The sequence below is a fragment of the Trachurus trachurus genome (assembly GCF_905171665.1).
Source record: "Trachurus trachurus genome assembly, chromosome: 3".
Taxonomy (NCBI): domain Eukaryota; kingdom Metazoa; phylum Chordata; class Actinopteri; order Carangiformes; family Carangidae; genus Trachurus; species Trachurus trachurus.
In genome coordinates this window covers 39,108,716-39,180,804 of record NC_139893.1, presented here as the reverse complement: position 1 = coordinate 39,180,804, position 72,089 = coordinate 39,108,716, and the positions used below count along the sequence as shown (strand labels likewise).

General features: G+C 43.1%; 1 protein-coding gene across 5 annotated transcripts; it reads right to left on the bottom strand.

The window, feature by feature from the left end:
- Positions 1–12,892: 12,892 nt before the first annotated feature.
- Positions 12,893–47,578, bottom strand: tle3b (TLE family member 3, transcriptional corepressor b). 5 transcript variants are annotated; one of them, XM_084001739.1, is made up of 22 exons: positions 47,128–47,578; positions 46,375–46,598; positions 45,594–45,694; positions 45,272–45,335; positions 43,202–43,246; positions 36,452–36,514; positions 35,619–35,723; positions 31,384–31,425; positions 28,843–29,047; positions 27,142–27,158; positions 24,133–24,240; positions 22,996–23,046; positions 22,424–22,579; positions 21,175–21,310; positions 20,516–20,688; positions 19,864–19,940; positions 18,466–18,715; positions 16,959–17,206; positions 16,602–16,749; positions 16,297–16,447; positions 14,910–14,986; positions 12,893–14,383 (listed from the first exon to the last, which is right to left on the bottom strand). In XM_084001739.1, the coding sequence occupies exons 2-22, from the start codon at positions 46,396–46,398 to the stop codon at positions 14,276–14,278; spliced, it is 2,349 nt and encodes a 782-aa protein (XP_083857865.1). In that variant the 5' UTR covers positions 46,399–46,598; positions 47,128–47,578; the 3' UTR covers positions 12,893–14,275. The 5 variants fall into 5 exon arrangements, with proteins under 5 accessions (XP_083857865.1, XP_083857863.1, XP_083857867.1 ...); XM_084001737.1 differs by having other exon boundaries at positions 27,142–27,201; positions 28,844–29,047; XM_084001741.1 differs by lacking the exon at positions 31,384–31,425.
- Positions 47,579–72,089: the final 24,511 nt, after the last annotated feature.

The following is a 72,089-nucleotide window of genomic DNA, read 5'->3' as shown; positions in this document are numbered from 1 at the left end:
TGTTGGTGATTTGTTTTTAATGATAAGTGTTTTGCTTCATAAGAGAAAATCTGATGTTTATAAATTCCACTCTCACATTGACTGCAGTTGTTCCCATGAGAGCAGAATTCAAAATGTTCTCAAAAATTCAGTTTTTGAGTTAAAATTCTGATATTTGCCAAACTTCATCAACCATGACTCCAGAATATTGTCATTTTTTTTCAGGAAGATTGAAAATGTATTTATCAAGAATTTGATGGTATATGTTTACAGTACTGTTTGCAGTCAAACGTTTTCATGCACTGTAGGCTCAATTTTTGCTTAATCAAAAATCCGAGAAACAAGTTTTGTGGAGGACAGTCTGGAGATGCTCTGTAGCAAGTTTGGTGTCAATTGAGCAAAAATTGTGGGAGGAGATACATTTTAAAAGTTTTACAGTTATTGAAAAAAACAGAGTGATGGACTTCATAATTTGTAATAAGTTTAAGTGGACAAAAGTTTCAGCAGTATTGAGGCTACATTGTGGTGAAGTTTCAACACTGTAGCATCTACCGTTGGTTTGGTAGGAATTTTTAAAGTTTTTAAATTTAAACGCTTATTGTGCCCCCCCTAGGAGGGGGGGGCACATGTGCTTGGAGTTGAGTGAATCTGGCATGGGACTGAACCTTTGTGCAAAGTTTGGTGAGTTTTCGCCCATGGGAAGTATGACTTCCTTGGAAGAAGAAAGAAAGAAAGAAGAAGAAGAAGAAGAAGAAGAAGAAGAAGAAGAAGAAGAATTCCTAGGAATACAATAGTGTCCTGTCAGCTGCGCTGCCCGGACCCTAATAACACGAACAGAGCAACAAATAAACTAAGTCGGTAAATAATACCCAAACAAATAATAATAAGCAGCTTGTGGTTGTCAGACACCCTCATTTCTGTACATACTGAAAATCATTTCTTTGTACTTCTTTTTGAACTGGATTATGTTTGGACATTCCTTTAACCCCACATTCAAACTGTTCCATAGTTTAGTTCCACAGATAGGAACACAAAAGCTCCTTCTTGTTGTGCGTTAGTAGTAAAAGCATCTACATTATAACATTCAGGTGCAATGTGAATTAAAGCCGCAAGCGGCGATGGCGGGCCCTCGCTCGCCCATGCCACCGCGGGGCCTGAGGCACGCCGGGGCCGTGGCGCGGAGCAGAAATGGAGAAAAAACCCGGAAGGAGGCCAAAAATGCAATGTTTCGTTCATCCACCAGGGGGCAGTCACCGTATGTGGTCTGGTGCGTTCAGGGGCCGCCCCTCATCACTCGTGTGAAGTTCGGAGTGAATCGGACAAAGCACGAGGGAGTTATGAGCAGTTAAAGGTTCGTCCACTAGGGGGCAGTAATGGGATGCGTGCAGGTGTGTTCAGGGTCAGCCCCTCATCACACATGTGAAGTTTCGTGGAAATCGGACAAAGCATGAGGGAGTTATGAGCAGTTAAAGGTTCGTCCACTAGGGGGCAGTATGGGATGCGTGCAGGTGTGTTCAGGGTCAGTCCCTCATCACACATGTGAAGTTTGGAGTGAATCGGACAAAGCATGGGGGAGTTATGAGCAGTTAATGGTTCATCCACTAGGGGGCAGTAATGGGATGCGTGCAGGTGTGTTCAGGGTCAGTCCCTCATCACACATGTGAAGTTTCGTGGAAATCGGACAATGTTGATGCAAAAAATGGCACTTCCTGTTTCCACTAGGGGGCGAATGAGTGAGATCGTCTATGAGCACATAGAAACGTTGAGGTCGTGACCCTGGACCTGTGTACCAATTTTCATGTTGATACGAGTTCAATAAAGCCATCCAAAGGGCAAACGTATTTTCATGGCGAGGAATGATAGCCACGCCCCCACAGGGACGCCATTACTCGTAGCTTCACAGTCTTCATAATGTAGCTTCACCAACTGGTTCTGCATGTTGTAGAAGTGGAATGAAGTTGATGGGGCAAAGTATGTACATTTTCAAAATTTTAGTACACTTCCTGTTACCACCGGGGGGCGCTATGAGTTACGTGGGAAGTTAATATATCGGGACGTTCAGGGCGGAGCCATCATCATGTCCAGCAAGTTTGAAGTTGATTGGATGAAGTATGTGGGCGTGAGAGCCACACGTATGGACATGGCGAGAACGCCAAAGTCTGATGAGCGCTGGCAGCCACGCCCTTTGACCTACGGACTCACGGAGCACAAGATAAGCTCAGCGAGGTCTGGAGATGTGGTGTACCTAATTTCAACTTGATCGGGCGAACGCTCTGGGAGGAGTTAAATTTAGGCGGGAAAAATCAAAACCAAAATGGCCGACTTCCTGTTGGGTTGAGGTCATGAGGTCAAGAGGCTTTTTTGCATATCTGGGTATAATACATATGTGTACCGAATTTTGTGTGTGTATGACAAAGTAGGACGATGGCGATGCCATTGACACGTGTTTGTAGGGGGCGCTATTCAGCCATTTGGCCACGCCCATTTCCAACGACTTTAAAATATCAAATTTTTCGCGAGGCCTGATGTGCATGCCAAAATTCACGCGTTTTGGGGCATGTTGAGGCCCCCAAAAATGCGATTTTAGGGAGAATATAATAATAAACATAGCAATTACAATAGGGCTTTCGCTGGGCGACTTGCAGTCGCCGCTCGGGCCCTAATTAAAGCCGCAAGCGGCGATGACGGGCCCTCGCTCACCCATGCGACCGCGGGGCCTGAGGCACGGCGGGGCTGCAATGTTTTGTTCATCCACCAGGTGGCGCTAAGCAGTTGTGGGTGGGTGCGTTCAGGGGCGGCCCCTCATCACTCATGTGAAGTTTGGAGTGAATCGGACAAAGCATGAGGGAGTTATGAGCAGTTAATGGTTCGTCCACTAGGGGGCAGTAATGGGATGCATGCAGGTGTGTTCAGGGTCAGTCCCTCATCACACATGTGAAGTTTCGTGGAAATCGGACAATGTTGATGTAAAATATGCCACTTCCTGTTTCCACTAGGGGGCAACATGAGTGAGATCGTCTACGAGCATATGGAGACGTTGAGGTCGTGACCCTGGACCTGTGTACCAATTTTCATGTTGATACGAGTTCATTAAAGCCATCAAAAAGGCAAACGTATTTTCATGGCGAGGAATGGTCGCCACGTCGCCACACGGACGTGTGTGACGTAGGAAATTAATATATCGGGACGTTCAGGGCTGAGCCGTCATCATGTCCAGCAAGTTTGAAGTTGATCGGATAAAGTATGTGGGCGTTAGAGCTGTTCGAAGGTGAAATGGCGAGCAAACGAAAAGTCGCCAAAATCCTCAAGGCCCCAGAAGCCACGCCCTTTGACCTAGAGACCTGCGGAGCACAACTTTTGATCAGAGTGGCATCTCGGTGGTCTCTAGCCAATTTGAAGTCAATCGGACAAAATCCCTAGGAGAAGATAGATCAAACAGGTCAAAAATTCAAATCAAAATGGCCGACTTCCTGTTGTGATTTCACCATGACATAAGAGGCTTTTTTGTGTGTCGTGCCATGTTCTATAAGCCCACCAAATTTCATGCGTCTAGGTGACACACAAAGGCGGGGCTGATGTTTTGAAATTTTCTAGGGGGCGCTATTTAGCCATTTGGCCACGCCCATTTCCAACGACTTTAAAATATCAAATTTTTCGCGAGTCCTGATGTGCATGCCAAAATTTACGCGTTTTGGGGCATGTTGAAGCCTCCAAAAATGCGATCCTTTTGAGAGAAAAAGAATGAAAGAAGAATAATAATAAACAGAGCAATTACAATAGGGCTTTCGCTGGGCGACTTGCAGTCGCCGCTCGGGCCCTAATAATGGATGTGTGTGGTAGAAATCCAGGATACATGGAGGATGCTATCAGAACAGACATGTTTACCCACATCCAGGTGATGGAAGTAAACTGGTTTAGTGTGTGAAGAGCGGCAACGTCTCACAAATGTTCACTCAAGATGCACACTGAAACTTGTGTACACTTATGTCACACGCACACACACACACCAGCGTGTGTGTTCACTCAGTGTTTGCTTTAGTTACTTTGAATGCAAGGTGTGTGTGATGTTGGAATTTACTTGGACTCTGTGACGCCCAGTATATAAGCCCTAAACACACACACACACACAAAACAAAACAGTGACTATAGTCATTTGCTTGTATGCTCCGAGTCAGTCATCTATGCTGTCCTTGTTTGCATCCAAAACTTAAAAAATGTATGCAGTGAATATTTTATAGTACATTTTGTTATAATTCCTGAGTTCTGGCCAAAAAAAAAGTGTGTTTTGTTTGTTTGAAAATCCTGATGAGTTCATCCCTGAGTCCATGTGTACATCACTGGGTTTGACGAAGTTCCCTCGACGAGTTGATGAGTATGATGTCTAGGGTGGATAAAGATGGATGCTGGATGTTATGGAAGCCATGCATCACGTGATGCTGTGACATTAGCGGCTGCTCCTCTGTGTTGTGGTAAACTCCTCCTGCTGTGTTTGACTGTACTCCCTCTGAGTTTCTCTTAAGCGTCACTTTTGCTGTGTGATCCTAATTATCTCTGAGGACCTCCTCATTACGGCTCCATTTGATGGAGGAGGAAGGAAGGAAGTTTATAATCATGTTCAATTAGTGCTCCTTCACATTTTATCTGAGCCCTTCCACTGTGCTAATGACATATTTGTACCAATTACTTGCCTTGCTGAGCTTGTTAACCCTCGTGTTCACCTTGGCAGTTAAAGCGATTGCTGTGAGGAGTTCAAACAAAACAAAGAATGAGACGGTTTCCTCCTCCTTGTTTTTACCACCTCCTCGGTGAGGAGGCGGTGGAGGAGGAGTCCATTAATCCTCCACTCTCAAGCCAGGGGTTCTTATGTGTGCCTTTAGTGTTAAACTGTAACATCCTGTCTGCCTTAGTATTAAAGAAATAGTGCAACATTGCTTGGAAAAATGACAATAAGAAACATTTTAATTAGTGAATTTTATTTGTGGTGGTAGGAGGATTATGTTATGTTTATACAGAGCCATGCCGGCTGTTTCCACCTTTATTCTAACCCATGCTGGCTGGAGCTGGAGCATGAGTTCAATCATCTCATGTAACTCTCAGGAAGAAAGAAACAAGCAGACTTCCCAAAAATGTCAAACTGCTACAGCGTTCTGTTTCATCTGGACACATTAAAGGGATAGTTCACCCAAAATTGAAATTTCACTCATTATCTACTCACCCTCATGTGGACTAAAGGCTGGGAGAAGTTTCAGAGTCCTCTGTGGCTTCTCTGAGTTACAGGGGGTCTCGGCGTAGCAGTGCATGTCCATATAACGGTTGCAAATGGATACCTACTGTCTTCGTAACAAAAAGACACACCAAAAAACATCCAAATACCTCCATGCTGCTCGTATGTAATGTCCGTCTTGTATTGAAGCCCCGAAATGCGAAATTGTATATTTGTATATATTGTATATTTCAAGCTTGTTTTGTAGCGGAAGCTTCTTGAAGCTCCTCTTCCTGGTTCGTCAAATTTGGACGAACTGGGAAGAGGACAGACCCTGGTTCGTCCAAATTGGATGAACCGGGAAGAGGAGCGTCGAGAAGCTTCCGCTACAAAACAAGCTTGAAATATAGATGTTATGAACTCCCCTGGGAGATGTGAAGCAGGTGAAGTGTAAGGGCCAGGTGAGGTCAAGGTAGACTGATCCACAAATGCACAGCACAAACATATCACGAGATGGGAAGTATCTCACTTAACCCAATGAGTGGGCGGAGTTTGGGTGACCCATATCACCTGGGCTGGAGGCGGAAGTGAGGGACTTCCGGGGTTTCGAGACGAAGAGCGGCAGGTCGTCACGAGGAGAGACGACGCTGGCGAAAGACCCACATCCACACACCGCTCTGGAGTCACACACCAAATGAACTAAGAACCAAGTGCCGAGTCGAGCGAGCTGGCCGGCTGTGGAGCTGCTGTGGCCGTGTAGTGACGGGGACGCCCTGAGCTACGGCCTCGCCGAGTCCGGTCGCGCCGGGTCGTACCGGGCCTAGAAGCGGTGACTACGGAGCGGGTAAGTGAAGCAACTCCCATGCTCAGGTAGATACACACACATATAGACAAGTACACAAACTCACGTCTATGCATACACTTGAGAGAGAGATAACCACAGGAGCAAGCGGGAGGTTTCAGGACAGGCATAGTTTAATAAACAAGCTAACGTAATATCATGTTTCATGTATTAATGCAGTCCCGTTTGTCCGCGTGCGTTACAATAGACTTATTTAATTTTTTTCTGGACAATTTCGCATTTCGGGGCTTCAATACAAGACGGACATTACATACGAGCAGCATGGAAGTATTTGGATGTTTTTTGGTGTGTCTTTTTGTTACAAAGACAGTTGGTATCCATTTGCAACTGTTATATGGACATGCACTGCTACGCCGAGACCCCCTGTAACTCAGAGAAGCCACGGAGGACTCTGAAACTTCTCCCAGCCCTTAGTCCACATGAGGGTGAGTAGATAATGAGTGAAATTTGAATTTTGGGTGAACTATCCCTTTAACATATATATATATATATATATATATATATATATATATATATATATATATATATATATATATATATATATATAATAACTCACAATAAGTTGATAGATTTCGTACATGATACCTCTGGACCTTCTGAAACATGGCATCAAGTGAAAACTAGGTCTGTGAAATGTCTAAAATGACTTGAATTTCTAATGAAAGTGCTGAAATACCAGGTTACATCCATACATTAGGGATTAGACTCAATCGATTGATTACAATAGTGTGTTGTTGAAAGCAGAGTTACAACTCTGACCAGCCGTGGTTGAACACCTTCTACCACAACTGCTTTGCAGTCCCATTAAATATATATGTACTGTAGGCTATTACAGCTGTGCTGTGTGTGTCATGGAGCAGTTTACTCACCTGACTGTAATGATGGTCTCACTTTATGACACTGTTATCTTCTTATTATCATCCACTTTAATGGAATTAACATAAGTCAGCATCAACATGTTGGGCCCAGTTATATTGGCCAGTCGTTGAAGTTTGTGTATACATGTAGGGGTGTTTTTTTGTTAATAAATAATAATAATAAAAAAAAACCATAGAGTTGACTAGTCCAGCCTTGATTCATTTTTAGTCTAGTTAATTTCTAGTTTGATTAATTTTTGGTCTGTTTTATGTCTGAATATGGTTTTAAGAATGTCTGAATGGGTATTATTGGATGTATGTGAAATGTAAAGATGAGAATATTTTATAATTAATATTTTCATAATAAAAGAGAAATAAAACAAGACAAGCGCTTATACAGAGCTCTTACAGTATAAGCTCTTATAATTGGACATTGTACGGAGAGCATTATAATGCTATGCGGTCCATACTGACACACTTGATGTTCAGTGTACATCGAGTGTATAGCTACACTGAACACTTGATGTATACTGTGTCAAGTCTGAAACAGGAGAGCCTCCATCACTGTTTTGATTTCTTTTCACCTGAAATCAAAAACACACAAAAATGGAGAAAATCCAGTTTAAGTATTGTTTTCATCTGTCTGTGTGATCAAAGATCAAGGGAACAACAGCAGTGAATTATACATACGAACCTAAAAAGACACACACACACACACACACACACACACACACACACACACACACACACACACACACACACACACACACACACACACACACACACACACACACACACACACACACACACACACAAACACACACACACACACACACACACACACACACACACACAAACCCTCCTCTAATTTGAGCCCCTGATCCTGAGTGGGCTCTTGTGTCCAGTGCAGACTGATGAAAGCGTCTCATCTTCAGGACAGGTCAGAGATGGAGCGTGGCCTGAATGCTATCAAAGCAACCCACTGACCTCTGGGAGGTGAAGCACCAGCTCTATGTGCCTCTACACACGCTCCTTTAATCTCTCTCTGCTCTCAGCAAGCACTTGGTTATCCAATGAGTGAGAGAGAAAGGAGAGAGCTTCTTCTTTTTTATTTGTTCCTCCTATAAAACAAAAAACCCACTCATCTGTGTTTTTCTTGGGGCGACTGGGATCAGCCCAATCGATGCACTGCCACTGCAGAGGATGTGAAGAGGGGGAAACCCAGAAAAGAAAGATGTGGAGGGGTGTAACTGCTGAAAATGGGATGGAGAAAAGGAGACGGTGGAAGTGGCAGATGAAAACATAAAAGGCTGTCTCGGTGAGAAACGAGAGCTGGAGAGTGAGAGAAAGGGCTCATCATTTTGCTCTCCATTTCGTCTCATGGTGCCATAAAAGAGAGATGAAATCAGAAGGCTGTCAGGTAAAGGAGAGTAAAACCTTTGCCTCCCGCTGAAATGGGCCGAGGAGAGAAGTGCCCTGCATCACTTCTCCTTCACAGAGAGAACGCTCTAGACTGTCAAGAGAACAAAAACAACTTGCATCATGGTTTTACAGGCCTTTGTAAGTGGTTAGAAGCCTTTACTGGTGCACAGTCGGCTTTTAGCCCAGACTCAGGAAAATGTGCTGATGAACTGGCTGAAATGGCTCCTAAAGGGAGATGATTTGATTTGTTAACATATCCAAATTTACAACAACAACACAACACCAGTGTTATTTTTGGCAGGCATTTTAGATTTTGTCTTAGTCTTAGTCTTTTTGACGAAAATACTTTTTAGTTTTAGTCAATTTTAGTCATTTTTATATGTGATAGTTTTAGTCTAGTTTTAGTCGACGAAAACTCAAAAAGGTTTTAGTCTAGTTTTAGTCAGTTTTAGTTGAAAAAAAGTCTTTTAACAAATTAATTCAATAAAGGAATGGTTTTACGCATAACGTTTCCACCCAATGGCAAATACTTTATGGTCTAAGGATTATGCATTAGCCTCCACACAGATGAAGTGGTAGGCCTAACAGTAGTGCATTCAGTTTTAAAAAAACAAAAAACGTCCATATATCTTCTGGTGGAGTGACGGCAGGTGTGTTGAGCAGAATGTGGCTGCATGCCAGGTGGTGGGTGTGACCACACAAGGATGGGATGCAGCAGCCTTGCAGATACTTGTTGATTTTAATTGACAGATTACACGCACAATAAGCAGAAATGTCATGTGTTTTGAACGTCTGACCATCCACCCGTCAGCGCTGCGGAGCCGCTGCACTGCGGTCACCAGAGCTGATCACTATACCTGCACTCTGCCGCTCTAATCACAAGCACCGTTGCTAAATCGTGTAATGACAATCCACAATCTGAAATTTAGAGGCGATCACAGCCCTACCACTAACATTTACGTCCGTTCTCGTCTCGTCAATGAAAACTCACTCACGTCTCGTCATGTTTTCGTCATCAGAGAGCCATGTTTATCTCGTCACAAAGGGGGCGTCAACGAAATATTTCGTCATTGTCATCGTTAACGAAAACAACACTGCACAACACACAGAAAACAGAAAACACACCTAGTGAATCCTCCTCCTACAGCTCATACTGCTGTATAAGTATGGGACCAATCAGATGCCTTCCTGTTGGTGCTGCATGATGGACCAGAATCTACCTCAAGATAAAATAACTTATCAAAGGACATGTAATTGACACCTGGTTTAAATACTGCAGGACCTTTTAACCCTCTTCTGCAGAAATCTGTCATGGTGTACCTCAAGGCTGCATTTTAGGCCTCATTTCATTTCAATTTTATTTGCATTTCACGTTTGTGCTCTGTTGTGATACTATTTATAGAAACGACTCTATTCCTTATATTTATGGTGGCGATTTTCAGGGTTTTTATGTAGCTACTCTGTAAATACAGCTTTGAAATCATTGGGTAGATTTTCTTCCAGCTGAACTGTCCAAACTTCCATCTGGCTGAGACCTGACCACAGTATGAGACAGGCTGTTTTCATTGACAGGTTATTTCATGCGATATCTAACTTGTGGCAACCAAATGACAACAATCTTACAGAAACACTCAAATATCATATTGGATAAATATTGCATCAACTCCAACGCGGAGAGAGTTCATGTATTCCTCTATATTTAACCAAACCGCAATCTTTCCTCATCTTTCCAAAGAGTTTTAGATGCTGAAACTCAGCCACAAAGGGACACAGAACACCAGTCCCATTTTCTGTCAAAGTGCTCTGTCTGATTTTGTAAGGCTGTAATCTATCCAGACTATCTGCTGTGACTTACATAGTGTATGCAGCATATAACTGCAATTATGCTTCCTCTGAAACACAACAAGCAAAATCATCAAGTCATTTATAAACGTTGTTTCTGGTTGACAGGGTTAAATAGGGACAACTGCTCAAGCTGGTACAATTGATGCTAAAGCGTCTGGTATGAATTATGTACATGTATGCATGCATAACTCAGCCATATGCACAGCGCCTCCAGCCCACGCAGTTAGGTGAAATGCGTGGCAAAGAAAGTGCCCCATATTGCATCCCTAACCACGCTGTCTCCCTCTCTCTCACATACACAGTCAGAAATCACAGCCTTGCAGCCAGCACCCCCACAAAAGTGAAAATGAATGCACTCGCCACCTGTGGTGGGAGCAGAACAAGAGAGTGGGAAAAGGACGTGGGAGAGGAAGAAAGAGAGCAGAGAAGGAAACGACATGGCAACTGTTCAGAGCGGTGAGTCAGGAAAACAGGATTCAAGGACGTTGACATTAATAGCATATATGGTGAGTTGTATGGAAGCCCGTCCTTGACACAATACGTACCAAAGTAAAAAAAAAAGTTTCATTTTCTCACAAATGAATACCACGCCAATCAAGGCATTGCCGAGCGCTAAGCCACAAATTCCCAAAGTAGTTTGTCTTTTTCTAAGTCGTGTGTGGGTGTGTGTGAAATATGAGTGTGGCTGAATGTGTCTCTGCTGTTTCTGTGATTCTGAAGCAACAGAGCAGCCACTTGGTGTGTGTCTCTATGTGTGTGAGTGCGTGCGTGCGTACGTGTGTGTGTGTGTTTGCATGTGTGTGGTTTGGCAAGCCACTCTGATCCTGAGCTGTGTCTCATCCCTCCCACCATTACTGCTGTCAGCAGGCCTGAAACCACAAACCATCCCATCTGGAAACAAAGCCATTAACTCACTACAACCGTCTCCGTCTCTCTCTCTCTCTCTCACACCTTTTTACTTCATGTTAGAGCTCCTCTCTCTCTCTCTCTCTCTCTCTCTCTGTCACACTTCACTTGCTTCAGATCAGTGTGTGCAGTCACAAATGAATTAGAAGTCTGTGTGTCACCACCATGACATTTAACTGTTCCCATTTCCGAGGAATGACACCTGCAGTAACATTTGGGTGAGTATTGACACTGGTGGGTAAATGGGGAGTCTCTTACGGTGCTGCTATGACACAAGACCAACAGGATACTTAAACCCATGCCAAAGTAAACTTATTAAGTTACTGGGAAAAGTCTACTGATATTTGAAATTAGAATAAAATAAATACGCCACCTGCAGCAAATAGACAAGCAGAAATGACTGTACACAATTCACAACCTTCTTCTCCTGCTATTGGAGTCAGTTACAGCCCAATAGAAGCATATGATAGAAAAGTGCTGAAACTTGGCACTGAATGTGAAGTTTTAAGGGTACACTGCAAAAACTCAAAATCTTACCAAGAATATTTGTCTTATTTCTAGTCAAAACAAATCTCATTATACCTAAAATAAGTATATTTATACATATACATAGTTATACATAAAAAGTAGCTTGTTTTTAGACACTTTTTACTTCTTTCAAGTCTATTTATCTGATAGTGGATCAAGTTTTTCTTCCTTTTTATAAGCACAAAAAACTTGCTTTCACTGGCAGATTTTTCTACTTATTTCAAGTGAAAATTTGTTTGAAACAAGTGAAAATTATGTAAAAACACATTCATTTTTAGGTGATGAGTCTTATTTTAAGTGTAAAGAGATTAGTTTTGACATTAGTCATGACATTTTGACAAGAAATAAGACAAATATTCTCGGAAAGATATTGAGTTTTTGCAGTGTAATACATGTACCGGTAACTTTTGCCCTATTTACAAAAATGGGGTACTATTGGATTCATTGGTTCAGCTCAATAAATCATTACACTAACAGATGATCTTCACATCAGACCATGAGGATGTATCTGTATAACACATACAGAAACTTCCTATCTATTGTCACAGATCTTGGAGCTTAAAATCAACATGTTTAAACCCATCAGTCATGTGATGCTCACTCTGCCAGTGGGGAAACTCTCTCTGTGTAGAACTGAAAGAAAAGCTCAGGTTTCAATCCATCTCGGCGTCTGAGCTCCATTAATATCTCTCATATTGTGTTTTCCTCTTTAAACAGATCAGCATTAAACTCGGGAAAGACGCCCAACAAGATTTCACAAAGGCAAACACAGCACGGTGAACTAAAACCATCAGACAAATGCAAGCCGAGCTCTTTTTTAATCCTCAAATATTGGTTTACTTTGTAACTCCTGAACTCAGCGCAGATACGCTGATATTAGGATGTGTGTGGCAAATTTTAATCAAAATGAAGTTTGAAAAGATTAATTAACATTTAGCTTTTTTTTTTAAACAAAATTAGAACTGGTGGTAAAGATTTTTTTGTAAATGCTGATATTTTCCCAATTATGTATTCACATTCCTGTCTGATGATTTCCTTCTATGGAGATTAAAATGTCAAAACCCCTGAAATCAGATTATTAAAACCCCCACCATGTGCATGTGAGCAAGGAGTGTCTTCTGGTTGTAGCTTTGTCTTCACAGTAGAGATGTGTGATCAACCTTCTCATCTCATTCCTTCAAGTAGAACATTAAGTTTCTGTGACTCAAAGAACATCTGTAATTTCTAAGCGACACCAGATGTTAGTGGGTCAATCACAAGGAAATGGGCCATTCTACAAAAACAGTTTTATTGATTTATTAACAACTGTACATTTCTTTTCAGTGCTGACAGCATTTGCTACATACTTTGGTGTGACTCAGAGGGACTTTGCACATGTTGCCCCTTTTGTTTTCTTGAGGGAAATGCTGACAGGATCAGGAGCACAGTGTAGAAACCACAATTATTCACTGTCGTCAGCATCGGAGACACTTGATTTTTACCAATTTGTGTGTTTTTTTGTCTTCACATTTCCGTGCCGTTCCCTCCGTCATCGTGAGCATTTACAGGCACTGAACATTTTTATAAAGACAGACCAGTCTTTGCACTTAATCAGGTCAAATGTCTCTCCACCTACTCGCCACGGTCAACCAAACATATTCCAGGAATATTGATAAGACCAAGGGCACAAGGATTCCAATAGTGCAGATTGGACTGTTTGAGTTTAGTCTGTAGCCAAGAAATCAATGGTGCAATTCAACATCCATATTACGTCAAGTTAGCAAAAAGCACATTGTCGTTCAGTTTGTGCCTGCTGCAGTGCTTCTGCTGCCAACTGAGGTCCAAGGGTTAGGCTAAACATTAAACGTTCCCTATCTCCCGTAATCTAACAAGGTAAAACAAACAGAGAAAGATAGCACAGACAGAGCAGTACACTTTAAAAAGGGTTTTTTTTTTATATATGAATTAAATTTACATCCATGTCTTTTCCTGAATCATAGTGTCCCACTCGGTCCCACAGTGGTCCAAACCAGCAGAGGCTCTGCCTGAGTCGGAGTGCTCCATGTCAGAGATTAGACCACGTTTCCATCGTCCAGTAAGAGCACTGTGACAAAAGGCCATTTTTAAATCTCCACAGAAAGTCCTGGTTTACAAGTTCCATGCTCCTCTGTTTGAAAAGGTCAGCCCGGAGAATGTGCTTTAAGAAAATCAAAGAGTAACATTGTTAAAAAGTTCTAATCTATGTTCTGCTCTCCCACTCATGTATATCATGGCATAAGAGAGAGTGGGCCAAAAAAATCATCACAAGTACACCCAGGACATGAAAATATATATATTTTTTATAATATATATAAAATGTCTTTTATTTAATCCGGTATTTACACTTTTCACAAGATGTCTGGGGAACAAGGTTCTTAGAAATGAAGCGCTGCTCCACAGGGTTACACCCAAATGTCCTCAGTAGAAGAAAAAAAAAATCTGAAGATACAAAATAAAAAATGTGCAACCCAAAAATAAACCCTCCAAAAGCAAAGGACAAAAAAAAAACGTCTTTCCAGCATGTGTATCCTTAGTCCAACAGATCCCTTGGTTAAGTTCCTTAGTTCATCTCAGCCTGTCGTTGGATGGTCAGGGTGAAAACGTAAAAGTCATCTCAGTAGAAGTGCTGAAGCAGAGCGGCACGCTGCTTTCTCCTCAGTAGATGACCTCGTAGACAGTGGCCTTCTTGTCACCGGATCCTGTCACGATGTATTTGTCATCTGCTGAGATGTCACAGCTCAGGACGGAGGACGACTCCTTCGACTGCCGAGGCAAAAAAAAGTCATTCAGCGTTTCAAGTTATTCATATTTCATACAATTCTATTATTACACAGGGAGGGAGCACAGCTTTTATCTGTTTGTGGTTATTACATACTTGTTTTCCTTCAGCAGGAGCCTTACTAACCAACAAGTGCTGCTACTTAGTCAATCAACTGTTAGTCAATTGTTTGTTCATTCCATTGTTCATCAACTATCTGAGACAAGCAACCTCTCATCTGAGGGGCTGGAACTAGACTGTTTTTTTTTTCTTAATGGAAAAAAAGATATCAAAGATGGTCAATGACTAGTTTCTTCCCTGAGATGATGATTCCAGTGCTCAGATGCATCTGAAAAGCTTGTAGATAGACCTAAAGCTGAGCTCTGTTTGTCCCACATAATCATGACAGTGTTGAATTACAGTTAAAGAACAATAGAATCTGAGCACGACAAAAACGTCGTCATCTGACAGTAATGTAACGTTCTTTTATACCCTTGAGTTTAATTGTGCGTCTGTGATTCTCTCAGTTACCTGGAATATGCTGGCGCCATAAGGAGTTCTCCATGCGTTCAGCAGGTTGTCCTTCCCTGTGCTCACAAACCATTTACCTGCAAACACAGAAACAGACGTCTTGAGAACATAATCTAAAGGGATGTGTGCTCAACACACACGCTCTTGTTTGTCCTCACAAACCTGCTCACCACCGTCTCGTTTCCTCTAGGCTTTGAGGAGAGATTTACTATTTACTGTGACTGTAACATGTGACTCTGTAGGCGGCTTATCAATGACCATAAAAACCTAATAGGGGAAAATGCTATTATATAAACAATCATAAAAAGCACATAATGAAGGAGACTCACATTTCCACTCTGATAATTATTTAAATCACCCTCTGATTAATTACCCAACTGACTAGTTGGCTAATGATTCAATTAGTGACAGCGAGAGCTCTGAAATTGCAAGCATCATTTGAATGAAGCCGTTCTGTGGTGGCAGAGATAGGGGACTGTGCTGTGGGGGGTTTGTGATGGGAAATGAAACAGGACATTTCTGGAAATATGTCAGTGAGGCGACTGTAAAACTTCATTTGTCAGAGCCATAAACCTGAAACCAGCTGGTCTGCCCGACAGGCAGAGGGATCTGAGCTCAACAGGCAATGACTAATTTCTCTAATGAGCATGTTTGTGGAGTAGCAGCCTCCTTGTTCCTTTATTGTGGACTATTTAGACAGATGAAATAAAATATTGTATATACGTATATTAGAGCTGGGTATCACTACTGCTTTACCGAGTCAATTCCATTCCGATTCACACGGTCCCGATTCAATTCGATTTCCAATCCGATTCGATATCGATTCATTTAGACAGATTTCAGTTTTATCACCAATTTTGCTCAGTTATGAAAGACATTTTCACAGAACTGAGAAAGATGAAACTCAACCTGTTGCATTATCAAAAATATCTCTGTTAAGAATTGACCCAAAAGCAGTTACATTCATGCACATTTATTTAATTTGACCCACTATAGAAGCAAACAGTGCAACTCTTGAGTGAGGAACACGTTTGCGCAGATCTAACAGAGGAAACATTAAGAGATCGATCCAAGAAATGAAGATCGAATTGAATCGGAAAACTTATTTTTTAATGTTTTTTTTATATACTATATATTTGAAAATTAGAAATGCAAGATTTATTTTTCACACAACATCCTGCAGGTGAGTAAATGTTCATGACCTCAAGGTCTAAAACTAACTCTGGGAACAACGCACGTTCTGAAAATCAGAATTGGTCCAGGTAAAACCTTTGCCTGATGTATCAAAAACAAAATCACAGCATCATCAGACGTCATCCAAGAAGAAACCTTTTATCTCCTTTATGCTAAACAGCTTATCTGTGTATCTGTGTGCGAGGCCACTTACCACAGTAGGCGAACTTCAGTGAGAGGACACAGCTTTCGTGCAGGTGCAGCTGGTACTTGTCGGGCTTGGTGTGGTGAAGCACCTCCACGTTGCTGCTCTCCATGCCCACAGCCAGCCATTCCCCGGTGGGGCAGTAGCCCAGCGAGAAGATCTGTGACAGGGAGCAGTTGAGTCGTCAACACTCACAACTCATCAACAATTCTGCATCATCTCCACTACTGTTACTGATGTGGCTTCTACATCTGGAATCAATGTGAAAGATGTAGTAGTTGACTTTGAGGTGGGGCGGATTTGTTTTTCTCTACCTGTGAGGTAAAGTCGTGTTGCTGGAGCTGTCGCCCCTCCCTCAAATCCCACGAGCGGACGGTGTTGTCGAGCCCCCCGGTCCACAGCTTGGTCCCGTCGTGGGAGATGTCGATGCAGCTGGCTCCGTCTGTGTGGCCCTGGAACTGCCTGAAGCAACACCAGAGCAAAAAAGATCAAGTCAGCCAAAGAGCAAACCGAAAGCCCTCCCAAACTCCAACAATGAGAGGGTCTTGTGTTATGTTGGTGGTCACACATTTGTATTCCTCAATCACAGTGACTGTGTGTATTAAAGAATTCAAAGTGCTAGAGGTTTGCCACTTCCATACAACTCCATCCTCCTGAGCCGCCGTACTGACCTGACCAGGGTCTGGTTGTGGAGGTCCCACACCGCGATGTTTCCGTCCGAGCAGCAGGAGAAGCAGACCTTGGCGTCGGGGCTGATGGCCAGCGCGTAGCAGGCCGGAGCCGAGGAGGTGAGCTCGGCCTTGATGCGGGGCGTCTGCGAGGCCAGGTCCCAGATGGTCAGCGTGCTGGCCTCCCCGCCCACTATCAGGGTGCGGCCGTCAGGCAGCAGCTTGCAGGAGCGGATGTAATTGTCTCTGTTCTGGAGCACAGACCAGAGCAGAGCATCTTAACAATGTGTGTGGTTTCATTCAACATGTCAAACTGCTGCATGAACAGAAACAGTATATGGGTCAATGACCTGATGCAACCCACTGTCAGGTGGTGGAACCAGTATTATTTTTTTTAGACTATAGACAGGAAAATAAATCTGGACTGAAATGTGGAATAAATGTAATTCACTTTTGCAATGCAACACTATTTTACAATATTTGTCACACATTATTTTGAATAAAAGCTATTTGTTTTTAGAACATGTCCTGCCCAGTGTTGCTAAAATGCATTAAAATCAAAGTATAGAAACTAAGAAAAAATCAATGTTATAAACATATAAAATATTCAGTTTCAGTCTTACTTTTGTTTAAAAAAAAAAGGTTAAAAATGTCATTTCAAACGACATAAAACCAACATGAAAACAAAAATGTACATTTCAACAAATCTGATGCTTTTAAAACACTTTTTTTTTTACTTATTAATTTTCATTTATTTATTTGTCACTGACCCATATATACAGTATATCCACATCAAGACCATCCAACCTTCAACTGGAAAAGAGCTTTTCTTTGACAGGTGAAGTTTTCAGAAAGCAGCTAACTCCTTCATGTCATAGTGAAGATAAGAGTGTCAGCTTTAACAAGAGAGACAGAGAGAGAGAGTGGGGCTGCACTTGTTGGCCAAGCTCTAGGAGAGCAGGAAGACAGAGATCAATAGGACTGTGAAAGCCCTCGGTCGAATTAAAACAGCACCCTGATGGCTTTATAAGACCCAATTGCACTCTGGACGCACCTTAAGGGTGTTGGAGGCCATATGAGTGGAGCAGCGTGAAGCCGCAGTATCAAAATGAGAAATGGGAGGCAGTTGGGAGGAAGTAATGAGCTGGGTAATGGCAGACAGGGTTGGCCAATCAGAGTATCATTACTCAGCAGGCTTTTTTTTTTTTTTCTCTCACTAAGGATTATTTCAGCACAGCAGTGAGACACTTTGCTGAATTATTCACATCTCTGTCTGCTGGGATCTGGAGGAAATCTATGGTGGGCTGTGGAGTCAGGCTACATTTGATGCTACAGAAAATCTGATCTCAGTAACCTCATGAAACATGAGTACAGTGTGTCTCTGTTCTGGTTGGAAGCCTTGTTACTGATTTGAAACATCTGCAGTAATACACACACATATAAAACACACGGGTAAACACATTTCTAGTTCCCTCCTTCCTGCCGTGAGTTGAAACAAACATGTAGTTACCAGACAGTCCAGTTGGGACACGGGGCTCTTGCTGCCCGGTTGGCTGATGTCCCAGATCTTGACACAGCCCTTGCCGCCGGTGTAGACGTGACGCGTGGGGTTGCTGATGGTGACGGCGCACACCACTTCCCCGTGGCTCAGCGTGTTGATCTGGCGGGCGTGGCGCGGGATGCCCGGGCCCACCAGCGCATCTGGAGGGAAGGGCACGGGCTGCATCTGACCATCTGCACTCACATGAAAAGAATAAGCTCTGCAGAGGACGGAGGAGGAGGAGAGAGACGGTCAGTATGAGCTCGGCGTGTGACATCTGTTAATAAAAACTAATTAAAGGGATAGTTCAACATTGCCATAATTCCTATAGTCATAGGGGTGGGTTCATTACCTTTAATTATCCGTGCATGTTGTTTTGAGATCTGCGGGGCAGAGCGAGCTGCTCAGTGAACACAATAGAGGTGAATGGTACAGGTCCCCTGTTCCTCATCAAACTCAGCAAGTACACAATCCAACAACTCCAAAATGCTCTGGTCGACAAGTTGTGACCTGCACATTCACCACGCTGTGAGATAATTATGTAACATTACAACACATGAAACAAATGTAGTTCCGGCTTTGCATTTGCCTTGAAAAACAACTCTGTCTCATAGCGTTCCTTTATTATCTCATAGCGTTGTGAATGTGCAGGTCACAACTTGTCCACCAGAGCGTTTTGGAGTTCTTGGATTGTGTATTTGATGAGTTTGATGAGGGACAGGGGACCTGTACCATTCACCTCCATTGTGTTCACTGAGCAGCTCGCTCTGCCCCGCAGATCTCAAAACAACATGCACCAATAATTAAAGGTAATGAACGTAAACGTCTATGACTATAGGGATTATTGCAATAGGCAAAATGTTGAACTATCCCTTTAAAACAAAGAGATGTGGCCTGGATCCAACTAATGGCGCGGCACGGCGCGGCACGGCACAGCCCGCTTTTTTTGCTTTTCCACTAGCCCTAGTCCCTGGTACCAGGTACCATTTTTAGTACCTCCTCTGCGAAAAAAAAAAAAGCGAGTTGAAGCGATACTATAACGTGACGTCAGCCGACTGCCTTCCACGGATTGGACAGAGCGTCGTCGAGAGCGCTACGTCCGGCATGAGAATCAAACCCGTAAATTTCAAAAACAGAGCGGCAACAGCGCCCGCTGATCCTGTATCCAGACTGTTGTTATTCCTTCACCTGAGTCAAATGATGCTGTGTAAAACCACACCGTGGTCTGTTAACGAGGTGCAGACCAGTGAGTTTGGAGCTGACGAGCGGATCGAAAAAAGAGAGACGGACAATGTGGCCCCGCGATCGCCGAGCCGTTCCGTGCCGTGAAAGTGTAGTGGAAAAGCGCCATAAAACACAGATACTCACGGTTTTCCACCAGAGATGGAGGTGAGGCTGGCTGGCAGGCCTGGAGCTCTCATGTGGGGATGAGGGTCAAACCCCGCCTACACGAGCAAAAACAGGGAAGTGTTAAACAGCAGATAACCTGCAAAGATAAATTAGACTAAGCTAATATTCAAATTGAAAACGATGCTCCACTTAAGCTGCTAACACCCTGAGGAACTATTGTTTCCAGGCAAATCCCTTCAAAGGTGCAAATTCAGCCTCGTTGCATACAGGCAAGCTTTGCACAAGGCTACAACATCCCACTTGCTAATGCTAATGAAAGCCTGGGAGATTTTCAAACATGGAGATGCATTTTGGGGGCGAGTCTCTCTTTTTTTTTAAAAAGCCTTTAGAATGCTAACTAACTAACATCAAAGTAAAGGAGCCAGGCTGTCTTTGTACTCTCTCATTATGTACACACAACAAGCTGCAGCCAGCCAAGCAGAAATATTCACGATGAGTTATGGAAATGCAGGATGACTGCTCAAGTTTCTCAAAGTCATTCTGCAAATACTTAACAACCTAAAGGCGAGGTGGATCATTCACACAGTCTTGTCATGTCAAGCTGATGGAGGCTGAATGTAGGTGGAAAATGTGTTTTTTTAATAATATATATAGAATCTGGCATAGTTACAATTGGTGAGCGTCCGTAGGCGGCGGCGGCTGCGGCGCTCATCTGTGGTGAAATGAGACCCGGATAAACGCCGGGGCTGGTCAGGGATCCGTTCATCTCGTGGTGACCCATCATAGCAAACGGGGTGGCATAGGAGCCCGCAATGGACAGAGGTGTACGGAGAGCAGGGGCAGCTGGAGGAGAAGAAACATTCTCAGTTATTTCAAAGAAACTGTGCAGAAGCCAGAGACGACAATTAAGCTGAGGAAATGCTAAACTATGGATCATTAACATGAGTGCAGAATTGCAACTGGTGATTATTCCCATTGTATTTGGTTCCATCTGCTGAGGAAAACTGTCCTGAACTCCAGAATGAGTTGAGGTGAACGTTCAATCTCTACATTATTTTTCAGTTAATTTGCAGATGTTTTTTCTTCATTAAATCAGATGATCATAAAATGTCACAAGTGGTTGAGTAGTTTTTTTTAAAGCACAAATTGATTGATTGTTATTATAATGTCTATTTTATCCAACCAGCTCTCCTTTGTTTTCTTAAAAATGGGCTGGCTAGGATCGCAGCAGTTTTGCTCTTGCTGGTAAAATACCTAACCATTAATTCATTACCCTTTTATTTTTCTGTCAGTCAGTAAACCGTTGTGAGGTGCGTTAGCTATGCGTACCCAGTGCCTCCATGCCGGGTGGTTTGCCCATTGTCAGAGGCCTCAGGCCTGGAGTGGTGCTGGTTCCTGGTGTTGGCGCCTCGTTCCTCGGTGTCGGTGTGTTGGACTTCAGGCTCGGTGTGGATGACTTGTCGTTCTAAAAGAACAGAGATACTTTTGACCTTTGTGTGCAACCTTGTTTTGTATCCTCTTACTGAAACATGTAAGTTCCCTTCCTGTGACTCTCAGCCCCACACACACACACACACACACACACACACACACACACACACACACACACACACACACACACACACACACACACACACACACACACACACACACACACACACACACACACACACACACACACACACACACACACACACACACACACACACACACACACACCAGCAAAAATGAAACACTGTCCGTGCCAGAGTAAGAAAATCCCCCAGTGAGTCAAAAAATACCCCCATTGGCAGGGAAATCCAGAGTGACAATCTGAGTGGACGGCTCAAGGTAATCCAATCTAACACTGACACTTCATTACAGCCAGCATGTGTGTGTGTGGCTGTGGCAGGGATAGGGCCATAAACCTTTGCTTAGAAGTCATGCTTGTTAAGAGTGGCTAGACAAGCAAGATGGAGGCCCGAACACTCCTCTCATAATTAATCCATCTCATTCTTCCTTTGCAGATCAAGCTGGAGGAGTGGGGGGTTTAGCCTGGTGACACACACTAATGAGGGAGGGGGGGTGAGGCTGGGCGTCACGGGAGGTGAGGGGCGGTGGTGTGGACTATAAATCTATCCTAATCCTTAGTGAAATGGTTTATGTAAAAGCGATGAAGGAGGACTGTTTTGGCCTGGTTAGCCAGAGCTTCAGTATCAGAGAAAACAGGGGGGGGGGGGGGGGGGGGTGAGACACAGCAAGGAGAGCAGACAGCAGTTCCCATGCTGCTGTGTCTCTGAGTTATTTACGGCCTCGGGCAGAGGAAGAAATGACCATTTATTGGGTAAGCCATAAAGGAGATTGAGAGGAGTGAGCCACAGGGCTTGATTTCCTGAGAGTGCATCCACCCTCTGCCCCTTCAAGCCCCTCATAGCAGCCCACTGCTAAGCCTCCTGCGTATTAGTCCTTCACACAGACACCCACTTCACTTGACAAATGCCCCTTAGTCTGTCAGTCCACCCCCCACCCCCACCCCCTCCACTGTAACCTCCTTATTCCATCCTCCTCTTTAGCCTTTCGGTGTGTCCCTCAGACTCACATGGGCGTGGTCCTTGGCCTTGGAGGACGGCGTGCTGCCCGAGGAGGCGACGGACGCCGGGCTGTTGGGGGCGGCGTCTTTCTTCAGGACTCGGGATTTATCCAGGCCGTTTTCTGGAGGGGAGTGGGCCGGGCTGGCTCGCGGGGTGGCCGGGTCCTGCCGAGTTAAACGAGACGGACAGAAAGAAAGACTGAGCAAACAGACCGGAGGAAAGCCACTGGCATGTACATGTAGGTCAAACAAACTGGGGCCTCATGTGCAAACACAGATAAATATACCCATGCGTGCTCATACTCTCTCTCTCTATCTCTCACACACTTTTCATTCACCTGTCACTCCCTTTTCTCTTTGAGTTCTTTGTTCTTACTTTTACACATGAGTGGCAAAAATAAAAAATACAGCAGGTGAGCACACACAACCAATATTGTGACAGTGGATTTGTCTCACTATAGACAGCAGACAGTATATTTGTCAACACTGGTTTCTACCCACAAAGACAAAAGGGAGCTGTGTTTAGGTTCCACGCAGCGTTGACGCAGGAATGTGACCGAGCGGCTCTGACGCAGTCTTACCTCATTGGAAACATCCACCACCAAGTCGTCACTTTTGTCTCCGTCACTGTCCTGAAAGAAAAGAACGGCAGGGTTCATTTACACTGACGGGGCTACAGCAGGTGAACATCAACATGTCGAGCCCACGTCGGCTGTGTACAGAGCATTTATGCATTTGTGTGAAATATTGTACATCCATATGAACTGAAACTGTGTAATAATTCATTTTAGTGGACTGTGATTTCCACATGGTTACAAAGTCTTGAATGGTTCTTGGATTTTATCAGGAATATACAGAGCAATAAAATAAAACATGAATAAAACGGTGGTGGTGATATAATGAACTAAGTAATAAAGTAGTTATTTAGATTTACCTCCTGGCGTGAAGGCTGACATTTTTAAGAGTGGCCTAATATAGAGACTGCCAGTAAACCCAGAACTCTGTTAGCGCTTTTAGCACTTCCGGTTCCCTTGTCTAAAAGTCAACACGTTTTTTCAATGGGATTTTGGTAAAATACCTCAAATTAGGTCTGTGGTTAACAAAAGCTTACAGTAAGTGAGTTTCAGGTTTTGTTCTACGATATAAAACATGTCAGTAAATACACTACTTGTTGAAGCTTTTACGTGTGGTAAAAAAGGCGACAAGTTGCTCTACAAACCCTGTCAGGGACATCGTCATCACCCCCGAACAGGCCAGAGTGTCTTATGGATGTTATTTTATGTTATTTATGAGTCTTCAATAAGTAAAAACAGTCCAATTTCCCCATTATACAATGTTTTAAAAATAAAGCGAAAGCTTCAGTCATGCGACCGTGTAGTAGTCTGTTAAAGCCTAACGTTAGCTTTTTACTTCTGGTCATCGCATTTAAGCTTCATATACGGTAGAAAAGGTTCATATGTGCAGATTATCTCGCTGAACAAAACTTGCAAGTATCATAAACTTGTGTTTGATTTTCTGCCATAATCCAAAACACAATGAAGAAATCCCATTCACGTTCTTTTCCTGGAAACTGGAAATGCTATACTTCTGGGTTTTGATGTCAGCGATGGCACACTCTGTAGTCAACACTGTGTTAACCAGAAACAAGCTACAACAACAGGAGAAGCTGCTCACTGATGTAAACTCTAGAAACAAAGAAAGCGGTAAAAGACACTCACATATTTTTCGTCCATTTTGCGTTTCTTGGAGTCGAGGCTGTAGTCTGAGGAGCCGCGGTGCTTCTCGCTCGCCGCCCGCAGGCTGTCTGATGGCGACACCGAGTTATTCTGCCAACAACAACAACATGCAAACAGACCACACAATGAGTGTCCCCCTCTCTGCAAATCTGTTACACATTGGACTCTTGGCATCCTCAGAAAACTGTTGAAAACCATATAATAATCTGCATCATAGATACAATCCATCCTCTATGAGCATGACTGTTGTACAGCTGCAGTAAAGTCCTCTATTATGTGAGGAGGTGAGCATGGCTAATATTGTAAATGGAACCTTGCTCCGTCTTAACCCATCGTGATGTGATATGGAGTGACAAGCTGCAGCTCTCGCAAATAAATACATTTCTCTATTGGGTTAGTGTGGCAGATGTAAGTTAAGACAAATAAAAAGAGTCCTGTGAGGACATGTGAGCATATGTCCTACAATCGAGTGAATGTTGTGGGGATTAAATGCAGCAAATGACAAACCCTCAGAAAAGCAGGAAAGCCAGGAACTGTCAAACGGTGCATTTAAGTCCAGACATGGCCTCGGAGCCTTCTCCTTTATCACAGCAGCGACAATATTGACTGTAAAGCTAAACGCACAATGCTCCCAGACTGAACTGGACTGATTTGGGATAGAGGGGACGGAAGAGGATTCTGGGACAGCTTAGCCCTGCCGCCGCCAAGGCAATGGAGCAAGGAGGAAACGAGACGAGACAGCTGAACAAACCCCCCCGCACACGGAGAACGCCGGCGAACACAAAAAGCCACTCCGAGACAAAAGCATTAATTTGCAGCGAGGTGGTGCGTTGAGCAGGTTGAGTGGAGGGCGAAGAGAGAATGTGAGATGGAAGCGGAGTGCAGCTCGGGATATTTGGTGTACAGATAAACACAAAACCCGACATTTAATCCCCGGGCTGACCTGGACGGACACGCTCGGAGCAACGTTAACAATTCAAAGCAAACAGGGCTTGCATTCCGGACTGTACTTTTTTTTTCTCACGGTGACATGCAAGTACATGCAAATAAAAACAAAAGTGACCAGGATCTGTCACTGTACAACCTGTGTTAATGACTAGTGGAGAGCCTCTTAGTGTGTGTGTGTGCAGTGTGGCACGTCAATGACAAAACAGCAGAAAATGACTGACAGCAAAGTTCATGAAAATCAACCAGAATAAAAAAAAAGAAAAGAAAGAGGGAGGAAAGAAAGTGGCCATTGAGGGAACCTGGACAAGAGTGCAATGTGAAGACACAAAGAGGGTGTTGCCAGCAGAGAAAAGAGCCATGAAAGAGGCAGAGTGAGAAAATGAGAGAGAGAGAAAAAAAAAGAGGAAGAAAGACAAGAGAGCAAAACAGGAAAGGAACTTGGCAAGCAATGAGAGCGTAGCAGTGTGGCAATGAGTTCTCCCCACTAGTGAGAATGCCCGGACAGGCTGGCACCCTCTCAGAAGCTGCAAACGGGATTTTTGTAGTCTGGGCAATGGTGTGGTGGGGTGGCACTGCCAAACAACCCAACAGGCAGAGGGGGGAGGAAGAGGAGGAGGAGGAGGGGTGAAGGCCAGCAAACCCTGTGGCTGGCCCACAATGTTGGGCAGCTCAACAAATCCCAGCCTTCATCAGAACAGAAAGATGTGTGTGTGGGGGGGGGGGGAGGAAGATGTCTGACATCTTGGCTGCAAATGACGGAAAGAGAAAGAGGAGCAGCGGAGAAGGTAACAGCTTGAACGGCGAGTGAAAGGATGGCGTTAAAGAAGACCTCCTGAGCCCAGAGTGACGATTTAAAAACCCCGCTGTGGTCGGGGAGTTAATAGCGTGCACACACACACACTTACACCGGCCCCTTCAGAAACCCCCTCCCCCCCTCGCCTTTGGCCACCACACGGAGTCGGGACTTTTCCTGGAGGTTTGGGCCAAACCCAGCGGCTTTCTGTCGTCTCCACATCCCCCCCCCCCCTCCCTCTCCCGAGGTCAGAATATGGAAATGTGTCCAGCTGCTGTTGTGGAGTAGAAACCCACGAGAAGAGCTGTCGTCTGGCGCGGTGTGAAGACGCTGTCTGACGGACAAACATCTTTCACTGCATTACAGCCTGGTCTGCGCGGCTGAGCCCATGACCTTTAAAGGATTGCTTAGACTCAATAACCCCACACTTGTCTCCAACCTCGGTATCAGATGACCTGAGACAACAGGACAGGAAGAGTCGGCATCAGTGTGTGTGTGTGTGTGTGTGCACTGGAGAGGACAGAGGAGAAGGAGGGTGGGGTGGGAGGGGGGATAAGGTAAGGTGGAGTTGGCAGCCGCTCGTCACCATATGAAATGAGGGAGAGTTTGGGTTCCCTTCAGACATGAGTGGGCCCATTCAGAATGGCCAGTCAATGGGAACTCAATCTGGCCGAGCAGATCCAACAGAGCGTTATGCTCAGGCTAACTGAGAGCTTTAAGCCAGTCCAATAAACAAGGACTTGAACATGAGAAGGAAGAGAGAGATAGAGACGGTGAGAGGCAGAGTGGGAGAGAAGGAGTGAGATAAGAGGAGAGTACAGAAAATACAAAGATAGATGCTAAATAAAAAGGGGGAAAGTAGATAAAAGAAGATGAAAAGGAGTCAGGTTTTGGACACATGCAACAAGAAATCCTTTAAAGTGGCAAAGGGAAGAAGAGAAGGAGAGTCAAAGTCGCTTTTAATTGTGCTGAAATTAAAGGAGGTAGCTGACTACTAATCCTCACCCAGTGATTGGAGTCATTTTCCACCTGGATTAGATGGCACCGGCTTATTTGGCCAGACTTCATTATTTGATTTCAGTCAGCTTATACCCCCCAGAGTACAAAAATGTGTATGTTCTTACACACGGAGCATGAATTTCCCCTGAACAGTGGGCTTAAGTCTATGTAAAGTACACCTAATCACCAAACACAGCCAGCCAGGGACCGGCAGAGTCAAGAGACACACAGGAGATGGAGAGTCAACGTACCGTGCTCGACTCACGTTCTTTCAGAGGAATGGCCAGAGGCGAGTGAAAAGATGAGGGGCCAGTAGAGAGGAAAGCAAAACACAAATTAGTACAGGTCACACCACAACTCCACAATCCAATCAGATTACAGCAATAAAGTTATTACTCAACTAGAGGAGTGCTTTCATGTTGTTACCAACATCTGGGAACCTTTTCTAAAGGGATCATAAACATTGTTTTATCAATGCCTATGTACATTGACAGTTTATCAGTTATAAGCCACCACTGACAGGTTGTAATAAACCTTGAGCCGGTGTTTATTCTACTCCAGCAGGACATTTATTTAGTCATGTTCAGATCTTTAGTTCATCAGGTAGACTCTGTGCCCTCTGACCTTCTAACAGAGAGCTTGTGACTCCTGGACCAAGCCCATTTATTAACATAAACTGAGGATTTGATGAATTACAAGAACTTACAAGAAAACTATCAATCAATCACTTTATAATTAATTCTAGGTCTTCTTTAGTCATATGAAAACATTTTTCATATGTGGTTATTGACATATTTAACTGCGGATCTGATGGCATCATAGAAGCAACTGAGATTAAAACTGACCAGCAAAAGATATTCTTCACAACCTGGCAATTTAACAGCTCATCAATTATGATTTATCATTGATCTATAAAGTATTTTACTCATTAAAAAAGCTGCATTAGAACTTTCAAATATAAAAGCTGACTCATTAGAGCATGGTACTTCAAGTTTTAACAAAACAAAGGTACAGAGGGTTGTAATTTTGTGACCTGAACAGTTCTGTTCCATCTCTTATTTATAAACCCAGTGTTAAAAACATGTGTTTCCTCCGTATCAGTGGCAGATCAAATGTTCAAAACTTGTTATGTGCTGTCTCCTAATAGAAGTATAGGCTACTTAAGGCTGGGGAAAGTTTTGCTAAAAATGATTCATGTGTCTGAGTTCATGTAATTCTGTACATCAACACGTAGATTTAAAGGGCTAGTTCAACATTTTGGCAAATTGGCCCATTGCCATAATCCGATAGTTTTAGAAGTGGGTTCATTACCATTAATTGTCGGTAATTGCGGAGCAGAGCCGCAAGCGGCTCAGAGCTACGCTACGGGTCTCACACTACGGAGGCTAATGGGATTTCTTGGTTTCCCTCATCAAATACACAATCCAACAATGCTCTCACAGACAAGTTGTGACCTGCACATTCACTACGCTATGAGATAATAACAGAACGTTACCAGTTTTCGAGGCAAATGCAGAGACTGCTTGCCGAAAAACTGCACCAGACGGGAAAGCACATCAGCATGAATTTACCTCTAAAACAACTCAGTCTTGTAACGTTCCGTTATTATCTCATAGTGTGGTGAATGTGCAGGTGATTGTGATGAGGGAAACCAAGAAATCCCATTAGCCTCCGTAGCGTAGCTCTGAGCAGCTCACGGCTCTGCTCCGCCGTTCTTAAAACAACATTCACCGACAATTAAAGGTAACGAACCTACTGCTAAGACTATAGGGATTATGGCAATGGGCCAATTTGCCAAAATGTTGAACTATCCCTTTAAACACAGTGCCATATTTCTAGCACAAATGTATATCTGCCTTACAAAGTGTGTCCTTGGCAGTTCCAATCAGCCATCAGCAGTGACATGCTGCAGGCGGTGTGTGTGTGTGTGTGTGTCAGGCTGTGCTCCTCACCTCGGTGCTCCAGGTCATGGTGGTTCTTCTCGTCCTTTACGGGCAGGTGGGCCTGGCTGCCCAGAGCGCCCAGGGCCAGCAGGCCGGAGCCAGCGCCTGTCACAGGGGGGAGGCCGGGCGGCTGCAGGCCCGAGGGGTGGGGGGGCAGCTGGACCGGGGGGCCGTGGGCCGCGTGAGAAAGGTGCTGAGCCTGAAGCTGCTGCTGCTGTAGACAAACGCAGAGAGACGGGAGACAAGACAGAGGACAAATGGGTCGGCTGGGAAAGTGAATCCATGAATGACCGCACTCTACTCGTGCATTAGAGCTGGCTTTGACAACATTCGGTTCAAGGCCAAACCATTTATGCATAATAGCAGACCGACGGTGACTGCCAACATGCTGATCCAGCTCATTCGCTGTCTGAGGGAAAAACAGATTCTGCTCGTAGCTGTTGATGCACAGCGCGGTTATTATCTGATTCAGAATGCTGGACAGCTGGAACAGTAGAATAAACATTATGACATATTCACTCATCGAAAAACATCTCAGTGTTTTCTCAGGGTCCTCTGTGTTTGGTTGTACATTAGTGACCCAAAATAGACCGTGTAGACCTGAAACATTCCAACTGATCGATCGGATTAATTACACACTAAGAAAAGCTGAGCGTGCTGCTGGGCCAAGCTGATGTCTTCATACATCATGTTTTCTTTGGCTAGCACTTGAACATTAATGTCTTTCATTAACAATGATGAAAAACTGGAAATGTTCATGTTGATGCTTGATGAATGAAATTTTAAAAATGAATGATTCATGTTCTGTTGACTGACTAATACGTCCACACCACGTTTACTGTATCAGCTCTGTGCAAAAGCTTGTGTACGAATGAGCTACAATGTTGTGCCCCAGGGTTTAGATTAGATTTAGTTTTTTCTAACACAGTGCTCACTTATTACAACACTTAATACTATTTGTGTGACAACTGTTATCAGAAATGATATCAACATTTTCTTCAGTCATAGTTGGGACAGTAAAATCAAAAATTAACCATCAATCAAGAGGTCCATACTTGAAAACTTAAACCTTTCAAAACATAGGAAAAGCAAGCAACACATGCCCACTCCTCTAGCAAAATGCTGTTAAGCACAGAGAACACCAGCGAGCACACACATAGATACACACACACCTCCCAAGAGGCCACAAATGTCTGTGTGAGAGGCAACCAAAGAGGAGTGAGTAGATAGACAGGAGTTAAATAACCACTCAGGCAAGAGGGAAGCAAGTGTTTTAAAACAAGGTTAAATAACACTTAGCACATCCATCAACTGCCTCTCTAAAAAAAGAAAAAAAAAACATGATTGCTATTCTGCTCACTAGATAGAACTTCAATAACCTCATCCATACATTCATTACATAAAATGGAAAACCAAGACAAGAGCATATCTAGTGGCTCACCACATTTTAAAGGTCTAGTTAGCAGCTGGCCGTTATTCAGTCAGCTCATTATGTGGAGCTGGACCTGGAATCGCACAATGGATATAAGCAACTGACGGGCGGCATTGTTAATCGATATTGTACCGGTGTGTGTGCTCCGGCAGCCTATTTGTTGTGAAAAGGGGAAAAAACGAGCAAAAAAGTGAGAAAGGGGCAGCCAGAACAAGAAAAGAAGGGGGTGGGGGGAGGCGGAATCAGAAAATAACAAGAGAATGAAAGAGAGACTGAGCAGGAGGGATTGAGGCAGGGACGTCCCTATTGAGTGTGCCTAATGAGAAAAAGCGTGCAGGGATCATTATCAAGAAGCCTCATTAGCGAGCTATGGCTGAGGAGAGGAGCGAGGAGAGACGAGGGAAGGGAGTGGCTGGGGCTATGGAGGGTGGTGGGAGTGTGTGTGTATGTGTGTGAGGAAGGGGGGGGGGGGAGAAAAAGAAGGAAAATTTCTGAAAATAAATTGCTTCCAATTCAATATTCATGGATAAAGAGCTGGCTTCCTTTCACACTTATCTTTTTTCATTATGTGTAAATGCCGCTGCAGCTCAGGCAACTTCCACAGGAAACAGGCAATTAAAGTTAACTAGGCGAAGCTGGCTCCCTGCAGAACAGTACTGTCAGGTGGAACAAGCATCAACAGCAGCAGCACAAACCAGCTGGCAGACCGGCTTAATAAGTCTGGCAATGATCACCACATTACCTCCTTATCCTGTGCTTTACAACAAATTTTCTTCAGTTGTCACGACAAAGATTAGACTACACCGCGTCCTAAAAAAAAACTAGACCCGACTGATTTCAGTAACGGGATCGAATTGAGACGCAGGGGAAATGCTTTGGAGGTTAGTTGTAATGTGAAAAAAAAAGAAGTGCTGTCAAAACTGAATAATGCAGACAAAGGACAAGATGCCAAAAATATCCAAAAACACACCCAAGTCGTGCTTCCCCCTCCACAGGCATCATCTCCTTTCACAACACTGCCACACACACACACACACACACACACACTGCCAAGCGAGCAGCACACTTAAAAAGAAACAGACTGGTTTTCTGTGACTGGTGACTTCCTGAACACTGACCATGAAGGCCGGGTAGACACTATGTGGTGGCTGCTGCTGCTGCTGCTGGTTCAAAGGGGAGAGAGGGACACGTTCAGCCAGAAATAACACAAGCATCACATTTTAGAGCTGGAGCTAATGCTTATTTCATCAGTTCATCTGCATTTTCAATTTTCTATAACTGCCTGTTAAAAAAAAAGAAAGTGCAAAGTGATTTATTCATACAACTTGTTTTTTGATTCAACAGTCCAAATACCAAAGATAATCCCATTAAGACAACCGATGGCAGCGATCGCGGAGGAATTTTTGATTGAAAATTGGTTATAATCACTGCAGATTTGATACTAATTCATTAATCAACTATTAATACTAGGGATGCATCGATCCAGCTTTTTCAGTCCCACTGGGCTTAGTGTATCGGCTGATACCACTGTTGGACATCTTGCCATGTGGAGGACAGTGAAGGTATCGGACCTGACTTTAACATGACTTTCCTAATTTATAACCTGTGAAACGTGCTGTAGAATTAAAGTGAACCGATCAACATCATGGATCAGCCGCACTATCCGATAGTCGATCTAGCTATTTAGTCTATATCTGGGCCGATATCCGATCTTAATGTCGGTGCATTCCTAATTAATACAGACTCTAATAAAACAGCACTAATGCTAAGCTTTGTTCGTTAGTGGCTCTGAAATTTCAGGCCATCTAAATAACAATATACGAATAATTCTGTGTAGCCTCGTCCTGCTGCAGCACTGACAGGTGTTAAGTGCTTGTAGGAAATGTGTAGATGCAGACGAGTCAAACCGCTGTGTGCGTGTCGCTGTGGACATACTCAAACTAGATGGAAATATGAGCTCCTGTATTGCAGCAAATAGGCACAAGACCCGCTGGTATAAAAGGGTGGTTGATAAGTAGCACGTAGCCTCTAACTGACTCGTTAACCATTATCCAAGTACTATCTGGCCGTATGTTGAAACCATGGAAATGAGACAACACCCCTGACACTTGTCAAATCAAACTTGTGTATCACCTCTGGCAATATGCAAACCACTGCAGATGCATGAGGCCAGTTTGCATCATGGGGCATTCAACCTGCTCAGGTTGTAGGCAGGTAGCTCATGTTGTTTGGTAAAGTGTAATATTATGGAAACAGGAAATTGTGGCATTAAGCATTCATTTACTTTTGTTATTTTCATATGTCCAGCAAACCATAAGGTAAACTGAAGCTTTTGTTGGTTGTTTTGTATTAGGTTTTTTTTATTTTCTTCCCAGTTTTAGAATATTTTTTTTCTTTCTCGAGTTTTGCATCGAGTCTGTTAAATCAGAAAATCACTAGGAATGTTCACAACAATTTTCTACAGTCTAAGATGACAGCTTCCATCGCTTCAATCAACAATCAGCTACAAGTGTAATTATTTAATTTAGAATGATAAAAGATGTAGAAAAGGATCAAATCCATGTGAGCAGCTGGATTCTGCCAAATTCTGGTCTTTTTTTGCTTGATTAAATGACTTTATGACTTATAAATATATAAACGTACTGGATCATATGCTGCCACCCAGTGCTATAGGTGGCCCCTGTTGTCCCTGTGGGGCAAACATCTATCATCGGATCTGGAGTTGAGCCAGAGGCGTGAGTCTGTGCATGTGTGCGTGCATGTGTGTGGCTCAAATCTATTTTCTGATCTAATGGCTGCAGAGAGCTGCCACAGCCTGATACTCTCTGAACGGCGCTGAGACTTTAATGACAAGACTCACACTGTGGGGACATGGAGATTGATCACCTGCCATGTCTTCTTCACCCCAATAATTAAAGTCTGTTTTCCTGTGTGTGTGTGTGTGTGTGTGTGTGTGTGTGTGTGTGTGTGTGTGTGTGTGTGTGTGTGTGTGTGTGTGTGTGTGTGTGTGTGTGTGTGTGTGTGTGTGTGTGTGTGTGTGTGTGTGTGTGTTTTGTCTGGTCCTGCCCACCCTTATAATGAAGGCAGGGTCACTCACATTGTAGACGGTTTCACTGAGCTGGTTTAAAAAAGGAAAGAAAAAAAGAGAGGAGGAAATGGGAAGTAATTACCTTGAAAACTGGGGGTTGTGCTCCTGGCTCATTTACCTTAATCGAATTTCGATATCCGCCTCTCATTAGACTTGACCCCCTACCACTGGGACAACCTAACCGCTCACTAACCTCTGCTGCAGAGGGCTAATCAAAAGGACCAGTTATTCATCTGGGTCCAAGCTGGCCATTAAAAACCAGCTAGCCTTCATATTTTTTTTTTTTAAATAAAAGCAGATGGAAGAGAAAAAAAAAACTTAAAAGTATATTTGGCCAGAGTGGATTTTGGGTGTTCAGGGTTGTGGCTACAATTAAAAGGTCAATTACTGAAGTGCACTCTTTTCCTCTATTAAAAGTTTGGAATGCTGCAGATGCTCTTTAATGAATGAAGAAGAAAACAAGGCTTTTAGTATTATATGGTTACCAAATGTAAGTGTACCAAGTTCAATTTTGAGAAGTCCTAAAACCAGGTTTGTGGATATAATGCAGCATGTGTGTCACGTTGTTCAGACCTTGTCCATGAGCAGGTGAATGAGGAAGAATTGTGTTGAAATTCTAAGTAGGAGATGTCAGGGATTTTGGACAGCGATAGGTGGTTTGCAGGTGATGTCACGCAGAAGGTCACGAGTCACGACTGCAGATGGGGGGCAGTAAGTGTTTTGCTGTCAGGGAAACGGTAGGAAAATGCCCAAGTTTTTCACTGTCTACAGCTGGACAAACCGAGAAAAACTAAATAATACCAACATTGTGGGTGAAAGAAATGATTATTACGTGACTGAAACACAGCGATGTGATTCCCACCAGGTGTTCGCAGCTCGGGGGCCGATCACCTCCTGACCGTCTGACCGATCCTCCGGCCTTCCTTCGACTCCGAGCTGCAAACACCCCGCACTCTCTCCACTCCGCTGGCTTTTTTTTTTTTCCACTTTTCCTCAGTGGGTATGGATCATATCCAATATGTTTTTCTATTTTTAGACAATACCTGCTACGTGCAGGCTCACCCAACGCTTTTGAGTACTCGCTTTCCATCATTTCCAATCACCATTCTCCACTTCCTGCCCCCCATCTGAACTTCACGCGTCATCGGAATCACGTGACTGCAAATCACCTATTGGATATCTGAACTGCTGAATCCTGAAAGTCCTCAGTGGCTGGTAGTTTCATGCAGGTGAAAATCCAATATTAACATTAATAGATGGCTAATTAAACAGAACTGCACACTACAGCATCTATTAGTGTCCTATTAATCAAGCCTTAACAAAACATTACAGCAAAGAGAAGCTAATTCATGCAGTAGTTAAACAACATCATTCCAACACTTGCAGCGGGGGCTGCCATCATGAAATAATCAGTCAACGCCCCAAATTTGGACTAAGAGGAGACTTTCCTGTTCCACCCACTCTGACAACATTGCTTAAACACCGGCTAAATCTTTTATCCACTATACCTCACTAATGTTCATTGCTTGTTAAGTCCATACTGCTGTAATCTCTGTTGCAAATCACAATGCTTGTCCTAACCTGACCGCTCTAATTCCTCCTGCTATTGGGTCAGAGGTAGGGGTAAGCCTGTTGGCTGGAACCTTTTATCTAATTAAAGTGCAGCCAAAGTGAAATCTGAGAAACACCATGATCTGATCTCAGCCTGGCCTGTGTTACTGTATATCAGATGGTCTTTGACTCTGCCCGAGAGGGGAAAGTCAGAGCGGAGCTGCTGTTAGGAAGCGCACGCTGCATGCCGACAGGTCACAGTTAACCAACAATCAGTGAAATTACAGCTGCGGACAGTGTTTAGAGCACATTGCATACATGGCAAACTTAAATAAAAAAAACACAATAAACCACTTGAGACGGGGGCAAGTCTGCATGAATGCAGAGGACATGGCACTGCTAGTTTGTATTCATCCTGAACATTCAAATGCCACAGAGAGGAGGGAGGAAATGGTTGCAGATTAATACGCTAAGATGCCTTTATTTCCTTCTCACCCCCATTTTCCTCCTGAATCTGTTGCCCTTTTCTGAGGTTATCTTTGAAATGCAACGCTTCAGCTGAAGCACGTAAGGTGAACTCAGCCTCCGTCAATGTGGCGTGCTCGGGTTAGCCTATGTGTCTGTGTTGGGAGTGGAGTGCCAGTTCTCCTCTGTGCATGCAGCTTTGCCCCCGGCCTCGGGTCAAATGAAGGAAGAAAAAGGGGGTATACACACAGTCAGAGGCAGATTGGGAAGTCCACGTACCCCGATGATCGCATTCAGCTCAGTCATTGTCACCTGCTTTGCCCGTTCAACAGCCTGAGCCACCTGCTGTTGATGCTGCAGGACACACAAACACAAGGATGAGACTCCTGGTGCTAAAGAATTCATTACAAAGGAGTGGAGGAAAAAAAAAACACAGCAATGCAAGTAGGTAGCAGCACAAATAGGCACTTCAGAGATGAGGGGGAAAATATCCTCTACAATGCACAGACATGAGTTAGTCCTATTTAAAATCAATGATACAACTTCAAAACAATATATCATATATATAGAGAGAGATGAATGTTCAGTTACAGTGAATAAAAACCACTAAAACTTAAATCTATTGTCAGTAGTGACAGCCAGTTTTAGTTCCTTACACGTTTAGTCTTGCCCTTCAGAGAACACTGTGGGTTTGGCAGATGTATTGTTTCTATTTTCTGTATCTTGTTTGGCAGTTTATGAAACAACAGGTGGCGAAGGTAAAGGATCAGTATGTTTCGGAAATGCTGCGTACTTAAAAATAATGGGCACATTCTTATTTGTGATTCAAATTAAGTATTTAGAAGGACTGTGCTGCTAAAACTCACGTCGGCTTCAAATCTTTGTTCCTAGTAAACAATAAATGTCACAGTTGACACAATAACTGTAATGTCTCTCTATATATACAGTATATGTAATAACTGTAAAAAAAAAAAAAAAAAAAAAAAGAGAAAAAAAAGGCTTTTGTGCAGTTACTACAGCTTGTGACTGAAATGAGACTCATTCACATTCTTCAAAATGTTGCCAGCTTTGTTGACACTCACCTCTTGTGACAAGAACGGCATGATCTGAGCCAGAATTGCATTGAGACGTTTGGCAATCTCAGTCTGTAGGAGAAGAGAGGCAGAATATTAGAGTGATAGTCTTACAGTATACTGCGCGCCACGGGCAACGCTACAATTAAGCAGTTAAACCACCTATATTACAAAAGCGTGTGCATCTGTGCGCGCACACACACACACACACACACATTTGTTTCCGACGACCCTCGGATGGACCATGTATTTCTTAACCAAATTGGGACCGCCTTGGAACAAATTTCCTTCCCTCTCTCTCCTGCCTCCATTAGGCCTTATTTCATTAGGAGGCTGAAATATGCTAATACCATCTGGCTGGAGAGACCCTAATGAGGTCCATACTTCATAATTACAGCCCATAGAGAGGAGGGTGGGGAGCGCTGGAGCAGACAGGTTAACTCTCCGGCCCTATCTATCAGAGGCATCTTTGGTATCGACCGTGGAATATTAGCTGGGAGAGTCAGATGATACTGCAGGGCTCGACAAACATAGAGCACTTTACGGCGCTACATTTGGACAAATGGATATACTGGACTATCTGTCTACCGCACTTGAACGTCCCAAGACATTTTGCCCAAACCCATTTCCTTTTTTTAAACTCTGTACTTTCCACAGGAGGAGGAATAAGAGGGGGGAGGAGGAGGAGGAGGAGGATAGAAACACAAAAGTAGAAAGCAGGATGAGGGAGATGGGATGGTGGGGGGGGTGATGAATGGTGGAGTGAAACCCTCTGATTTGACACTACGGTAATGTGGTTTGACTGAACTGAGGGAGGTGAACTAATTGATTGGGAGAGATTAGGGGTGGAGGCCCAGCAGGTGTGTGTGGGGTGAAGAGGTCTTTCCCGCCGTTTTACACGGTGCTGCATTCCAGTCATTTTCTCCCTTAACCTTGTTTGACTGTGAAAAGGGGGGGAGGGGGGAGGGAGGAGGGAGGAGAGGGGTAAAAGGAGGTGCCAGCGGCCCTCTGCACAACCTCTGTGTCACTCTTTCCTTTCTGGAAGAGGGGAGGAGGAGGGGGACAGGAAAAGAAGGAAAGAAGAGGGGACAGACCTTTACTGGCCTGTCAGGAATTATCTCACAACCCCCGTCTGACCTTAGACGCTCTGTGCTTTCTCTCTCCATCCAGCACCCCCCCCCCCCTCCTCCTCCTCCTCTTCTTCCAAATGCTTCTTCACACCCCTTCCATGCTAATCTTCACTACTCCCCTCTGTGCCCGCCCTCCTTCTCCTTCTTCTTCCTCTTCCTCTGTCATCTTCCCCCTCTTCTGTTGCTGGGGCAACGCTATCTGGCACGGCTGATCGTTATGTAAATTGGGCTGGGGCCCTGACCAGAACAGCCTGTAAAATCATATTAGGCGCAGCACAGAGGCAGGTCATTAAATTGAATTTTCGGCCTGTCGATCTGATCGGCACGGGAAATTAATGAGGGATAACTGTGGGGAAGGAGGAGTGGGGTGGGGGGGGGCAGACACAGAGAGAGGGAGGGGGCTCTATAGAGACTCATAAACCATCATCATTAGCGGGGGCTGGATACAATGACACACAGTAGGATTAGAGTGTTTCAGTATCGCACCACTTCTCTGGAAATGGCTGCGAGGGGGGAGCGATGTGGGGCTCGTAGGAAAACAGCAGTATGCCGATACACTCCGCTATTAGAGCGACAACGCCGCAAAACACTCGCCACAAACCAGTTCGCAAAAAGAAAAAGGCATCCATTTGTTTGTTACCAAATCACCACTCTGGAGCCGCCGCCGCCGTCGTCTGGGGCCAAAAACATTTGTGGAATGCAGGTGCCTTCTGCTTTTTGTGTCGAATCGTTCGGCGCACTGTGTTTAAAAAAAAAAACACACACACACAGAGGTTTCTCTCTGGGGTTCTTTGTGAAAAGCCAAGCTGGAACACCAGGTGGTTTGAGGGCTGAGATCATGCCGAAGTGGGTTTGGGTTTTTTTTAAGGTTAAATGTTCCCGAACCCTTGGCTTCCTTTGAAATTCACCCCCAGAGTTTGACTATTACTTTTGGAGGCAGGAAATCAAACAATAGAACAGACTTCCTTCGCATCCATTTTTGTTTTTCCCTTTTGTGCCCTAATTATTGCGGCGCTGATGCTCAACATTTTGCCCGTCCATCATATCACAGGTGCTATTTACTAGAGTGCCAGCCGGGGCAAACATGACTCATGCCTCAACCTGAGACAAACTGTGCTGTAACACCCCTCCACTGGATCAATGCCAGATATGTCGTCTTTCTTTCTTTTTTAAAAAACCTGGTCTCTGCACTCCATTCGGGCAGAGTTCACCCACGTTACAGAGGGCAAATGGGCACATGGGCTTATTTACACGACTTTTTGACAGTCATTTTGAAGGGGGGGGGTACTTAGAACGCATCACATCCGATGACTCCCCGGCACTCTTAAATGACTCCCACTTTACTTTGCAGGCGCTGTTTTCCACGGTGCTTTTAGCAGCAGAGACGGGCACTGGAAAGAGTTTATTGACACTTAAAGCCACTGAAAACAGAAGCCTTTGAGCCAGCAGAAGCTTTTCACTGCAGCGCCACAATTACAGGTACTCAGGGTTGTCTAGTAGCACCAGAGTTTGGAGAGGCTCTCTCTCCATTGCATCCCTCTGTCAATGGTGCGTTGAAAGCCATTTGGCTGTTTGTCGCTCCAGGCATTAGCCCCCGAGTGGAGAGCAGAGTCTCTGACGAGGATTCAATTGGCGAGGAAAACAAGTGGCATATGACGGGAGGAGGGGGGGTGGGGTGTGTGTGTGTGGGGGGGGGGGCAGAGATGGCTGTTTGGGAATTATCTTCTCAGCCAGAGCCGAGGAAGAAAGAGGCACTTAGAGGTATCTTGTTCATTACAAATGCATGAGGAATATTTTGCATGTGCATGTCATTCTATTTTGAGCTCATACACACAAAAAGGAAGTGACATCCTTTTCTGCGGGGGGGGGGCGCGTATATGGAAATGGGCTGTTTTCCAACAGATTACATTTGATTTCGTTAGAGTTCAAATCCTCATGATGCAGACAATATATATTTATAGTTCTTATTTTGAATTATGCAGTTCACGTGCACACGACAGCACACACACTTTCTTCCCATTTCACCACATCAACACTGACACACCAAAACCACCATCAGCTGGTTGAGTACACATAAACACACACACACACACACACACACACACAGTCAGGCACTAATTGTGTAACTCTGTTCTACCAGCCCTTCTAGCCCGGCTATCAAAATAAAGCTCGTCTCACAGCCTCCAGTAACCTCGTCAACCTCCCTTGAGAGACTGTGTGTGTGTTCTCGTAGTCAGTTTGTTTTGGCTTAGAGACAGGTCGGCCATCATCACCTTGGCAAACAATTCCAGGAATCCTGTATAAATTATTCATTTGCACAAGCTCTCTCTTTCTTCCTCCCCTCTGCTCCTCCTTTTCAGCCTCTTCCTCCATCCAGGAAGCGGACATGACTCCCCTCGATAAAGCACTTTCTCAGTTTCCCCTCGTTCATTCAAGAAGTGAGGAAATGGATACAAGAAAAAAAAAAACACACACACACACACAAAAAAAACAGATTCACAAAATGGCTACCAAAGACGCAAGCAGCCAAATTTGATAAGAAGGTATAGGATCATCAGTGGGTTGGATTTTCCTCCGTTTCGTGTTCTCTTTTTGCTTTCGATTTACCCGAGACAGCTGAAATCAAAACGTAGGCAGGCGTACAAGGGAGATAAACAGGGAGCACAACAGAGAACAGAGGTAGGGGAAAAACAAAGCAACCCCCCCCCCCCCCCCCCACCACCACCACCACCACACCCCACACCACAGAGTCAGCAGGGCACGTTGCTGAGGCAGCCTAATGAGCTGCGCTAATTAAAATCACTTATTGACAGCGAGCGAGGGTGATTACCTCCACCCTGCACTCTTTGCCATCATAAGAGACACTGTCAAAACAAATTACCCCCCCAGCAGCCACACACATCCCTTTGCAAGCAAGCAAGCCCCATTCAAATCAGCTGCAGCGCAGGGGAAGCTGTGTCTGCTGGAACTTGACTTACAGTGGGTTTGTGTAAAGACACCACTGGTGTTACCATGTAAAGGGGTTATGAATATTTATTTCTATGCATATGTGTGTGCAAATGCCAATCCCCCTTCTTTTCAATCCAGCTTTGTAGCAATAACAACACAAAGTGAGTTTATCGCCTCTTTTTTTTTTCTTTCCACGCTGCAATAAATCTTCCACAGAGGCGGCGTGATGTGCCCGCCTGCATCCAATAATCCAGCCCCCCCCTCCCTTCCCCGCCGGATCACATGGACGGCTAAGGGCTGTCTGTTTACCTCTCGCTGATGTCATCACAAACACTGGTTCACCGAGGGGGGATGGGGGGGAGGTGGCGGGAATCATGCATTATTCACGGCGCTCCCGTCAACTCCGCCGGGCTTATTGATAAACAAAGAAGATGCGCAGGAGAGGGCCAGTCGATTAACCCATTTACCCTGAAGCCTCTCGCCCCCGCCCGCCTCCACACACACTTTTTTTCCAGCTCGTCTTGTCCGCTGCCACCAGCACCCACCACCACCACCACCGACGACAACAACGAGTTCCACCCCCCCAACCGTGCCTTGCTTCAGCCTCCTTGTTTGTGATAAGTACCTGACAAGAAAATCTCCAAGAACGGTGGAGGAGGTTGAGATGCAACCAGCTCCTTCATAAGCGGAAAAGACACCTTGTTAGCGACACACAGCAACAGCACACACACACACACACACACACACATCGCATGCCTACAAAAAAAATGAGAAAACGTCTCCACCTGATGAATTGTGTGGTGTGCTGCTGTTCCAACTGGGCTACCCTCCCACTGATGCCATTAACCTTCTGGATGTGAGGGGCCATGGAGCCTCCACCCCACCTCTCTGTCTCCCTTTCTCCCTCTCTGACAGACTCCCACTCTCATACATCATATCAAACAGCTAATGACACAAGGGCCATCATTCACATCACATCGTCGGGGTGGTGGTGGCGGGCAAGACAGGGGAGGGGTGGAAGGCAATGAAAAGACATAAGGGGCACGAGGAGGAGGTGGGAGAGGAGAATTGAGGCAAAGATGACTGAGTGAAACAGAAAGCGGGGAGGAATCGGAGAAAATGGAAATGTAAGTGTCAAAAGATAAAAGATGGGCACCTCCAGATCATGTTCTTCTTTTTTTCCCTCCTTTTTAAAGTGAACAGAATAAAAGATAATGCTGATACATTTGAGACATATACAAAGAGTGGAAAAGAAGATGTGGGTGTCATGTAGCTGACTAAAAGCCTCGGGGTCAGCTCTTTAATGAAACTGGTGATTTGCAATTCTATATACAGTTTTTATCTGACTTATAGAGAGTAGGATGTATTACATCCAGGACTATGGTCTGTAGAGTCTGGAGACATCAGCTGATCACCACACTAAAAGGTCATTACAGCCAGACAGAACCCTTGTGTACAGCTGTTATTGTGGTTTCTGATACTAACAACTGCTTTCACCATCAGGTTAATCTCAGCCGTTTTACAGCTGATTCTTTAGTCCATTAAATATAAGAGTATAAAAATATTCTTCATAATTCAGTGAAAAGAAATCCTGAGAGCTTGTTTTGTCCAACCTGCACTAACAAGACTAAAATACTTCAATTTAAAATAAAGTAAAACAGATCATCTTCCTTTAACTTGATGTGTCAGAGCAACACAAAACACACGCAGACTGTTTCCAAAGGGACAACATGTTGAGGTGAAGCATGGTTTTTTAGAAGCTGTTATAATCACACAGACAGTAGTCAGAACTAAGTCAGTGAGGAAAGCTCTTCTTTCATCAGAGCAGCACTGCTGGGCCGAGTGACTAAAGCTTGCTCGAGGAAACTACAGCAGGCCTCCTCCCTGGTGGTGCAGCAGCTTTGAGCCAACTAAGTGTTTGTGTTGAGGGATGGTTTCCACAAACACTAGACCAAGCTGCGGCGTCCAGAGCTCTGGACACGACAGGCCAGAGATCAACTGGAAGCCACGCAGCAGAGAGGTCAGAGTCTGAGGCTTAGGTGATTTTAATATATATGCCTCATTCCTCCATGCATCCAGTTCACTGAGACTGCTCCCTGGGTGGTTTTGACATATTCATCTGTACAAGTCTTTCCACTGCAGCGTGATGCCCAGTGCTGGGTGGCAGCTGAACTAATGAGCTTTTAGCCCGCCTGGCACTGTGGGAAACAGACACGGAATAGTGTAGGCATGTGTATGCCTGCACACACACACACACACACTAATACACACACCCAGGCAGACGCACACGCACATTCAGAAGGACAAAACACACAAAAACACATCCTCTCAGACTCCCTGCCAAATACTTCACTTTAATCTTATCAAACCATCCCCATCAGGCAGCATGCCCTTCGTGTTGTTTAGCCTGTCAGCATTTTCACTACAGGAAGCCGGTATGGGTATGCCTTCAAAAGGCATTTAAGAATGAGGGCAGAAACTAAGGTCAGGTATGTGTGTGTGTCTGTGTGTGTGTGTGTGTGTGTGTGTGTGTGTGTGTGTGTGTGTGTGTGTGTGTGTGTGTGTGTGTGTGTGTGTGTGACGGTGTGTGTGACGGTGTGTTTATATTCCTTCATCACTGAGGGGGAAAAAACAACATTGTTTTGGCTATACACAGCCCATCTCTGATATGGCTACATACCTGTTTGTGCATCTCAATGTTGAGCCCATACGACATCTCGTAGTACTGTATAATAGAGGGGGAAAAAACATTAAAGAACGTTTACCATAGATGCGTTTTTTTCATTTGCACATTGAATCACAGAAGTCATAAGAGGCTATTATATTTATCCTCCATGCCCTTTGTGAGCAACATAATAGGAATACAAGTGAACTTGTTAGTTCCACAGAGCTGCAAAAAAAAAAGCACCCAAACAATAAAAGAGAAGTTGCATACATGATTCAGTGCGGGAGAGAACAATTAATAAACACTGACATTAACCAAAGAGGTTGAAAACTTCATGTACTTTTTGCAGCCACAGCAGACAGATGACTGGCTACTGTTCCTGTTTACTTCGACGAGGCACTGCCAGCTTTTGAGCACAAACACTGTCTATGGCTTCGAAAACCAAGGGGAAAGCCAATGCTATTATTGAAAACAACATTATCTGCTGTTGTGTGCCAAAAGCTTGTGAGCCCACCACCACCACCACCACCACCGCCGCCACATACAAACCAAAGCCTAATAGTTTGTCTGTGCTGTTTATCAAACACACAGCAAACAGTTTCCATTTATTATACCTACTCCCACCACCTTCTGGTTTCCTCGCAGGGAAAATAATATTTAACAAACATACTGCTGCGTTTGGTTTAAGTCATTCCTTTCATGTGAAAACAAGATAAGCGCACAAATACATAAACTTAGAATCAAGTTGAAGTCGTATCACTTTGTCAGATAAAGACTGTTCTTTTTCCACGCACACAATGTGGCTTTCCACCCCGCATTAAAAGAACTTGAGAGTTAGGTCGTCACTGCAGAGGCACAGATTTCATCGTCTCTATCTGATCACCAGGGGCCTCTGAACTGAACGTAATGTGATTTAATTGCAGCTCAGGAACAGTTTTACATTTAACCCTTCAGAGGGTTTTCATAGAAATCAAGCACCTATTTCAAGTTGAGATGAAAGCACCGGCTCACTGATTGCACATAACTAGAGAGCGAAATGCCAGGCAGCGCATCAACTTTCAATATGTTAGAGAACACCTATGCATCAATATGACTTGAATTTGGATTTAGACTGTGCCAATTACTGTCATTGTTAATCCGCTGATCATTTTGTCCATTTATTGATTCCGTTGTTTCCTTCAAATTGCTCAGATTTGTTGCAACAACAGTTCAAAATCCAAACGTGTGTCTTGAATAACAAAGAAAAGCAGCAACACTTCACATCTAAAGGATCTGGAAACAGTGGATGTTGTGCATTCTTTGATTAAAAAGGAGGCTTGAATGATAAATCCATTTTCAAAACAATTACTGATTCATTCGACGCCATCAACGAATCTCAATCTGAGTTTTTGTTTTGATTGTGCAGTTTTGTCTTGACAAAAGAAAGACATGTGGTTTACTGCACTGACATCAAATTAATTATTTCATGTTACGTTTTGAATACATTTCCCCAGATTGTGTAACACAAGCACTTTTAATAATATTGGGATATTATACATCTGGCCCCAACGAGCGGTTTATTGTTTTAATGCTTGGAGAGAGAAACACACCAAGTCTCCCCACATCTGAGAAACTCCTGGGTGTGTCTAAAGCGTCTCAGCGACCCCGTGGTTCACCCCAGGAGAGTATAATAAGAGTGCAGGAAACCCTCTGATTCATGCACAAAGCCGGCAGACCAGTCATTAACCCCCAGTGGGTCATGTTGGGTGTGTTAGGGAGGGGTGGGGGGAGGGGGGGGGGGGGTCATAAAAAGGACCCCGGAGCCATTGAGGGGGGTCGTCACACCCAACAATCAATAGCTGGACATTTGACCCCTGGTTGAGTTTCAACTGCCTCTCCACACACACACACACCCGCCCCCTGCACCTTCTTATCCAATGAAAACACAGGCGCGAGTCAACAACAGCAGCACCAAGACGGGACAAATGCTAACACGGCCTGTGCAAAAACACCACGCAGCTGCACCACCTGTGACTGTTCACCTGAGGCAAAAGGGAGGATACGGCTGTTAAATCAGACTCTCGGCTTTAGGGTTGTTGCTCTTACCATGACGTAGTGGCGCTGCATCTCTGTCTTTTCGTTGGCCAGTTTATCGTACTCCACTTTCAGACTTTGGGGATGAGAGGAGGGAAGATACGGCGATGATTAATTTGGGATTGTGCTAGTACAACAACATATTTGAGAGAATGAACATCTTCCATCTTAAATCTGAGTGTTTAGCAATAACAAACTTATACATGTGTCATATACATGTATCTTTGTGTTCAATGTAGACTTGCATAAATGGAACAAAACACAAAACAGAGGCAGCTTCCTCTTCCTATTCTTTCCAGGAAGTCAATGTTGTTTACAGTAGGCTAGTCATTACCTGTGGTACTGGGCCTGCAGGAACTGAAATTCGTCTTTGATCCTGTCACAGGACTCTGCCACGGTGAACTTGAAGCCAGGCTGCCCTGGCTGGTGAGGTGCCTGGAAATGTACAAGGTTACAGATACCACAGGTGTAAATCCCACCATCACAGCCCCAGATAATAGTCTCATCTCTGTCTCACCACCTCCTCCTGCTGCTGTTTCTTAGTAAACTGGATTTCCCCCCCCCCCTCTTCTTCCTCTATCTCTTTCTCTCTTAATGGTTTGTCCTCACATTTCCCCTGAGCTCTGAGTGGCAGAGGATGGAGCCACTTTCACTCAACATGTGCAACGATGGCGGAGAGAGGGGGGTGGGTGTGAGGGTGGAGTGGAGTGGAGGTGGGGGGGGGGTCTTCATCCATCCTCAAAGCAATGTTACATGGTAGGCAGAGGATTGTGCTAGGGGGGGTTTCAGTGCATGCTGCGCAACAAGCTCAATTAACCTTTCAGCACTGGAAATGCAACTAAAAACTATAACTGCACATAAAAATTAAGTCAGCTTGCAGAAGGAGGTGATGATTGCTTTCTCGAGTTCAGCCAAAAAAATCTTTGATCTGGCTGCCAATAAACACGATCTCCCAGTTTCTTTCCTCGCAGAGCGGAGCGCCGAGCAAAGCACCGATGCAGACCATAAATAGTAAGGTGTGGATCAGCAGCTCCACTCCGACGAGCTAATTAGGCTATTTTGATGGGCGGCGCAGTTGCATCAATTTACAAACAGTGACAAAGACAGCTACTTACCGGATGCCGGCCTTGTGGATACATGTCGAGTCCTTTACACAAGGGAATCGCTGTGTTTTCTCTCTTTCCGTAATCCCAGCGAAGGTGCGGTAAATCACCGCCACCCCCTCCCCTGTACACGCAGGATGGCGGCGGACAAAGCCCTGTTCTCGGCTGCGAAGCGCACACTCAGACCCCGACCACTGGATGTATCACCTCGCCGGCCTTTTTTCCCCCCTTTGTACCTAAACAAACAGAAAACGGGGCAGAGCTGAAGAGCTGATTCACTTTCGCAGGAAGGAGTGCTGCACCTTGGTTGTAAATCAGTGGGTTTCTTTAATGAACTTCACCGCACTACCTAACGACTGAAAACGAGAATAAGATGTTTGTTTATCTTATCTTGTCATGCCAATTAAAAAAAAAAAAAAAAAAAAAAAACGTGTTCGCCAAAAAATTAAATGTGTGTTTTGCACCACAGTAGGAAAAAAAACAAGTGTGGCAGCAAAACGTGTGTCAAATAAATCCCAAAGTTGAGACTTTTGATCACTCACAACCTCAGCGACACGATGCTTTGTTTTTTCTCGTTAATCTAACGACTTGGTTTCCACAAAGGGGAGCACACACACACACGCACGCACACACTCGGGGTGTTTTGGTGGTCCGGTCAGATCGGAAAACAAGGAGCTGCTGCTCTCAAAGTCGGCTGCCATAAAGCCACACCACCACCACCACCACCCATCTTGTTAGCGGCTCTCTCCTCGTAGTCCTTTTTACCTTTGTCTCGACCGATTCCTCCCCTTTCTTCTCCACAGGTAAAAAAAAAAAATTGTATCCAAACACAAAGCTTAATATCCTCGACTTGTAGCCGTCACCGCGGAGTGATAGGAGCGGGAAATGTCCGTCGCCGTCTCTTATTTTTCATACACTTCTTCTTTACTTGTTGAGAGTCCTTTAAAAAGCCCGGTGATCCCGCGGAGGAGAGCGTCTCTCCGTCCGGTCGGACGTTGGAAACCACTCGACTGGGACGAGTTGTTGACAGCAGACAACTTCAAAGAAAGCCTATGTTAGATCCAGAAACAGCGCACCAATATTCCAGTAAGTCCAAAGAATATTTAAAGCGAATAAACGGTTGAATTTTTCTCTTTTTTTGAAAATGTCGACCGTTGAGAAATCTACCACTCGCTTGCTGTTGGGTTTACCCAGTTCCTCCGCCGCTCGCGGTACCACACACAGACTGCTCACTGACACGAGGACCCGACTGCCGAGAGAGGGCCCCGCGTTGACCAATCAGCTCCTCCGGAGGAGTTTAGCGGCGTTGACCAATCGCAGCGCTCTATCCCCACGTGGGGTGTCCCGCAAACCAACGCTCCGATTGGCCCGCGATATGTGACCTCACACATTCGCCATTTTGGATTTGAAGTGACATTCAGTGCATTCAACAACTTGTTCAAAACAAAAGGCAATAATTTATATGTCCGTGCATTGCAGCCGGTGGTTCAGCGTTTCCCATTATTAGTATGTATCTGTGGATTATACAGTTTGAAACTATGCCGACTCAAAATCACTACATGCTGGTGTAAACAAGAAAATGCCCACGAAATTCAAAGAGAGAATTTATCATTATTAATAAAAGCGTCGGGCTGTATGTGCTCAACATGTGAACAAATTACATGTAAGGCTAGTCTGAAGTTTGAAGCAGGAAGCTCACACTTTCTGCTCTCATTTCAAGGAGAGGTGGAGATGCCAAGAAAAAGAAATAGGTCCTGATACTATGCCAAGAAAAATAGGAGCTCATAGAAATTCATTCAAGAACCGAAGTGCGCAGAAGATGTGAATACCGCTTAATCTACAGCAGAGTGTCCTTTGAGTGACTTGAATTGATCGACCTATTTCTAACGAGACCTCAAGCATCTACAAGCTTTCCTATCAGCAGCACTAGGTAGGCTACAACACGTCTGCGCTTCAGGATATCAGCCTATCACGTGTTGCTCGCTACACCGGGCCCCACGTGGGTCCGCCCCTCCCCTCCTCGTCGCTCCCCTTCGCTGCTTTTCATCCAATGGCGTCGCAGCTGTCTTCCTAAGCGGCTTGCGATTGGTGCAGCGCTGGAAGAGCTGTCAGTCAGGAGCCCCGGTTGTCAATTAAACCCACGTTGGGTACGGCGCTGACAAATGCCTGTGCTACTCTCCCTCCTGCCTGCGAATAGTGCCTGGAATGGCTGCTTAATTAGCTTCAAATGGCTTTTCCTTTCAGCTCAAACAATCTGTCACTACCATGTGGTAAAAAGAGCCTTGCATAAAACAAAAGCAGGAAAAAAAAAAGCCAGTAGGGGCTAAATATCAGTTTGATCCCCCCCCTCCACACACACACACGCACACCCCCTTCAACCCCTCCCCCATGAAAACATTTGCTGCAAAACAAAGCTTTTACCTCGCTCAAACATTGGCTCATTTCATTCATCTGTTTCTGTCCTCATTTTCCTCTAAAACTGTATTTATTTGTTTATCTGGGTGTCCATTAAGTGCCTTCATATTCAAATCCAAGGGTGGGATTTTTGTACTCCTGAATACAAGAAGGCAAGGTTTTATGAGCTTATATGATATCTATCGTTTTATTACATCATTTGATTCATCAGGAAGTTGTTAAATGTAACTGCCGGGGGTTTAATTGTGTTAAAGTAAGAGAGAAGCAGGCCTGGAGCCAGAAGGTCGTCGGTTCCAATCCCTGGACCGACAGGAGGACAAAAGGGTGGGAGGCACTGTGCTTTTCCTTCTCTCCACATCTATTGTGGAAGTGCCCTAGAGCAAGGTACCCCCACCCCACTGCATCCCAGGTGCTGCAGCACAGCTGACCAACCCCCCACCCCCCCTTAGTGTGTGTTTGGGTGCTCATTGCTCACTGCCCCTTCTGTGTGTACGTCTTTGCTACATTCAGGAGAGTCAAATGCAGAGGTCAGATTTCCTGTGCATGTAAAACATACTTACACCAGTGTGAATGTGGTATGAATGAATAATGGTTTCTGTAAAAAGCGCTTTGGGTGCCATGAAAAGCGCTATATAATTCCAAGCCATTCTTCCTCTTATTATTATTATTATACAATAAAAGATTAATCTGAGCAGTTTTTGGTGAAAGTATAAAATGAACTTATCCTACCTCAAGATGATTAAAAAAAGAAAAAAAATCTTATGTGCACCAATGGTAGGCTACATTTACAAATGTCAACAAAGGAAACTAAAATTCAAGCCTTTGAAGAATGTGACACAGCACACTGAGTAAGTATTTGATATAATCTGTAGCAGCTAAATAACACATGAATATTTTTTATGAATATTGCTTTTTCAGGGCCTAAGCTAAACTTAAAAAAGAGAAGAAAAGAAACCATTAAGCACCTTTCCAAAAGGGTATCACAGTTGTATTTTTTCCTTTGGCCTAAACAAAGTATTTCTAACATGTGCATTAACCTGCGTAAATGAATCTCAAATCTAAACTCAGCTTTGGTACACTCCATATTATTTGCAGCATAAAGCGCCCAAAAATCAAGAGGTAGGCTATACCGAATTTTAAACATCAGTGTAGCTAGCATGCTGGGAGCTTTAGCTGTTGCTTAGCAACAAATGGATCCCTCCTGCAGATGCTCTGACATGAGTTGGGATAATAACTGATGTACTGAGGACATGTCAGTAAGCCATACTCGCGAGGAGACTGTGTATGACGGTTTGTCATACACAGTTTCTAATGATAAATTATCTTACCGCTCTATAATTTTAGTAGTTTGACTAGGAACAGACTTTTTGAACTCATCAAAATCCAAACTTCCTGATGGGACTTCATCAGCTCGCTCAGCTGTGGTCAGACAAAAACACGGGTAAAGTGTAAGCAGGTGGAGAAACGCACATATAGAAAATGAGCCTTTATTATGACACAACTTTGCCAAAAAATTGAATTACGCAAGAAAAGGTTGCACAAAGTTAATTACATAATCTGAATTATAACATGGTGATATATTCACATCTTTAATATGCTTGATATATTTTAATAAAAAAGTATGAAAAGTTCATTATTGAGTTATGGAAAAATTCTAATTATAAAGTTATCTCTATAAAAAATGACTGAAATAATTTCCTCTCTGCCTCTACATGGTTTGACCCTTGACCTCAACCACACTGGTGGATTCCTGGCTGCATGTGGAAGAGAGACAGACCAAGACAATAATACAGATTTCAGGAAGACTCTATAGCCTCCAACCTTATGCAGTCTCCATTGTTTTGCAGTATGGATCAGTGGTTCACTTCACCTCCGGCTCTTTCTGTAAAAAGTTTGTTTGTGTATTTAGTACTTGCTCCATTTCTTCTTATATTCCAGAGAGATGTTAGTTAGGTGTATTGGAGACCTAATTCTCCCACAGGTTTTACTGTTGTATGGTGTTTTTACCTGAACAACCTGCACTATACACTGTATTTGGTATAATTCTACTGCCACCCTTGGGATGATAAGTTGTCTACATGTGGTAATAAGTAATGGTTAAGTAAATAATGGATGTTTTTAGAGAGGACGCCACTGTTTTTTGTAAGATTTGATGATGGCGATGCTAAGCACCTCTTCCTGTACCTCAAATATGAGATACTGCCAAGTATAAAGTGGGAGAAAATAACTAAATATTTTTATGATCCCTTGCCAAGGCCTACTCATTTCCATGTCACAATACTTAAAAATGACATTGAGATGGTTTGGAAGTTTGTTTCAGAAACGATGAACTTCTGCAGTTACTATTTATACAGTTTCACTCAGGTATTTCAGGCTCACATCTTTATCTATTTCCTTGAAGGAAAAACGACTTTATATTTTAGATGGGAGCACTGAAAACTTACATATTCTATCTATATCCTCCACTTTCCACTGACAGATAGAGTTGTTAAGGTGTATTTCAAATGTGGCGTACGACTAGTTTTTACATTGTCAGTTATCAGCCGTATGAATATCAACGACATCCTCCAGTCACCATATCTCTACTGAAGTGGCCGGGTGCTGTAGACTTAAGCAGAAGTGTTGGTCAGCTCTGATGATACTTGTCAGTTTTTCTCTTCACTGAGGATCCTGGCACTGGCATGTGTAGGTCCAGTGTAAGGATGTGGGTTATCTGGGAACTGGCAAACACAGCAGCGGTCTCCACAGGCCCGAGACTGATTCAAGAACCACATGCAAACATTATCATCCAGCTTCATCTGACACTTTGAGGATATGTCTCGCACGCACGCACGCACAAACACAAAAACACAAAAACACAAACACTTTGCACAAAAATCCACTTTTCATCCCGCTCAATAGAGAGCGGCCCAGATTAGGCAGCAACAAAGGAGCGGGCTTCACCTCTGAGGGGGGGGGGGCAGCCATACCCTTGTAGACCTCTGCACTGTTTATTTGCACTGGAAACCCAGACGCTGTGAAACTCCCACTCTGAGGCACTACACAAATATTGGGGCTATTTACAGAGGTGGTTTTAATTCTTCACAGAGCAATGATTGGCTCTTTTCACTCTCATCTCTGCAAGAGCTTGGCCAACGGAATCCTCCAACCCCCTCCGCAACACCACGCCGGCTCACACCAGCCGCAAAATAAATATAACTGATGTATATTTTCAATGGCTTCGTGGCCACTAAAGACTCAAATCCCATTTACTCTGCTTATGGTATCACATTCTTTGCTCAAACAAACCCCCAGGACCAAAACCACAGCTTCTATAGCGAACCAGCGCTGGTTCCTGCTCCCGCTGTATACAACAAGGATCTTGATATTTCCTGAGAAGAGAAACCATCTTCACTGGCCTTCTGCAGGCCAGGAGTGTGAAAAAAAGGAGGGGCTATGCAAAGTTAAAGGGATAATTCAACATTTTTGGCAAATTGGCCCATCGCCATAATCCCTATAGTTTTAGCAGTAGGTTTATTACCTTTAATTGTCGGTGCAAGCTATTTTTAGAACGGCGGAGCAGAGCTGCAAGCTGCTCAGAGCTACGCTATGAGATAATAACGGAACGTTACGAGACTCAGTTGTTTTCAAGGTAAATTCATGCAAAACTGCTGATGCGCGTTTCCGTCAGGGGCAGTTTTTCATCAAGCAGTCTCTGTATTTACCTCAAAAACAACTCTGTCTCGTAACGTTCTGTTATTATTATCTCATAGCGTGGTGAATGTGCAGGTCACAACTTGTCCACCAGAGCGTTGTGGAGTTGTTGGATTGTGTATTTGATGAGTTTGATGAGGGAAACCAAGAAATCCCATTAGCCTCCGTAGCGTAGCTCTGAGCAGCTTGCGGCTCTGCTCCGCCGTTCTAAGAACCACTTGCACCGACAATTAAAGGTAACAAACCTACTGCTATGACTATAGGGATTATGGCATTGGGCAAATGTTGAATTATCCTTTTAAAAAAAGCTGTTCTCTAGATGTTTGGTGTGGTTTGTCAAGTTGCAAGTGAGGACTTCTTCAAGAGCTTAACACAGATTAGTGTTTTTCTTCTCGTGTAACTAGTCTCACCTTTGTGAAATATTTGATCTGCATCCATCAGGTTAATTACTCTGTGTATTCAACCCTCTGTTCTTTCAACCATACCACTGCTTTTCCTTGGCCTAGTACAAAATGTGATCTATTTCCATACTGATCTGGTTTGACGAGGGGTGGGGTGGGGGGGTGGGTTGGTCACAGCAGTATTGTGAAGCGCCCACTGCCTCAAGATTATTGACATGCTTTCACAGGCGAGTTCAGGGCATGAAAGGAGACATTCCTCATCACAATGGACCTAGTGTGTGTCGCGGGGGCTGCAGACATGAAAAGGGGCCCTAAGTGTATCACTGTGACTCGTCAGCCTGTAATCAATGCAAGCAAGATGAAAGGGCCTTATCAAAAGAGACAAACACAGACGTGAGCGGCGTATGAACAAAAAAGGTGACGTTTTTTTTCTTCCTTCTAAAGTTCATGCATTTGTTTGTCCTGCTCACTGATGTGCACACTGTACGTCACACACACATGTATAGGTCGGCACACATGCACGTCTGCAGTCTTCTCTCTAGTGTTTTCGTCCTTTTCATCATGCCTACAGTGAAAAGCACAGCCAAAGCCAGTGGGCTGCCTGAGAGCTAGTTGAAAACAGGAGCAAAAATATTCTCCCAAATTGTATTTTATTCATTAGCAGTGTGAACCGAGTTACACAGAACTGACTTTCAAATACAGGAGAGGGGATCTTGAGGAATTTCTTCTTTTAAAACCCTGTCTAGTGATTTGCTGTAATACCCCCCTTGAAACCAGGCCCCATTCTCTGCAAAGAACACCTGTGACAAGTGAGCGTTTCAAAAACACAGTTGTATATGGGGGCAATTCGTTAAGGTGCTAAAGGTAAACAAGAGAAAGAAGTGAGAAAAGGAGGCTCCTCTAAGTAGCTTGTCAAATTTTCCTTTTGTTCTTGTCTGTTAGGGAGCTCGGAGATATTAACACTCTGAGCTGAAAGACTGCTTTATTCCAGTTTGTACATTACGGGTAAAGATCTTCAGATTTATTCCTCGCCTCGGCTGTCACCATCTATTACGTGTACTGTTAAGACAGAAAGGAGCAGTATGAAAGTGAGTCAAATATAACAGTTAAATAATGACTTGTTTTAATGATCACATTGTGACTGAATTCAAGTAATTTGTTTAGAGGTTTTGTAAAAACCAAAAATCAGCTTACTTGTGAATACAGGTTAGCTGCCGTGCTATTGTATTCGATGAACCTATTGCCCTGGAACATAATATCTAGCACTCATGCAGTTTGAGTGTTTGTTGTACACGCAGTGTCAATTTGAAGCGAGTTCACAGCGAGCCTTTTTTTTTCAGACTGCTCTGCGAAGCATTAATGAATTCAGAATGGCTCTGCCTCTGGTGCTGTCTCTGATTAATAAGCTCATTTAGTCGGCACTCATTGTGAACGAGTCCACGGACCGGCCCAGTGTAAGGCTCTTTAGTGGGTTGGTGTTATTTTTTGTGATTACCGTCCAAGTGGCTGCTGTAAAAAGCAGGTCAACAGAGTGACCTTGTCCTTCAGCTGGAACGTGAAAGGGAACCTAGTGATGTTGATGAGACCCACTTTGGCTTTACCAAGTGAATGATAACACACCAAGCACCCCCTCTTCTACTGCGATGACCACTCATTGAAAAGGACTGGACGGCCTCTTTTTTTACATTACTTAACAGTTTTACCAATTACATTAAGCTGACAGATGGTTAGCTCTGCCTGGATTATGTTAAAAGACAATGTTTCTTTCAGTGAATGAAGTGCTTTATTTATGTACCTCAATGGAGTCACTAGAAGGGGGGCATACAAACCACAGGATGTGACTCCAGAGATCAGGGTTCACATCCAGAGTCCCATCTGTGGTTAGGTTTAGGCAACAAAAGAATTTTGGTTAAAGGTTAGAAGGAGATCGTGGTTTGAGTTAAATGTTAACAATTACATTATGTCTTGTGATTTAAGTGACTGCAGACGTTTCCAGTATTCAATCATACTTAAGTCTTTCCACTTACTGAATAATGTCCAACAATTTTTAAAATTCAATGATGAGGTCATCATGCAAAATATAAACTGTAATAACACTGTCATAATATATACATATATATGAATTGAACAACATATTTTACAGGTGAACCTATACTGTTTTTCTACCCCTCTATCTTCATCAGGTCAGTCAGCAAACTAGTGATACTTGCTTCACTTGATAAAATCCATTAAAGGGATAGTACAACATTTTGGCAAGTTGTTTTTAGAATGGCGGAGCAGAGCCGCGAGCTGCTCAGAGCTACGCTACGGAGGCTAATTCGATTTCTTGGTTTCCCTCATCAAACTCATCAAATACACAATCCAACAACTCCAAAATGCTCTGGTGGACAAGTTGTGACCTGCACATTCACCACACCATGAGATAATAACGGAACGTTATGAGACAGGGTTGTTTTTAGGTAAATTCATGCAAAACCGCTGATGCGCGTTCCTGTCGGGGGCAGTTTTTGGCAAGCAGTCTCTGCATTTGCCCCGAAAACAACTCAGACTTGTGATGTTCCGTTATTATCTCATAGTGTGGTGAATGTTCAGGTCACAACTTGTCCACCAGAGCGTTTTGGAGTTGTTGGATTGTGTATTTGATGAGTTTGATGAGGGAAATCAAGAAATCCAAATCCAAATAGCATAGCTCTGAGCAGCTTGTGGCTCTACTCTGCCATTCTAAAAACAGCTTGCACCGACAATTAAAGGTAACAAACCTACTCCTAAAACTACAGGGATTATGGCAATGGGCCAATTTGCCAAAATGTTGAACTATCCCTTTAAGGTGAAAAGCAAGTATACTGGATATTTTCATATATTTATTTCAACTACTGTATTAATTTTCAGACTTATCAGTGCTTGATGAACATCATTGCTCACATTCATACTGGTAGTTTTAAAAGGTACAAGTATTGGGCATGTTGTCATGTTTTCATATAACTCATCATTGGAGTAATATGTCATTCCTGTCGGTCTGTTTATGTATTATAATTCATTTCCCTCAGAAATTCTCAGTTCTTATCATTTTATAAAGCACTGCTGCAGAGGATCCCCTGCTTGGTAATAGAAGCTGTTTACCATGGACAGAGGTTTGGCTGAGCCCTTGTGCCTCATTTCTACAAGGTAAATGTTCTCTTGGAGGAGAAGGAAACAGAGATCTACTAAGTATGTAGGAGCACACTGACATCTCCACTGACATTTCAAATGTCTCCTCCATGTAATGATCTTTTTTTCATCAGTCACTCGACAGGCTACCAGACAACTGAGTTTATTACGGACCAGAACAAAATGTGGTTTCCAAGGGAACAAGCCTCTACACGCAGTGCCTCCGGGCTTAGGCAAGATTAGGTGTTTGCACTTGTGTATACCTCAGAGGGAAATGTGTAGTATTTATGCATGCTTATGGAGAATATGCAATAGTGTGCATGACCTTGTGTGCTGTTTTCGTGCATGTGGGCCCACTCAGCCTTGTGAGATAAATGGGATGAGGTAAATCACCTGGGAGATTGCAGCCAGGCCATCGATTTCATGGGTCATCAGATAACACCAGGGCTTGCTGAGCACATGCCCTTCAGCACTAGGCGAAGGCTATCATTTAGCCAGATCAATAGCTCTAATTACCCTGCTCCACCCAACGCAATAAATTCAGAACCTTTCATATTGTCTTCAAGGAACTGGAATGAGGAAGCACAGTTCAGTGATGTAATCACACCAGAGTTACAATTCTCATCAAACTATAGACGTGTTTGGCCTCAGATCCAGTTTGGTCTTTTCTGTATCACTCTATCATCCAGACACAAAAACCTGCTCTTCTGCCTTCATTTGTAGTTAGCACTGTGTTTATTGGCATAATGTGAAGTTGATAATAAAAATAGAAATGTCTATTGTTTCAGATAAATGTCTTTCATGTTAAATGCACAACAACAATGCACAACAAGAAAATAAAAGATGATGGACTATAAATCAAAGTAAGAGTGCATTATTCTTTGTCATGTATGAGGCCTTCTGTTCCTTATTCTAACGGCCATTTTTAAAGCAACAACAGACCTTTGAATCAGACTGTGAGGTGATAATGGAGCTCTGTGTGTTTGTTAGCATGAACCGAGGAAGTAGCACCCAACACACCTATAGAAGAAAGCAGCAGGATGTGCTGTAAAGTCTTATCAATCGAATCAAAGTGTGGTTTTTAAAAGTGTTGCATTGGTTACAACCTAGAACAGGACGTTGCTGAGATAAATGTACTTCTCATGTAAATGCAGCCTGTCAGTTGCAAACGTGGTTTGTGTTTTTTTGAGTCTTTACCGGATTTGAAACACAAAAGCTCACGCATTGCAAAAGGAAGCATGGGACTGTGTGATGGAGTTTCACCTTCACTCACCGGTCTAGTTAAGGTTTCCTCTCAGCACCTCTCCTGCTTTATGTGTCATTAACTCTCTCTCACACACACATGGGCAAACAGCATCTCATGTTAATATCTTCAAGCCGTCCACTTAAAAGTAATGCTGTTGTCAGTGTAATACCCCTCCACCCCCCACTCTGTGTCCCTCACCTCTAACATGCTGAGTGCTGCCATCCTGCTATCAGGTTTCTACACACTCATAGCTCTGCAGTGGTCCACTTATCACGCAGGTTGGCACGCTGCCCACTGCCCATCGCTCTCACTCTCTCAGTCTCAGACAGAGGAAGCAGCTCATTGTGGTGCAAACTTTGTTGTTGTGTTCTCATGTGTAGAGCTATGAGAAAACTGCTATGTGTTATTGTGCTGTACATGGCAATATTAACCCTTTGATGCACAAGTTTTATGTGCTATATCTTTGCAAAAAATTTATTCCATCATAGTATTTCAGGTATTCCTCAATTAACTTGTTTTTGATCATAATACATCCTTATTATATTTTTTTACTTTTTTACTTTTTGAATGAAAACACATGTTGTATCACTACCCCTCTAATGCACAACATGGGTCAAAAGTGACCCACATTCATTTTCATTTTCGTAACTTTTGAAATCAATTTTATGATTGAATGTTCCAAGTATTATTTTAATATCTTGTTTTTTGTTAGTGAGGCCATTATTTCAATTTTTCCTTTCTTATTTTGTGAACAAAACTGAACCTACATGTCTCAGTGAGTGGACCAGTTGAGAAAACAAGCATAGCAAGAATACTTTCATTTTAGCATTCCCTCACCATCTATACCAACAGCTTCGTACCAGACCATAGTTGCCTTGATTACAATAATGACTAGTCATGACTTGGCCTTTTTCCCCCACTAAGAGCTAAGTTGACAGCAATAGTGTTTTATTATGACTGAGTGGTTCAATGCTATATCTTTGAAATCAATGTATTTTATCATTTACTTCAGTAAATATTCTTTTTTTTTCTTAGCACACATAAATATATTTCCTATTGTTTTAGAATGATTCCAATATTACCTAAAGAAATATTTTATGACTTGTTAAAGATATGCATAATTCATTAGTTACCCTGAATATAGCATTACTTGTCATAAAGGGAAATATCTTAATATTAGCTATAGCTAACTGTTGACATAATGACATGTTCTAGCTGGTGACTACAATAGAATATTATTCTATTGTGGACACCAGCTAGAACGGCTACCTAGCAGCTAATGGTAGTTAACTAACTACAACATGTCAACAGCTAGTTGGTCCACTCTCTGAGACTTTTTGTTTGTTTGCTCATGAAATAAAGTAAACATGGAAATAATACCCTCTACTAATTAAAAACAAGATATTCAAATAATACTTGAAATCACATGGGAAATGAATGCGGGTCATTGCTGTGCATATGTTATCCTATAACCTTAAATACTCCCTGAACCTTAAAGCTGCTACTTGATATTTATTTTTAGAACAACATTAAAACAATGCAACAGAATGAAAGTGGTTACAGATCCCCACAGCCCCTTCACACTTCTTTATGTTGTGTTTCAGCTCCTTGTTTAGCTGCTCACCTGCAACGATTCTGTTTTGGTTCAACTTCTCCTCACTTACAGCATCAATTTCAGCCACAGCTGTTTCCATAGAGTTAACACGTACACTACCTGCTCAGAGCAGCAGACAGACACAGTTAATGACAGCTTGATATTTCCATTGGGAGATGTTGGAGATCAAACAGAGTCAAAGGAGAGTAAACAGTGACCTGGAATATGACTCCTAGTGAATTATAACGCTGCTCTGTAACTGCAACTGTCTGTTAACAAGTTCCCCATATCAACCTAAAAGGTGATGAGATGTCGTGTTGGGTACACAGCTTTGTTTCTGCTGCCGCCCAGGAAGCAAATACAGAAAAAAAGGAGAGTAAAATAAGGAATTGGAATTGCAGGTTTGAATTTCCCCGGTTTAGATTAAAAACCTGAAAAATATTAAACAAGAGAAAGAACATCTATTTGAGAAAAGAAATAATGATATAAAAATGAAAAAGATGACAACGCTGGCAGCCATTGAACTCATATCTTGAGTTAACTACACTAGTAAAAAAAAAACTCCTCATGTTTGACCTTTCAGCTTCATGTAGTCTGCTGCTAATAAAAAGACTGAGTGTGATGTATCTATCAACACATTTGCATAGTAATGTAGCCTGTTGCAGGTGTTTCTTTGAAAGTCTGGCTAATTGTTACCAGGGATTGGTCTAATTGCTGGTGTCCTGATAATAGCCTAAGACATTCACTTCAGTGGTACTTCCCCTATATAACTATTTCCCAGTATTCATCACCGACTGTATCTTTGGTCGTCCAGTGCATGAGGCAGTCTCACAAATAAGACCAGGCTGCTTAAAGACTGACCAACATCATTTCACCTCATTCACCCACAGAAGCTCTTTATTTCTAATAGTGTTTGCGACTGTTGGAGATGGAAAGGTTAGAGGGGGTGTTTGTTTCTCACATCTCCCTTAACATTAGCAGGTATTTAGCTAAATCAAACAGCCTTGCTGAGACTATTTTGGGAAAGGAATTGACCTTCTTAAATAACTGTTACATGACGGGTCAGAAAGTTTATATCACTCAGCCCTCCACTAACCATGTCTCAAAATCCTACATAAAATCAATAGGTTCTTTATTAATTCCAGACTTCCCACTTGTTTTCAGCCACTGTAATGCCTGTGTTTGTGTCCGTGTCTGTGCGTATACGTGTGAGTGTCTGTTCTGTCAAATTGTGCTGCCCCCATGCTGGCAGGCCATTGCAATGCAGGCACATATCCAAACACATCCAAACATGCCCAGCAGCTGGCCTCAGGGCCGGTGTAGCTGTTTAGCCCATAATAGTGACTGATTAGAATACCAGTGGCCAGAACTGAACCCAAAGCAGTTGTTGACAAGGGATATTAAGCAAAGTGGGGAGTCGAGCCACAGGGATTTGATGATGCCACCAGGGAAACATGTGCTGGCCCACACAGTGCTTCTCTTTAACACCATAGCATCCAAACAGCTGATAACTCTATCCAAGAGAGCAGAGGAGGGTTACATCGCCTCACCCCTCGGCCCTGTAAGAGGAAACTGAGAACCAAATGATTAAGCTCCATGACAGCACTGTAGAGACTGGACTTGTGTCACTATTTTTTCCATGTTATTGGTTTCTTTCTTTTTTTTATTGTTTTCTTGGCTGGTTTTCATCTTTCCTCTCTTAATCCCACCACAACCGCCAACGCACTGTGAAGTGCTTCGGCTGTAAGTGCCAAACCAAAACTGCAAGTTCTATGTTGCTGCTGCAACTGCAGCTTAATTATATTTAGTCATATCCTACTTGGTCACATTCCTCTGTGTCAAAGTGAGGAAACGCTCGATTAATTTGTTTTCATCTTTTCCTGCCGCCCAGTGAACTGTCACACTTCCACTGACCTCACAACAGAAGTAACTAAAGCAAACTTAGATATGAAATGAATCACTATTCAAACTGTTTTCACCTCTCACCAACTCTGTGGATTTTTTTTAAAAGCAAAATTAGAAAACAACAAAACATTTCTTGAAAATGTTGTCTGGTTAAAGGGACAGTTCACCCAAAATTGGTTGGCTTTTGCAAGCTTGTTTTGTAGCGGAAGCTCCTCTTCCCGGTTCGTCAAATTTGGACGAATCAGGGTCTGTCCTCTTCCCAGTTCGTCCAAATTTGACGAACCGGGAAGAGGAGCTTCGAGAAGCTTCTGCTACAAAACAAGCTTGAAATATAGCCTTATTTAATTTTTTTCGGGACAATTTTGCATTTCGGGTCTTCAATACAAGACGGACATTACATACGAGCAGCATGGAGGTATTTGGATGTTTTTTGGTGTGTCTTTTTGTTACGAAGACAGTTGGTATCCATTTGCAACCGTTATATGGACATGCACTGCTACACCGAGATCCCCTGTAACTCAAAGAAGCCACGGAGGACTCTGAAACTTCTCCCAGCCCTTAGTCCACATGAGGGTGAGTAGATAATGAGTGAAATTTCAATTTTGGGTGAACTATCCCTTTATACGGTTTATCTACGTGGAAATAAATTAGAACTGAAGGAACAGTAAAAGAAAATATTACCAAATAATTCAAATATGGATGGAGCCTCACCGGGCAGCGTAGTCTTGTGAGTGTCAATAGATCTTAAAACAGCCGGAGCTTAAGACTGGAGGAAGTCCTGTTAACACCACAACCTGACGCCTCTACATGTTTTGAGCGGATTAAACAAACAAGATCTAACATGTCCATTTGTGACTTTGTTACTTTTGGAAGGAGCCACACCAGTTGTTTCTCCCTGTTTCCAGTCTTCATGCCAAACTAAGCTTATTGCCCCCTGGCTCTGGCTCTAGACTAAACTGACACATTTCCTAAGAATGCTGAAGTATTCTCTCGATACATCAACAACCAATGCACAAAAAAAGTCCTAACACAATCAAGCTGATATTGTTTTAATTGAAACGATGAGTGTGTTACTTTTGTCATTCCAAAGGGTTTAAATTGGGTTTAAATATATTTCTTTAGACAGTGCATGTTTACTTTTTGATATTCATCTACCCACAACCACGTTCTGTCCATAATGTTGGCCAAGTGTTTGAGGAGCCTCAACCTAAACACCGCGGGGAACAAACGCAGATGAAAAAAATATGATAAGGAACAATGTACAAGAATATAATACCATATAGAAATAACTTTTTTTCAGCAAAAGAATGAATTGCGAAAACAATTTAATGTGAGTACATATTTGTTTTCCCGTTCATTTACTTCCTCCAACTCTTTCTAAAGTTTTGAAGAATTGTATTTAACAGAGCAGAAATACTATACAAAACAATCCTAAAACAGGAAACGCACTACAGTATTAATGAGGTTTTAGTCTTCAGGGAAATTTAATGTAATTCATTTTGTCACTGACAGAGAGCTATTAGCACCTTCCAACATTCCCCTAGAGATCCATCCTCCATGTTTGATTGTGTTTCACTGCTCTACAAAGTGCCACCTCAGTGTAATGAGTTGTTCATAATTTGTCACCACTCTGCCTCTTTTTGCTTTGCTGTCCACTTCACTGCACTCTCCCAGGAAAGGCTTTTAGGGAAAAGCAGCACAATGCGTGGAAAAGAAACGTGGAAGACAACGTGTCACTTGCTTACATTATTCATGCAGAAAAATGCATTTAGCTCCAGTCTAATCAAAGCTAATATTATGTTAATAAGGAGAAGGAATCATGCGAGATACAGTGCACTCGTACAAGGAAGAATATTCGCCCACAAACATTAAAAAGACTAATGCACTAATGCGTTAATGCACTTTGCTGGCGTTTTGCTCCTGTATGCATCAGTTTGATGGTAATGGTCCAGCCAGGTTGATCTGAAGTCAGAGATTTCGGTCCAGAGCTAATCCACAAATAGTCCTTTTGTATAATGAACAGATTTCCCACAATACAGATGTCAATGTAAAAATACTACAGCAGCAATATAAAGTCATTTTGCAGATATACTTAAATGTGATGTATTGCTTATTGTATATGACTGAGCCAACAGCTTGTTACTGCTAATGTCTTGTAGCTTTGGCTTTGTGTCCTAATGTTTTGAGATATAAACAGTGAAGAGGAATGGAGTTCTGTTTGTTCTGCTACAAATCAGCAGCAGCAGCAGCAGCAGCAGCATGTCATCTCACCAACAGTGTCACTCAAGATAATTAATCCACAGACCTTTGTGTCAACGGTTTACATTGGAATTGCTTTCTACCAAAGAAATAGTCCTGGCTGCAAAGTGCTGCGTGTCTACAGGGAGAAACTCTGTTAAAGCGGCAAAGAGTTTCTGCATCATCGGCCACAGATGAACAACACACGAGGAAAGAAAGACATTTTCAGACCACACAGAATTACATCTAGTGCATTTATCATAGTCAGAAGTGGTTGCAGCGTAAGTTATTAAGTTTTGGAATTTATATCATATGTTTTGCCAGAAGCAACAATTCCTAGTATTATAATCAATCAGTTAATTAACAGGACCTGGGACCTTTAGACCTTGTTCTATCGTTTACCTATTTTTGAAGTGGATTATGTCTTTATTAGTGTGTTGTCTGACAATTAAATAGGATGCACTCTGACTTGTTAATGGGATACTGAGCAAGAAGGTTAAAAGCCACTGGTGTATTTCTATGGACCAATCAGATCTGATGTGACTAAATTACAGCGTCGTATTTATGTCTGCATTTGTACAAATGTGTCAGCACATCTGTGGAAACACGTCGAGTTACACATAAAATGGCACCTTGCCTAAAAATAAACAACTCCATAGCTTTTCCACATCCTCTCCGTGGACATACAGTATGTTCCTCCGCTATACTGAATTCAGTTGTAATTAAATGAATATGCAGGAGGAGGGCTGTCAGTTCAAACAAGAGAACAAAGCTGTCAAGTAGAGAGGATTGTTGCCAGCGGGGCCTCGCCAAAATTACAATTACGCTGTCACAGGCAGAGTCAAGAACACCCTCTTCAAGCCTTTCTCTCATTAATTGGGATTTGGGGAGTACCTGGGTCTCCTTGGTAGCGAGGTTCAAGTGGTTGTTAGTGAATGACAGAGCAACTCCTTGAGCCGTTCCATCTTCAAGGCCCGGGAAGATGAGATTGGTACGAAACGTGATCAACAGCCTCTCAGGGGTCACGGCGTGGCGCTTTAGCACCGACAGGAGTGTGTACTTTAGTTCATGCTATTTGTAGCATCACTCACAAATATGTTTTAGAAAGGGACTGAAGTGGCTCTTAAACAACAGACGGTTCTCTGGTTCAGAGGAGACACACGGGGAGAACACCACCTCGCCCAGGGTCGGTGTCTGCGTCTTTAAGTGGCTTTGGCAGCTGATGTCTTTATAGCGTGGAGAAGAATTCATCCAGACAAGTACTGTAAAAGCAGAGGGTGTCTTTAGAAATACAGTGGAACAAAGAAGCTCCACAGATAGTTTTGGAAAGCACGTCCCCCAACTCCCTTCTGACAGATCAAGGGTTTGATGACCAGTTATTTCTGTCACTTTGTGAAACTTACTATCTGAACTTGGCATCCACCTCACATATTCCTCCTCACTTTCTCCTCCTCCCAACAAGGCCAGCAACTGTAAACACTTTTGTTGTCTGTCGAGGTTGATAGCACGTGATAAACTGGCTCTGAGGGACCATACACTGGCTCTGAGGCCTACGTTTTGTCCATCCGTCCACGCTGTTCTGAAGTTTTTGAGCTCAGAAAACAAATCATTTTGGAAATGCTGCTAAGCCACTATCCAGGATTCTGTTGTAGTGTGGATAAAAACAGAGACAAATGGAGATGATGATGCCAACAGTCGCTAGCTGATCCCTCCCTGGGTTTCATCAGCCTTGACTAAAAGTTTTACTGACCTTGTTTTCTTTGTTAGCACCAGTAAAATTCAGCGGAGCAGACGACCTGCGTCCTGAATACACCAGCTCAAGCATTACCAATGCACATGATTGCTCAGGTAAGGCAAGGCAATTTTATTTGTAGGCTATAGCCCGTTTTTACAAACAGTTTGTTTCAAAGGGCTTTACATGGCATCATAACAACATCCTCTGCCCTTACACACTTTCAGGTGGGAGCCAGTGGTTCAAATTAGACTATGGACACCCATTGGACACAATTTTGAAGCAAACACCAGAAATACACAAATATTTGTTCTGAGACTGAATAAAGTTTTGTACATTCAAATTAGGGCAAATGGCGTGAAATATTATAGATAAAATTCCTGGAAAAAAGTGGTGCAATTTCTCCCAAAAAAAGTGGTCAAATTCTAAAAAAAACAAAAACAATCGAGTTTAAAATTTTCTAGAAAAAAAGTGGTAAAGTGGCAAAAAAAAAAGTTTAACAATTCTAGAAAAATTGGTAAAACTTCAAGAATCTGTTGGGGACCCCCTTCAACCCTCTCAAGGACCCCTGGGGGTCCCTGGACCCCACGTTGAGAACCACTGGTCTAAGCTATCTAAAACTCAGATACTGCTTTTGTTTTACAGTAAAAAGATATTTTAAAATGAAAATGTGTTGGAGCCTGAGATACTGCTGTGTAGCTACAATGATACCAATAGCAATCTCGGCATGAGGTTGTTTAACAGGTATATTCCACTGCAATCTATTTTACAGGAGTTGAGATACTTGAAAAAAAGTGGTAGATCAACCAATCAACCAACTATCAGACTGAGATTGCCATTCTTAGAGGTGCACCTCTGGCCTGGCTGAAAATGTCTCATAAAGAGCCACATTAAACACATTTATATTTATACAGTGACACATACAAAAGGTCACAGTTTAAAATTGAATAATGAGTTGGCAGCTGGAGAGGGAAGATTTGGCCTTACTATCAAGCTGTTCTAAGCACTAAGATAGAGGTTACAATAGCCGGGGTCAGAGAGGTTACAGCAATTAAATCTGTACTAAACCACATCATCTGCCTTAAAGTCATTTAGACGTGCTCCCAAAGATGGCAGTTAATTAGATTAAAGAGCTGCGATCAAGCTGTGAGTAGCCAGCTGAAGTAGGCGGAAAGAGCTGGAGACATGGTGTACTGGCTCAGGCCGAGGGAAGAATCAGCCATCCCTCCAAGTCTAAGTGCTCTATTAATGTCAAATGAGAAAATTAGGGAGAAAACGCAAATGTCAGAATTAGTCATAGAGCATAATGAAAAATTTGTCAAGGGCATTTATTTGGGAAATCTAGTATATCAGGTTATGTGTATAAATATGAAGAGGATTACAGCATCTTATAATATATCCATATCCATCTATAATGGAATCCAGGTTTAGAGTTATATATTTAAAAACCTAATAATGTTTCTGGAAACATAGCTACATTTGATGACGTGGAAAGCTATTTTTGATCAGAGTGTCAGTGTGTTTACATGGACTTGCGTATCCCGTTTTTGAGCCATATCCCAGTTCTGATCATATTTGGGATACGGCTTTTACATGCACACAGAGAAACCTAGTTATTCATTTTTCCTGTTCCGTGATAAATACCAGTAGTATCTGATCTTATGTGCAGGCGCCTGTGATGTTTATTTTTTTTTTCGTAAAAACGATTTAAACAAAAAGATCAGCAACATGTTAGCCTATTCACTAACCGTGCCTCACTTTCAGCATCAGATCAGAAAGGTTTTGTCTCAGTCATTTATTGTGGGAGGCACAGACACAGTTTCCCTAGTGGCATCAGAGCAGAAGATTCCTGTGTGTGTGAGGCTTTTTAATCCTCTAGTCTTGAAAATATTAAGTTAGCTCAGCTACACATGGTGGTGAATTTACTAGTTGTTGAGATCAACAAACAATGTGAAGCTGTTTACTAACCAACTGTAGCTCTGGAAAATGGTGATATTAGTTTTTTTTAATCCCCCCATTATATTTTCTGACAATGAATCCTTTCATTAACTATTCTACTTATCAGTGTAGGGTTGTGGGGGGTGGGATAGGTCACCAGTCTATCACAGGGCCTCACACATTCACATTCACACCTATGGCCAGCAATTAAGCAAACATGCATGTCTCATGGGCAGGTTGGGAGGAAGGACAGAAGGAGAACATGGAAACTCCAAACAGACACACAGGCAACATTGATGACTTAGCCACTCTGATGATGAATCCATTAATCATACTCAGCAAATGAACTGATAATGAAAAAAGTGTTGGCTGGAGTCTCTTGAGACTGAGACTATGGACAAATATTATTATTATTATTATTATTATATTTTTAGGCCTATTATTATTATATTATTATATATTTCTAATTTCTATAGATTTCATTCACTATATAAGTGTCTCATATGAGCTTTAACACACAGTCAGACAGACGAAACAACAAAAGTCTGAGGAAACCTCAAGTTGGAGACATCTGGAACGTACCAGAGACCACAGATATTTATTATATCAGCTGTTGTCAAGGGATACAAGGGGTACAGCGGCAGCATGCAGCAGCAGCAGTCAGCCCATGCTGATCCATCCCACATCTGCCTATAGTGCAGAAAACAAAAGGCTACCTGTCTCTGGAGGCTCTCCTGTGATACACGTCTTAGTGTCGGTTCCACCACCTCTGGAAAAAACACACACGCCCCCCCCCCTTTGGCTTCTCTGCTGTTCCTCTGCTTGTTTTTTGCCACATAGAGATTCAACCAAAACCCCTGTGGGCACAAGGCTTCACACAAGCCCTTCAATGCTTGGCAACTGACACGGGGGGCCTAGTTAAAAATACCTTAGCTTCTGTAGCAGTGTGTATGAGAACAGCAGCTAGAGTGGGGAGGGCAAACTGATCAGAGGAGACGGCGACTCACTGCATTAACATTCAAGACACCAATAACTTCAATTGATTGTAAATGGGATTCTGAAGGCCACTTTTGTTCACACTCAGATGCTTGGATCAATGCAAGATGCACGCTTACCAGTTCCTGATTGATAAAATATTGATTAAGGTGCTTCCAATTGAACCCCATTACACAATCAGAATTCCAGTTTAATTATCTGACTTCAGAATCATAACACCTCGCTGAGTGCCAGGGCTGTAAACATCTTGATGTGATCTGGGCCTGACACACTCGGAGAGTGATTAAGGAAATCAACATAAATTAATGAAACTAATAAGTCACTGCGTGTGATGACAATTTTCTCGCTTGTCTATGCTGATGAAGATTTCAAATCCACTTCCCTACGACGCTTTAATTATGTGCTTGTGCCGTGAGATTTCTGTAAAACATCCCCACTACGATGCCGCCACACACCAAACTGAAGCAATTATGATGAAAAGAAAACTGGAAACAAAACTTTGAGTCAGTCCTCTGGCTAATGAGATTAATTCACTGTATATGAAGATTCACTCTACAGACACAACGCTGCGTTCCCACACATTTGCTCTGATTCATCCAACTTTTTGCATTTCAATTAAACTCCTAGGCCATCCCCGGCATTTAAAAAGACTACAAGAACCTTTCAAACCTGGTTCTCAGCCAACACTTACCATCTGTGCTCCACATTTTGAGCTAAGGTTGAAAAAGCCAAGCGTATCAAGGAGATTTTCCTCATGGGCCTCAAGCAGCCAACACATAAAAGGATTGGATGAAGAAGTGCAGGCACAATCTGGATACTATTCAGAAGATAGTTCGATTAAAAGCAGCAGCTGACAAGGCGAACAAGCCAAGAGTCTCCTCACTGTCTCAGCTAACCGCAGTCCTGTTTTTCAGAGCAGCACTGACAAGCTGGGTATGAACATAATTGGACTAGCGACTGATTACATTTACAGCTGAGTGACAACGCACCGGGAGAGGAAATGAAGTCATGAAAGTTTACCCTGTGCAATTTTGTAAATCATTACTCTGGGACTAAGATCACATTTGCTGGCACGGCGCTGAGTGGACCAGGCAAACATCACATTTGGGAAATATAAACTTAACTCCACAATACAAGGAATTCAAATTAGCGAGCGCGGCTGGATTTCGTCAAATGATTGTGAAGTTTATGGACAATTTATGAGACAGAAAGTCCCAAGTAATGATGAGAAAACAGTCTTTGTGTTGCAGAAATGTTTAGTCTTGAGGCTCCAGAGAGTTCAAGCAGTGTGGGTTGCTAACTTCCCCTCAGATGTCCTCACCAATACTATAATTTGGTTTCCTTAGAGATCTGCAGTATTTAGGCCACTGCCAAGGCTGAGTGAGCAGCTTGGTAATGAGATCTGCACAGGTGTCCGGTGGTGTCTTAACACACTATAGCTCACCAGGCGCCGGGCCTTCCACCAATCAGGGCTCTCACAACACACTGGCTTCATTTATTGTATTTCATTCATTTATTTTGGTCATGAGGTGACTGGATTGTTTGAACGTATAGACACTGTGCCACATCTGTACTGGTGTCCAGGACAGGTGCAGCGGAGCATGAAGAACAGATTGAAAGCAGATGGTCTGGAGGAGGACGGTGTCAGACAAGGGAGTGCAGCTCCAGTCACTTCCTCAGACCGTCGGGGGGAAAGTGAGAATTACCCCAAAAATCTGTTAGTTTGTAATTTTAATGCATGTCGCTGCTCACATGAGTCAGCAGCTTTTCTAGCAGTAGTGTCTCTTCATCTCTTCTCAGGTGTGTGAATGTTACTATGGTTACATGGACGCTCTGTTTCTGTCAGTCTGAAACTGTCTTGCAATGTTGATTTAACATCAACTCATATTTATTAATATTAATTCATATTATTTTAATATATTGTGTTAATATAAGTCTTAAATAGTTCTATCTTCTGACAGCAATCACTTCTGAAACACGGGTCTGTCAGTCACTCTGCTCTGCTGTAAGCCGAGGAGAAAACTTTCCTTGTATCCTACAACCTTTATCCAATGAGGAGAGAGAACGGCATAAAGGGGCGGTCCTCTCTGTGTGTGCAGCCAAGGGATGCGCGTGAATGTGGTGACTTAGGGACGAGGGCGGGGACTGCTAACTCCATCGGCTGACAAGAAGTTAGCCAAAACCACCGGATCGCTTACTTCTGCTTTAACATCAATGAATATTAATTCATATTATTTTAATTTACATTATACAGTGTATGTGTGGACCTTTGTTTGTTTCTAATTACACAATTGACAATCTTTAGAAATGCAAGCAGCTCTGTGGCGCTGTATCAAGGCAAAGAGCGAAATAATAATAATAATTTTATTTATAAAGCACTTAAATGCTAATGTTAGCCAAGCTAGCAGGTGTGACACCACCATGTTGGCTGTATTAGTTCAGTTTTGTAGCATGTTACACAACACAAAGAGCAGCTAATGCAGCTGTCTGTTAAATAATGATGTCACACACCTGTGCAAAAGCTGTTTCCATGTCCATCCTCTTGTGTCTCATAATATCACAGTGATGTGTCATGTGCTGTTACTGCTTGCTGTGTATTGAGAAAGAGAAGAAAGCTACAAATGTTAAACAACTAAAAGAAAGCCGCCAACACTCTCAGACTGGCATAAGATCATATTCAGTCTTTTACCCATGGAATACATGAATCATGCTTGAGCCAGTGTAAATAACAATAAAGATATGTTCAAAAAAAAAAATAAACTAAAAGAAAATTTTTGAATTTAACAGAATGTAATACAGCTGATTTAAATATTTAACAGCTGATGGTACGAACAATCTAAAGTATATGTCACACTTGCCTTCCTACAAAAAGCCAGCAATAGCTGAAAGTCTGTATATAGAAGATGCTGAGGGTCTGCCTATGTCCTCTACACCTAACCTGAGGCCTGGCTGAGATCATTAAGATCTACACCGATGATCTTTTAGGCACAGTCTAACAGCACTTCACAGCCTGTTAAGACTTAGCTAAGTTTTCCTTTCTTTTCTGGATGTGAGTTTTGGACCTGGAAATGGATTATGCATCATGTGTGGCGTCAGACTCAAATAGATTGAATAGATTCATTTTGTCAGTAGTTTTCCATGAACTGAATCACTGGTGATGATGCGAGATGAAACGTCAGGGGATCACCAAAGTTACTACAGTTCATCCTGAATAGGAATAAATGTCTGCGCTGGAGAATGAAAAACTGTGCAGACACTTTAATGCAGCTAAGCAGCAGCTCCTGTGCTGCTAGCGTGGCTAAAAACCATACATGAGCTATCTCCCGCTCACAATCTCTTATCTTTTCGCTTTACGGTCTAATCTATCCAACTAGCAGAAAAAAAAACACATGAAGCAGAATCTTTACAGATGAGATGAGAGGTTTTTGAATGACTATCACCACAGACTATTTGGCCGAACAATTACGCTACGCTGGGACACTGTAATTCTATATTAATTAATTATATAAAATTCTTTTTAATAAGGAAATGAACCATTCTTATTGAATGGTCTTCAAGAACGATACTCTAAAACCAATTTCATGCTATTTCAAAGGACAAGCTATTCACTTCTTGTAAATAGGTAAAGCCCATTAAAAGGCATCAGCTGGAGAATCAGCTTCATCTCGGCCACAGATTGAGTATTCAGCTCAGTGCCTGTCTGCTCTCAATGTGTGTTTCACATGAATGAATTCTTTAAGAACCAGCTCATTTTATATTCCTTCCTCTAACACACAGCCATGTCTGTTGTTAAATCTCAAGGTCAGTTGTTGATATGAAGATACTGTACCTCATGGTCTGACACCAAAGTTCACCTTTTACTCTAATATCAAAGGAATATATAGGACTGATATCAACTCATTTGGACCACTTTAAATGCAGAGACATCGATAAAGTGTCTGTTGTTTAGGCATGAAAAAGTAAGAGGGTAAAAAGGAGTTATAAATCTAATATATATGAATAAATGAATTAGATCAGTACATTTATCGCATATCAGAAGCCTGTATCATTGCTGTTAGACCCCATTAAGATTCTTTTTCCCATTACAATAAAAATAATATTACCTATAGAATTAATAGATCGATCTATCTCCATCTGAAAGTGACAATATAAAACATATTTTAGAGGGGTTTTTTTTCTGTGCAAGAATAGAAAAATAAAAAGCTTGACCCCTGAAGAAGAAGTGGTGTTTGAACATAAATGTGTGCACACAATGGTAACTTTTAATTGAAACATGACCTAGAGGATGAGCTGTGAACGTGAACGACCTGGCTACCATAGTTACCGCCACATCTTCAGAGAGCAGTTGTCACGTATTAGCTTGGGCTAAGGACTGATATGTGCGCGTGGACGGCTTCAGCGCACTACAGGCCCTATTTTGAG

Coding starts and splice junctions, on each gene's coding strand:
- tle3b (XM_084001737.1), bottom strand. CDS start 46,398: ATGTATCCACAAGGCCGGCATCCG. Junction 36,515..43,201: donor ACATTGAGATGCACAAACAG/GTATGTAGCCAT, acceptor CTTCTCCTACAG/ACTGAGATTGCCAAACGTCT. Junction 14,987..16,296: donor ACTGAAGTTCGCCTACTGTG/GTAAGTGGCCTC, acceptor CTGTGTTTGCAG/GTAAATGGTTTGTGAGCACA.